General features: G+C 35.8%; 1 protein-coding gene and 1 pseudogene across 1 annotated transcript; both read right to left on the bottom strand.

Moving 5' to 3' along the window:
* Positions 1-29,846: 29,846 nt before the first annotated feature.
* Positions 29,847-31,744, bottom strand: LOC143543765 (phosphatidylinositol 4-kinase gamma 7 pseudogene; annotated as a pseudogene).
* Positions 31,745-32,046: 302 nt separating this feature from the next.
* LOC143543764 (large ribosomal subunit protein bL19cz-like) lies at positions 32,047-33,477 on the bottom strand. The gene is made up of 5 exons (XM_077036014.1): positions 33,452-33,477; positions 33,139-33,386; positions 32,666-32,752; positions 32,440-32,573; positions 32,047-32,168 (listed from the first exon to the last, which is right to left on the bottom strand). The coding sequence occupies exons 1-5, from the start codon at positions 33,474-33,476 to the stop codon at positions 32,060-32,062; spliced, it is 603 nt and encodes a 200-aa protein (XP_076892129.1). The 5' UTR covers position 33,477; the 3' UTR covers positions 32,047-32,059.
* Between the last annotated feature and the right edge of the window lie 38,612 nt (positions 33,478-72,089).

Here is a 72,089-nt window from a genome sequence, read left to right as displayed (position 1 = left end):
GGGAACTATTTAGTACAAGGATAGCAAGGCTAACAGGTAATAACAGTGGCTGGCTGTGACTAGCTGATCACGTTGCTTTCCGTGTCCTATACACTTCCCTTTATGAGTCTCTTTGCGCTGGTTCTACTTAAACAGGTAGGCAAATCAAACAATCAATTATTCATATCCCTAACCTGCACTCATTCTTCATTTAGCAAATAAGCCAACATTAACTTACACCATTTACCATACACTTTACCTTTACTGAGCTTGCTTGAGTGACACATGGCTATCTTGAACTGGCATCTTCTTTCCTTCTCATTTTAAATCTCATTCTCTGTTCGAGTCTAAGCATGTAGGATGCTTAAATCTCTCGAACTTATGCTCTGATACCAACTTGTAAGGCCCCGAACCCGGTAGCCCTACTTTAGCATCGGATTTACTCATAAACACAGTTCTTACAAATCAGAGTTCATTAAAACTTTCGCGGAATATAAAAACTTTCATGAAACGTTACAGCAATCCAAAACTTGCCTTAATTAAACATTCTTGTCTTTCAAAATAAACGTCAATTACATTAAAACATTTTGAGTCTTCAGATGCCAGTCTCCTATTCGTCCACCATGTGCCCGCTCAAGCTAGCTGTCTCATTCTACTCACCTGCGTGCATACTAAAAGTCAGCTACGCTGAGTGAGTTCTAGTTAATCAAGCAACTTATCATACAACCACTACATGCATCATATACGTGTCCGAAGACACTTAACCCACTGTCTAACCCGCTACTTCTCAACCACTTAATTACCCCCACAGCTTAGCCAATTAATTACCCCTACAGCTTAACCATTGATGCCACTTATGCCACTTTATGCCACTTTATGCCACTTGTGCCACTTTATGCCACTTATGCCACTTTATGCCACTTGTGCCACTTTATGCCACTTATGCCACTTGTGCCACTTTATGCCACTTATGCCACTTGTGCCACTTTAATAACGAAGACACGCATAGACTCACTCTACCACGTGCTCACGTTATGCTGTAGGTTCCCTGGACGGATCGCACGAGATATCGCGGTCTACTCAGGTGCGGAATCCCTGCGTAGATCGTTACGAGTATAGAACACAAACACACGAATACACGAAACACGTTATATATTATAACCGAACTCACGTGATGTAAATATCACTGTTACAAAACACAAGTTCAACTACACGAACAACCTAGACGAACAACTGATTAACTGATTTTCCAACTATTGATTAACCTAAACCAAGCCGTAGGCTTGAGTATAAATACACGACAACTTCGCCTGACATGTTCAGGCGAAGTTGTCCATAACTTCGCTTGTTCAACAAGTTCGCCTAGGCGAACTTGTTGACAACTTCGCTTTAAACAAAAACATAAATAACAATACAGACTCGATTACAGACACTAGACTATGAACTACTGACATTCATGCACCAACAGACTCCCCCTTGGCAGTAGCTTCATATCTTGATCTTTAAGCTCTTGTCTTGTAATCTTGTATCTTCACGCATGCACTCCTTCTCTAACACATACCGTGACTACTCGCTGATATTTCCTTGCTTCATCCTTCCAAGCAGGAATATAGAATATCTTCTTTTCATTCAACACTTGCAGATCAGCTTTCGATAAGTTAACAAGATGCATCGGATCATACACCCTCAGCACTTCTTGTTCGTCTTCGTCTTCCATCACGGCTTCAGCAGTCTGGCAATCAACGTACCACCATTTTAGATTCTTCAACACATCTTGAGGCATAGTCTTCATTGGAACCTCCTTGATGCATCGGATCGGTTTGTACTTCATCACCATCCATGGCTTGCCATCTGCTCTCATTCCCCTTTCTGTATCCTCCACGAGCTTTCCCTTCTGTGGCTTTAATAATTCAAACTTCTTCTCTTTTATGCTTTCTTTCCACACGATCTTCCCAATCACTCTTGCCATGTTGTCGTCACTTCTATTTATCAGGCCCAACCTGGCCAAATCCTTCACCTCACATTCCGGCAACGTATTGAGAGATCTCAGGGTTCTTTTGAAGTATTGAATACCATCATAACGCTTCACCACAAACCACTTTATCTGTTCGTCATATATCCAACAGATAATTCCCTTCTTCGACTCAGCATAGCCTTTGATGTTATAACTCTTCTTGAACATGGCTGGAACAGCATGCTTCTTGGTCTTAATAAACCAATGAGCACAGCCTTCCTTCCACCTAGGCTGCTCCTCCCACTCAGTCTCATCCATCTCAGTACCCATGTCGGCTTTCTCAACATCTGGGATCTCGTGTTCAACGTCTTCTTCTACTATCTCCCCCTCTTCTATCCCATCTTCAATCACAATCTGTGCGCCAATCTTCTCAATCTACTCACACGGCAGCACATCATCATCAAACACATCATCATCTAGCATATCATCATCTAACTCTCTCAACGCATCAATCGCATCATCTTCATCGTCAACCATCACCACCTCATCACCACCAACTGCACCTGCAGACTCCCCCTGAGCTGTGGAAGTCCCTAGAGCTTGAGTAGTTTTTGGCAACTCACCACCTGCACCTTTCGGTGCATTGGGATCATCGTCTCTGTCATGTAGGTCCCCCCGGGGGCGTCGCCGATCGATACGAGATCCGCACGAGGTCTAGGAGTGCGGAATCCTCCTAGACTCGTTAATGGTGTAAAGATGAAGAACACAAACACGTACACGAACAAATACACGAACAAATACAAGAACGGGATAATCAAATATGCAGATTCTTATATAATAATCAAAACACGTTACATACCGTAACCAAACAGAAAACACGACTGACCCGAGGTGAGCTCTACCTCGGGTCGTCTCACACGACTCTCCTTGTCTCTTACTCTCTCTAAACAAACAAACTGCTCAAAACACACACTAATTTCTGGATACTTAAAACTAAACAAGACACACGCATATATATATAAACTTCAGTAGGCGTCAGTAGGCGAAGTTGTTCATAACTTCGCCTATGGCGAAGTTGTTCTAACTTCACCTATGGCATCTCCGCTGGTCTGAATTGCATAGCGACGGTCACAAAATGCACCAACAGTCTCCCCTTTGACCGTTGCTCTCAATTCTAACAAACACGAAAGATCATCTGTTACAAAATATGCACCAACAGACCCCCTCTTAACTGATGATCTTCTGTTTGCAGTCAACCAGCCGTGTCTGAAACTGTCATGTAGCTTCACAAATCTACCAATCACCCAGCGTCTTCCATATCAGATCTCCCCTTCAGTGTAAGCTTCACCGACTATAACGATTGAGGTCTTTGAAATGCATGCATCCTCGTGCCAATAGATCATCTCAACCAATCACGTGAGTCCATCTGACTTCACCAACACGTGAAGTTGGGCTTCCTCCACAACTTCACTAACTCGTCGGCATACGATAAAGTTTAATCTTCAACTACTCAACATCAAGTGATCAATTTCATCACAAAACCACCTTGACAGAATCTAACACATGACCATTAATTAATCCGAAGCATCTTCAATCACCAGGGATAACGATCAAGAACATAAACACTTTAGTTCCCGATTAAATCCAACTTGTTCCAGAATTTTCACTCTAATAAATAAGCATCACGTTTCAGGATCCAATTCTCGAACGCCTTGAAAATAACATAAATAATATGCTCTGATCGCAATCCAGTAATGACAAAAACCTTCAGTTCAATTTGACTTTCTTTAGTTGGTCAACCTCGAACAACAACAATTTCATTGCCCACAAACACCCAAATATGTGTCACTATCCAGTTTCAATCAATATCCCATTCACAAACTCAACTCCATATCCAGAGTTGACACGTATTTGTTCACACGTAAGACCCAGAGATAACAAGTTTCACTCGTTGACGGAACATCTCCGGTCTCACAATAATCGTGTACACCTGGCCATACAGACGAAAACACCAAAATACTTTTTTTTTTTTAAACTCGTTAACTTCGCCTAAAGTTAACATCGCTCCTCCTTAACTTCGCCTGTCCATAACTTCGCCTGGATGATAAGCGAACTTGTGAGGTAGGCGAAGTTGTGGATAACTTCGCTTAACCTTATATCTTCGCCTAAACCCTACGAACAGTGACGGCAACTTCGCCTGATGAACAATAACTTCGCCTGCGGCGCTGTTCGGCCAGAAACGCACAGAAACGTGCCAGAAACACCAAAACGCAGATCTCGAACCATAGCATAAGAGCCTAAGGCTCTGATACCACATGTAGGTTCCCTGGATGGATCGCACGAGATATCGCGGTCTACTCAGGTGCGGAATCCCTGCGTAGATCGTTACGAGTATAGTACACAAACACGCGAATACACGAAACACGTTATATATTATAACCGAACTCACGTGATGTAAATATCACTGTTACAAAACACACGTTCAACTACACGAACAACCTAGACGAACAACTGATTAACTGATTTTCCAACTATTGATTAACCTAAACCAAGCCGTAGGCTTGAGTATAAATACACGACAACTTCGCCTGACATGTTCAGGCGAAGTTGTCCATAACTTCGATTGTGACAACTTCGCCTAGGCGAACTTGTTGACAACTTCGCTTTAAACAAAAACATAAATAACAATACAGACTCGATTACAGACACTAGACTATGAACTACTGACATTCATGCACCAACAAAAAAGTTTAGCCAAACGAAGTTTAATTCCGCACTTTTAGTTTACCGTTCGTGGCTAGGTGGTCGCTTTTCCCAACAGAGTGGTATTAGAGCTTCGGCTCTTGTTCTTGGGTTTAGATTTGTTTGAACGATGGAAGCTAATACGGGTAGGATGGTGAGTTTGAATGGTTCTAATTATCATGTTTGGAAAGGCAAGATGGAAGACCTTCTTTATGTGAAGGATTATTATTTGCCTGTTTTTAGTTCCGATAAACCTGAAAATAAAACCGATGAAGAATGGAATATTTTGCATCGGAAGGTTTGCGGGTATATTCGGCAATGGGTTGATGATAATGTTTTGAACCATATTATCGGGGAGAGTCATGCTCGTACTTTATGGACCAAGCTTGAAGAGTTGTATGCTCGGAAGACCGGGAACAATAAGTTGTTCTTGATTAAACAGTTGATAAACTTGAAATACCGTGATGGAACTCCTGTTACTGATCATCTGAATGTTTTTCAGGGTGTTATTAATCAGCTTGCAAGTATGGGTATTAAGTTTGAAGACGAGATACAAGGTTTATGGCTTCTTGGTACGTTATCGGATTCTTGGGAGACTTTTAGGACATCGTTGTCCAACTCCGCAGCTAACGGTATTATTACTATGGAATTGGCTAAAGGTAATATTATAAATGAAGATATGAGAAGAAAGTCACAAGGTTCCTCTTCGCATTCAGATGCCTTAGTTACCGAAAGTAGGGGGAGAAGCCATAGTAGAGGTCCGAGTAATAGAGCAAAACACCGCAGTAAGTCCAAAGGGAAGTTTGAATAATATGAGTGTCATCATTGTGGTAGAAAAGGGCACACAATAAAATATTGCAGGCAACTAAAAAAAGAGAACAAGAAGGCTAATTACAACAATAAAAAGAACAACTACAAGAAAGATGACGGTGATGAAGGTACTTCTGAAACTAACACTGCCACCGAAGATTTTTATATTTGTTGTGATTATGATAGGGTGAAAATTGCACGTGATGATTCAAGTTGGGTCGTTAACAGTGGTGCTACTTGTCATGTGACATCACAAAGGGATTTTTATTCGTCTTATACTCCTAGTGATTTTGGGAATGTCAAGATGGGTAATAATGGGCTATCAAAGATCGTTGGTGTTGGGGATGTTTGTTTGAAGTTTGATACTGGGATGGATTTGGTTTTACACAATGTGAAACATGTTCCGGATATTAGACTTAATTTGATCTCTGCAGGCACATTAGATGATGATGGTTTCCATAGTACCTTTGGTGGTGGAATTTGGAAACTCACTCGTGGTTCGTTGATTGTGGCAAGAGGTGAAAGAACTTCAAAGTTGTACATGGCACATCCAAAGATTTCCAGAGACTCGGTTAATTCATTGACGAATTCTGATGCGACTGATATGTGGCATAAGAGACTTGCTCACATGAGTGAAATGGGTATGTCTATTTTATTGAAGAAAGATGCCTTGTCCGGTATGAAAGATGTTCATTTGAAGAAGTGTTCTCGTTGTATGAATGGTAAGCAAAAGAGAGTTTATTTTCATAGTCATCCGCCTCATAGAAAAGAAAGTATACTTGACTTGGTGCATTCAGACGTATGTGGTCCTATGAAGACTAGAACACTTGGGGGCTGCTTATATTTTGTCACATTTATAGACGATCATTCGAGAAAGGTATGGGTTTATACGTTAAAGTCTAAAGATCAAGTATTTGATGTGTTTAAGCAGTTTCATGCCCTAGTTGAGAGACAGACTGGGAAGAAGCTCAAGTGTGTTCGTACAGATAATGGAGGTGAATACATTGGTCCTTTTAATGCTTATTGTAGAGAGAAAGGTATTCGACACCAAAGGCCACCTCCTAAGACACCACAGTTGAATGGTTTAGCAGAACGGATGAACCGAACCTTGGTTGAAAGGTTTAAGTGTTTGCTCTCACATGCAGGGCTGCCTAATTCCTTTTGGGGAGAAGCTTTACTTACAGCGGTACATGTTATTAATCTTACTCCTTGTATTCCTTTGCATAATGATGTTCCAGACAGGGTTTGGAGTGGCAAAGATGTTTCGTATAGTCATTTGCGGGTCTTTGGATGCAAAGCATTTGTGCATATTCCCAAAGATGAAAGATCAAAGCTTGATGTGAAGTCTAGACAGTGTGTATTCCTTGGTTATGGGCAAGATGAGTTTGGATACATGCTATATGATCCGGTTTCAAAGAAGCTTGTTAGAAGTCTTGATGTTGTGTTTGTGGAAGACGAGAGTTTGAAAGATATTGAGAAGACACAGGTAGTTCCTCAGTATATTGATGATCTCTTTGATTTGGATCCTATTCCTACTCAGCAATCTGAGCCACATCACGAAGATGGTATTCAAAATGACGAACAACATGGTACCGATAATGTTGATAATCAAGAGCAGGTGGATTTGGATGAGGATATTCATCCCGAGTTACCAGTTGATATGCATGCATTTGTCCCACTCAGGCGGTCTACCAGAGACCGTCAACCTTCTACTCGTTATTCGGCTGGTGAGTATGTCTTACTCACTGATGGGGGAGAGCCCGAGTATTATAAAGAGGCCATGGAACATATGCATAAAAGAGAGTGGTTTGAAGCCATGCAAGATGAGATGAATTCCTTGTATAAGAACAATACCTTTGAGTTGGTGAAGTTTCCTAAGGGCAAAAGAGCTTTGAAGAACAAGTGGGTCTACAAGTTGAAAACTGAAGAACATACCTCACGGCCTAGGTACAAAGCAAGATTGGTAGTCAAAGGGTTCAATCAAAGAGAAGGTATTGATTTTGATGAGATTTTTTCTCCAGTCGTGAAGATGAGTTCCACAGGGCGATCCTTGGTTTAGCTGCTAGTCTTGATCTTGAGGTTGAGCAAATGGATGTCAAGACAGCATTCCTTCACGGTGATCTCGATAAGGAGATCTATATGGAGCAACCTGAAGGTTTTTCAGGTTAAAGGTAAAGAAGATTATGTTTGTAAACTTCATAAAAGTCTTTATGGCTTGAAGCAAGCACCGAGACAGTGGTACAAGAAATTTGAGTCGGTTATGGGGAAGCAAGGCTACCGAAAGACTGCGTCTGACCATTGTGTTTTCTTTAAGAGGTTTGGTGATGATGATTTCATCATTTTATTGCTTTATGTTGATGATATGTTGATTGTTGGCAAGAATACAGAAAGAATTGTCCAGCTGAAGAAAGAGTTAAGCAAGTCGTTTTCTATGAAAGACTTGGGGCCAGCTAAGAATATTCTTGGCATTCGGATTACTAGAGATAGAGCTTCAAAGAAGTTGCACATGCCACAAGAGCAATACATTGAAAAGGTGCTTAGCAGATTCAAGATGTCTAAAGTTAATGTGGTTAGTACACCTCTTACTCCCAACTTTAAGTTAACTGAAAAAGATTGCCCTACTTCTGAGAAAGAGATTAAAGAGATGGATGGTGTTCCATATGAATCAGCGGTTGGAAGCTTGATGTATTGTAGGTTCCCTGGACGGATCACACGAGATATCCCGATATACACAGGTGCGGAATCCCTGTGTAGATCGTTACGGACGTAGAACACAAATACACGATCACACGAATACGATATGAACAAACACACGTTATATTAATAACTCAACACGTGATATAATCACAGTTACAGACTCTCGACCTCACGTCAATTGACTCACGAACAATAACTGACTTACACGAACAACTTGAACAACACCCATTTTGTGCCTATAGCATGCACATTCTTTGGTTTTTCAACCAAAGTCCAAACTTCCATCTTCTCGAATTGAGCCAACTCTTCTTGCATGGCTTCGACCCACGAGCTGTCCTTTAAAGCCATTTGATAATTCTTCGGTTCAATCTGGCTTATAAAGCAGGTGTACAGGCATTCATTGATTATTCCTGTCTCCTTAATGCTTGTATAAACACAGGTGTGCTCATTCAAGCTACTTCTAGTTTGTACACCGGAGGACACATCACCAATCACATTCTCCAAAGGGTGATCTTTATGAATTCTCGTGGTTGGTACAGAACCGACATGCAAATTGTCTTCCAAGTTAGAAGAGAGCTCGTCAATGGTTGTTTCATGCTGAGAGTGAAATGGATTGAAAAATTCTTCTTCAGTCGAGGCAGCAGGGGTACTGATAGTGTTTGATGAGGAAGGTTGACATTTATCAATCAGCTGTCTTTGTAATAGAATGTCTTCCTCATCAAGGATCATCTTCGTTGCAACTCTCTCTTCTTCTTCAGCAATATCCAAAAACGGTACGTTAAAAGACTTGAAGAGTTTAACATAGTCGAAAAACTCAGCAGGTCCGTTGCTTGGTTTTGGCGGTTGGTAACTTGTGATGTCGGTGTTACACACCACCTCAACCTTGCTGGTCGATGTATTGAAGACACGTCTGTTAGGAGTCCCAACAACATAACCGACTAAGATTCCTTCATCGGATACTTCACCAAATTTAGAATTTGTCTTCAAAATCGAACAAGGGGACCCGAATGGTTCAAGACCACTCAAATTGGGCTTTCTCCCATGCATAAGCTCGTAACACGTTTTATTAAGCCTCTTAACCGTTAAGACTCTGTTCAGGACATAACAGGCTGTAGCAACAGCTTCAGCCCAGAACACCACAGGAAGCCTCGAGTCAGCCAGCATTGTTCTGGCTCCTTCTATTAACGTTCTATTCTTCCTTTCAGCCACTCCATTCTGTTGCGGTGTATACGGAGCGCTGTATTGGTGTTCAATCCCTCTCTGAAGGCAGAAGATCTCCATCTCAAAATTCTTGAACTCCGTTCCATTGTCACTCCTGATGAACTTAACTGTTTTACCCATGACGTTCTCAACTTTGGTAATCAAATTCTTCACCATTTGAGCCGTCTCATCATTCGATTTCAGAAAATATACCCACGAATATCGCGAGTAGTCATCAGTGATCACCAAGCAGTAAGAAGTACCTCCTAGACTTTTTGCATATACGGGACCGAAGAGATCCATGTGAAGCAATTCTAGAGTACTGGCAATAGAGTTGACCTTCTTGGTGAGATGGGATTTCTTGTGTTGCTTTCCCTTCTTGCATGCTATACATTTGTCTTCAAAGTTAAAACTTTTCAAGGGAACGCCCATCACAAGTCCATTCCTGACAATGTGGTTCATCTTCCGAAGATGAATGTGCCCCATCCTCCTGTGCCACAGTTCGGATTCCGATTCGCTTGCTTTCGTCATTAAACATGATTCTTCCGTGGCCATTTCAGTAGACCTCATATCCATCACATAAGTATTTGTATCACGTGGAGCTTTCATCACTATCCACTCGTCTGGTATCTGAAAACCAGGCTTCAACACGATCGCCTCATTCTTCGTGAAATGAACAGTGTACTCCTTATCACAAATCTGCGACACACTCAGCAGATTGTGCTTCAACTCTTCTACAAAGTTCACATTCTCAAGAGTCATTTTTCCATTGGACACCGTTCCTCTTCCAGTAATTTTGCCTCCACTTTCACCGGCAAAGCTAACTCTCAAGTCGTGCAACAAGTATTTGTTACCCGTCATGTGCCGGGAACAGCCGCTATCTACAATCCAAAGACTGTGGGCAGCCCTGTTCAACTGTCCCTGCACAATAAAGCAAAGGATTAGAATTTTGGGACCCAAGACCAATTGGTCTTGGATCTATACATCCCGAACTTTGGCTTTTCACAGTTAGTATTCGCATAATTTCTGTAAGCCCTATTAGGAAACCACCTTGGAGATTGAGTGTGGGACCTTCCAAACCTAAGTGAATTGAAAGAATTATATCTTGTGGTTTGGTTATTTGCATTGTAAAACTGAGGTTTGTTTCTGTGAAAACCTGAATTAGTTACATTTCGAAATTTTGAATGGTTTTCATTTTTAATAGTATTAGTCTTATTCTCAGTTTTATTAGGCCTCACACCTCTGAATCGCGGCTTCAGAGGGCAATCTGCAACAAGATGTCCTAATTTATTACACCTAAGACAACACCTATGCTCCACTTTCTTTTCAAAGGTTGTTTTGAATCTCGAGGCTGTGTTACCGGCCGTTCGTTTCACATAAGGTGGGACGTACGGGTTTAGTGGAGTACTCTTTTTATAAGTTTTATCTTTTTCTCCACCAGTGGGTAACACTACCTTCTCTTTTGTCTTACCCGATTCGGACAACTTATCCGAATCTGATGAGACTGGACTCGTAACAGAAATTTTCACACTTGAAACAGGCGAACTCGTTTCGCCACTACTAACACTTGGTTCTTTACTCGTAACCTTGATTGGAACTGTCTGAGGAACTTCAAAATCAACAGATTTCTGAACACTAGGGTTATAAGTATAATTGTGGTTATAAGGTGGTGGAACCTCGTGATAACCAATTCCTCCCCTCTTCGCAGAGGTACCTTGATCACTAACAAGGTGATCAAGAATAGCTGAGGAATTTCTAAACTGCTCAAGTTTTCGGTTCAGTTCCACCACTTTCACCTGGTGGTCAGCAATCTGTTTTTCTCGTTCAGCAATAAGTTTGGTCTTTTCTTCCAAAACCTCATAACTTAGATCTATCACTTCAATTTTTTCAGCAAGTTTTGTTTTTAAGCTTTTAACATCTTTTTCACACGCTTTTATTTTAATTTTGTAACTGTTCTCTCTTGCTTTCATAAAGTGATGATCTTCTTTAAGAGTTTTAAATTCAGCATCTAAACGAACATACTGATCAGTTATGGTAGCAAGTTGCTCAGACAAGTTCTCACATTTAGTACATATAGGTTTAGAACATACCTCGGAGGACTGGTCCTTGAGATCTGTCATGAAAGCTTTTTCCTCTCCAATAGCTTTCACTTCTCCGGTGACCTTCTCACATTCTTCATTCTCAACCTTAGCCATATTTGCCTGCTCAAAAGTTTCATCCGAATGCAGGTTCCAGTTGTATTCACCTGCTTCTCTAGACATCATGGCACTGAAATCTTTACTACTCCCATTGTACTGAGCAGACCTGCCTTGACCACGTTCAACTCTCTCGTTTCTGCACTCTTTAGCAAAGTGGTCGTTTTGTTGACAGTTATAGCACCTCACCTTAGTCTTGTCGAATCCAGGCCTGCCACCAACAAACTTTCTCCCTGTCTTCCTCATAAACCTCTTCACCCTCCTCACAATCATGGCCATCTGCCATTGTAGATCCATCTCTTCCATATCATCAGCATCTATTTGGTCAAAGTCTTCATCCAGCATCGCTGGATCAACAACCTTCCCTTGGATATAGTTCTCATATGAAGCAATAAACGAAGCATAGAGGCCAAACTGCTCTTCAGCAGATTTGACGCTCATTGGCATCTTAGAGTAGTTATTGCTTGAAGAACTTGAAAAGCCACTACTCTGGCTTGCTGTCTGTTTAGTACCACTTGATCCACCGGCTACAAAGCAAACATCCCCATTTGAGTTTACTGACACATGCCCCTCCTGTGAAGACTTGGCACCCGACTCGCCCTTCGAGTAGTAGGCGGAAGAATCAGTCTTTGAACTTGAATTGGAGTTTACTTTAGCACCGTACATGCCTGGATCTTGAACCTGATCCATAGATGTTTCTTTTCTTACCATATTAAGCTCAAAAGTTCTGAGCTTGTTGACAGTGGTTTCAAGATCATAAGTAGGGAAGTCCTTGTCTTCCCTCATCAGTACAGTATACATCTCCCATTTTGGTGGGAGGGCATCGAGAAGCTTCTCAACTATTTCTTCTTCTCGGTAGGAAATAGAATAGTTGCTCAGCTCAGTCATTAGATGATAATATCGGGTGATAATATCATCTAGAGATTCGTTCTTCAAAAATTTGAAGACGGAAAACTGAGTTTTGAGCAATTTGATTTTTGAAGCTCGAATTCCTACATTCCCTTCAAATCTGTTCTCAAGAGCTTCCCAAAGCTCTCTAGCTGATGTGTATTTTCTGAATGTATGGAGGATCTCCTGTGGAAGAGCCATTGTGATTGCAGCATGGGCCTTGCTCTCGGCCTCATACATCTTCTTCTCTTCCTCTTCCATCTTATTGTACTTTTTGATCTGGTCCCTACCTTCGTACTCCATTACAGGTGGAATATAGCCATCTTGGATGCACACCCACATTTTCGCATCCTGGTACTTTACATATTGGATGAACCGATCCTTCCATGCGACAAAATCGGTTCCCTTCAGCAACCTTGGGGCCTTTGTAGCTGACCCCGCTTCAACTTCCATCTTTACAAGCTCCGAGATGTTGATCGACGACATCCTTCTTGAAGAGAAGAAACCTGAAAAATAAAATAATTTTTTTTTTTATTTAATAAAGTACTGTAGGCGAAGTTAAGAATAACTTCGCTTAAGTAATAACTTCGCTGGATCTTTCTTAAATTCGCGTGACTGGGCGAAGCTGAGAATAACTTCGCTTAGGGTGAGCGAACTTAGGAAGTAGGCGAACTTGAAGAGAACTTCGCTGAGTTAGGCGAACTTGAAAAAGTAGGCGAAGTTGTGAATAACTTCGCCTCTCCTTATATCTTCGCCGAAACCCTACGTATCCTGACGGCAACTTCGCCTGATGAACAACAACTTCGCCTGATGAACAACACAGTTTCTGCAGATCTGTAAAACGGATTTTAACGAGGTTTTTGACGGTTTAAAGGCTTGAACACACTGGTAGGAGGTTAGAATGAGCAAAAATACCGAAAACACGTCCCGCGAAAAGTCGAAACGGGACGAATTCTACACCCGCGTGAATATCCCGAACCACACAATCGAGCAAATGCTCTGATACCAATTGTAGGTTCCATGGACGGATCACACGAGATATCCCGATATACACAGGTGCGGAATCCCTGTGTAGATCGTTACGGACGTAGAACACAAACACCCGAACACACGAATACGATACGAACAAACACACGTTATATTAATAACTCAACACTTGATATAATCACAGTTACAGACTCTCGATCTCACGTCACTTGACTCACGAACAATAACTGACTTACACGAACAACTTGAACAACCTAACCGATTAACCTAAACCAAACCGTAACATCTAATATAAATACACGACAACTTCGCCTCAGGCGAAGTTGTCCATAACTTCGCTTGGTTAACAAGTTCGCCTAAGCGAACTTGTCAACAACTTCGCTTAGTTAACAAGTTCGCCTAAGCGAACTTGTCAACAACTTCGCTTTAAACAAACAAATACATAAACAATATTACAGACTCGATTACAGACATTAGACATATGAACTACTAACATTTATGCACCAACAGACTCCCCCTTGGCAGTAGCTTCATATCTTGATCTTTCAGCTCTTGTCTCGTAATCATGTAACTTCAAGCGTGCACTCCTTCTCTAACGCACACCGACACAACCCTTTGATATTTCCTTGCTTCATCCTTCCAAGCAGGAATATAAAAGATCTTTTTCTTGTTAAGCATCTTCAGATCAGCTTGCGATAAGTTAACAAGATGCATCGGATCGTAAACTCTAAGGATCTCTTGTTCATCCTCATCTTCCATCACTGCCTCCGCTGTCTCACAATCAACGAACCACCACTTTAGGTCTTTGAGCACATCCTTGGGCATAAGCTTCATCGGTACTTCTTTAAGGCACCGGATTGGTTTATACTTCATAACCATCCAAGGCTTTCCATCAGCTCTCAAACCTCTATCCTTGTCTTCAACAAGTTTCCCTTTCTGTGGTTTCAACAGCTCAAACTTCTTTTCCTTTATGCTCTCTTTCCATACGATTTTCCCTATGACTCTAGCCATATTATCATCACTTCGATTGATCAACCCCAATCTGGCTAAGTCTTTAACCTCACATTCAGGCAGTGTGTTTAACGATCTCAACATTCTTCTAAGGTACTGAACTCCATCATATCGTTTAATCACGAAGAGCCGCAACTGCTCATCATAAATCCAGCATATAATCCCTTTCTTTGCTTCAGCATAGCCCTTAATATTGTAACTCTTTTTGAACATGGTAGGGACTGCCGGTTTCTTCGTTTTGACGAACCATTGAGCGTATCCTTCCTTCCACCTCGGCTGCTCTTCCCATTCAGTATCTTCAACTGCCGTCTGATCACCCATATCGGCCTTCTCAACCTCTGGAATGTCATGTTCGACATTTTCCTCTACTATCTCTCCTTCCTCAATCTCATTCTCAATCTCAATCTGCTCACCGATCTTCTCAATCACATCACTCGGCAGCACATCCTCATCAAACAATATATCATCGCTGAACATATCATCATCTAGTTCTTTCAACGCATCAATCACGTCATCATCACCACCAGCCGCGTCGGTAGACTCCCCCTCAGCTGTGGAAGTACCAAGAGCTTGAGAAGTTCTTGGCAGCTCACCACCTGCATCTTTCGATGCATTGGGATCATCGTCTCTGTCGTTTCTCTTCTTCGTCCTGAGCTCGTCGCCTTTACAGCTCATCTCCCCCTGAGATGCCAAGAACTCCTTCAAGGCATCTATAATTTTCCCATGCTCAACCAGGAGGGATGAATGTAGTTGATTTGCTTCTACTAGGCGTTGAATAGTCTTAGATTGCTCTGCCACGATCCTCTCTAGTGAAGCTATTCTCTCTGAGTCTGAAGTAGGCGTAGGCGAGACATCAGAAGCAGGCGTAACCGCAGGTGGTACCATACCTGATAACCCTGCAGTAGTGACGACCGTTGACTCTACAAATCGTGCAGCAACCACCGACTGAGTAAGCGTTGGAGGTGGTAGAGACACAATCTCTGGAGTCGACATCTGGATAGTAGTGGTAGATGGAATGCCAGCAGATGATGTAGCCACCATGGGAACATCCGCAGTGCTTATACTTGTAACCTGTACAGAAGTAGGAACGATAGACATACCAGACAGTGCAGCCGGAGCGAAACGTACCATCCTTGAAGTCTCTCCAGCTCCCATACCTGCACCTGTCCTTTCCCGTCTTGAACGTCGTATCAGCTTATGTATATCTTCTTCCTCTTCTGACTCATCATCATCCTCCGTCCTCTTTCTTTTCCCAAACGTTCTCTCTCGAGACACCATCAACCGTCTCCCCTCATTCATGATCTCATCCAAATCTAAGTCAGCCAACGACGTAGCTGCTCTAGTAACACTCACACCCGAACCTTGTGCAGCAGAGACCTGCACCTCTTCCAGCGGATCAACTCGGTCCATATCAAAGTAATCTTGACCACCAAATACTTCATCAAGATCAATATTCTCCTCAGCCGTCACAACAGGCACAGCAAATGCAGCTTGAGTTGCTCTTGCCTGTCGCGGTTGAGGATCTCTGAACTCGTCCCCACCAGCAGGAACATACTCTGGGTTGATTAAAAACCCAAACAGTGGAGTATGCCTTGGACGCAGCTCAGGCTTGCTCCTCGCACTCGAAGTGCGGCTTTGAGCGAAGATACGTTTGCTCACAGATTCCACGTATCTGATCGGGCGTCGTTGAGGTAGATTCGGAGCCACATGATCCAGGATCATCTGGATGAATCTTGGATACATAATAAACCTCTCACGAGCCATCGCTCTCCTCTGTCTATCGATCTCGTAAAAGACCATCTGACTAAAACTATAGCGTTTATTGTAAGTCAGTGCAGTCATTGCGGACTGCATGGTCGCACCCATACCGTCAGTGCCCGCCTTCCTTCCTGACATGCAAACTATCATGACGTGCATAAGGAAGCGCCACTGATCAAGTAGAAAACCCTTCCGTCTCTGTGTATCGCCTAATGGACCAGAATAGCCCATTCGGAGAAACGCTCCATCACGAAACGGAGCCACAAACTCAGTTGGGTCGTCCCTCGTCTCTTCTCCAAACCGTAACGCCACCCGAATCTGTTCAGAATTGAACTGAACCTGTTGATTGTTCACAGTCGCTCGCATGACCGGGGGCTCAACACGACAATCGTATTCTACCGTCTGCCAAAAGTCTTCGATATTTGGTAAGGATATCGGCAGAGTCGTCGTGATAGCATGAAAAATCCTCGAGCGTATAAGGAAAGTAATAATCTCGCGGTAATCCTCAACGCCGCTCGCTTCCGGGTCAAGGGTGATGTACATATTGTGACCCGGGAAAAATTGCCGTTGGTTATCACCATCGTCTCCTCCTGCACCTCCAGCACCAGCTACTGCAGCCATATCTGCAACAAACGAACCAAGTTAGATAAACGTTAAGACTTAGCACAAGTTCGCTTTGTTACCATAAGCGAAGTTGTGATAAACTTTTTATAGGCGAAGTTAAAGGTGGGGCGAAGTTGGGAACAACTTCGCTTCAGCTTTAAGTTCGTCTATTTAACATTCAGTAAAATTGATCTAGGCGAAGTTAATGTTAACTTCGCCTCATCACAACATCGCCTCAGGCGAAGTTAATGACAACATCGCCTCAGGCGAAGATAAGCCTCAGGCGAAGTTACGGATAACTTCGCCTAAACCTTAAGTTCGCCTGAATCTGAATCGGCGACAGTAAGGATTATGGAACAACGTGCAGTTGATGATTTCGTGATTAAGGAATCCGAAAAACATGATGTTAAGGTTATCTAGACGATCAAAGTGGTTCTTAACACGTAAAAACAAGTTTTTGAAAATCGGGTATAGGTTTCGAACGTCCGAGGTCGTTAACCGGGTGTCGAAACAACCTAGGAATGACGACATCGAACATCGAGTATAACATATAGAACCCGAACACACCTTGAACAATGAATGAAATCGGAAACAAAAGGATAATCGGATGAAAATCGGATAAGTTCGCTGTGTGAATAAGTTCGCTGATATTCAAATAATGAACTGTTTTGACTCTTGAAAATCCTTATATAGGAGCGAAGTTATACAGGCGAAGTTACGGATAACTTCGCCTAGGCGAAGTTATTCACAACTTCGCCTAGGCGAAGTTATTCACAACTTCGCCTATTTAACAACATCGCCTATATTTACAAAATCAAACCTTATAATTTGAACATTTTTCAATTAACTCTTTAAAACTTCCCTTTAAGAAATAAATGACATGATCAATTCTAAGTAACCAGTTAAAAAATCATAAAACTATCTAAGTACAAAAACTTTAAAAATTTAAAGTATAAGGGATCAAATTTCAGTCTGGATAGGGACTGCTACGTTTTAGAAAAGATTCGAACAAGAATCATACTAAGTATGTGACTGTCCCATAGATCCGTGTTTAGCTGTATTATGACATAAAGAGACAGGGTGTAAGCAGGTAAATATACTTAAGATGGTTTTCATCGTTTCTCTGATACGAGTTAGGTTCAATTATGCCTCAAAATTTAAGTGGGCAACAACTCAGAGATTATGATGCCTCCTATCTATTCTCAAAGCGTATTTGACTTTCCCCAAGTCACCCCGAATTGACCTCGACCCATAGTGTCTGATTAAGTTTGTAATTACTCTTCATCTCCTTCCCGTTTTCTTTCTTACTCCATGATTAAGAAGTCTTGATATGTTGAACTCTAAAATGTTTCAATAACTCATATATATATATATATTTTTTTGATAAACATTTACATAGACTTCAGAGTAGTAAATAACTGCAAGTCCCGAATCTGGATCACTGCAGTTTCTTGAAGCGCTATCTCCACGGGAATCAGAACACTTACGGGCTCGTGTATGACTGGGTAATCGCTTTTCTGCCTATCATTCGGAAAGATATATATGAAGACATGCAGAACTCGTAAATAGTTTCCACGTAAAATCAAGTAAATTTAGTTTGTATCACGTCTACTTTTACGCATCATAAAAAGTTACCTTGACATACAATGACTGTCCTAAAGCCTTTTAAGCCTAATAACTTCACTAGTTAAGCACACAAAGTTAGTATATCTATCATTTTCCAAGGTTGGATCAATTTTCCGTTTAACATAGCAAACGTACTTCTTACGAAGTAGTAGACTTGAAAAATAATTTCATTTCCCCTTTTTTTTTAAAAAAAATTTTAACATTAATCGCTCCGACCAAAACAAAGTCTTCAGGTAAACAGCTATCCCGAAGATCCAATGGATCAGCTGGACCGACCACATACTAGTATGTGTCCTTATAACTAAGTATGATCGACTAATTTTAAGCGAAAGAATGAAAACGCATCATAAACCGCCCCGGTCACTTTCAGTCATCTGGTTAATGGCTATCCTCAAAATCTACAAGTAGAAAATGAGAACCAAAACATATCCGAAGACATGTCCTTCAAACTGTGGTAACCGACATACTTTAAGCGATAGTGACCCTTTTTTTTTTTTTTTAAATATTACAAGAAAAGCATGGTACTCGGGATTGATCATCCCATTTAGCTCGATAAGGTTTTGAAATCATGTTTTATCAAACGCTTTAGTATAAAGATCAGCGAAATTATCAAGCGTATCCACCTTTTCAAGCACTATCAGTTTCTTCTCAGCACAATCCCGTATGAAATGATGACGTATGTCAATATGTTTAGTTTTACTATGTTTTACGGGATTGTTAGTTACTGAGATAGCAGCTGTGTTATCAATGCAAATAGGAGTAAGTAAGAAATTCAGACCATAGTCGCGCAACTGTTGTTGAATCCAAAGAACCTGAGAGCAGCAGTTGGATGCTGCCATGTATTCTGCCTCACAGGTTGAAATTGCGACTGAAGTCTGCTTCTTGCATTGCCACGACACCAATCTGCCACCAAGAAACTGACATCCTCCAGTTGTAGACTTCCGACTCTGATTGCACCCTCCATAATCAGAATCCATGTAAGCGACCAGCTCCAAGTCTCCTCCTCTCGGGTACCACAACCCCAGCTTCGGCTTGCCCTTGAGATACCGCAGTATCCTCTTCGCACCCTTCAAATGAGATTCTTTTGGATTTGCCTGAAAACGTGCACAAAGACAAACAGCAAACATTATATCAGGCCTAGAAGCAGTTAAGTACATTAAAGAACCTATTATAGCCCGATATTGAGTTGGGTCCACATCTGCATCACCGACTGATTCAGCACCCAATTTGTGATTGACGCAGATTGGAGTTTCATATGGAGAACTGTCCTCCATCTTGAAGCGTTTGAGCACATCATGAACATACTTCGTCTGATGACTGAACATCCCGTCCTTCTTCTGATCAACCTGCAATCCTAGAAAGAAAGTTAGTTCACCCATAGCACTCATTTCAAACCTTTTCTTCATGACGGCCTCAAAATCTTGACACATGGAGACTTTTGATGCAGCAAATATAATGTCATCCACGTAGACTTGCACCAGCAGGAAGTCGCTTCCATCTCTTTTGAAGAACAACGTGCTATCAATTTTCCCTCTTTCAAAACCATTTTCGAGCAAGTAATCTGATAAAGTTGAATACCAGGCACGAGGTGCCTGATGTAATCCATATAACGCCTTGCTCAATTTGTACACGTGATCTGGAAAGTCTGGGTCAGGAAAACCCGGAGGTTGCTCAACATACACAACCTCATCAACTTTCCCATTCAAAAACGCACTCTTCACATCTAGCTGAAATACCTTCATCTTTTTATATGCAGCAAACGCCAAAAACAATCTAATGGCTTCCAACCTTGCGACAGGAGCGAACACTTCATTATAATCAATCCCCTCTTGTTGATTAAAACCTTTAACGACTAGCCTCGCCTTATTCCTTATAATGATCCCCTTATCATCTCTCTTGCACTTAAACACCCATTTTGTGCCTATAGCATGCACATTCTTTGGTTTTTCAACCAAAGTCCAAACTTCCATCTTCTCGAATTGAGCCAACTCTTCTTGCATGGCTTCGACCCACGAGCTGTCCTTTAAAGCCATTTGATAATTCTTCGGTTCAATCTGGCTTATAAAGCATGTGTACAGTCATTCATTGATTATTCCTGTCTCCTTAATGCTTGTATAAACACAGGTGTGCTCATTCAAGCTACTTCTAGTTTGTACACCGGAGGACACATCACCAATCACATTCTCCAAAGGGTGATCTTTATGAATTCTCGTGGTTGGTACAGAACCGACATGCAAATTGTCTTCCAAGTTAGAAGAGAGCTCGTCAATGGTTGTTTTATGCTGAGAGTGAAATGGATTGAAAAATTCTTCTTCAGTCGAGGCAGCAGGGGTACTGATAGTGTTTGATGAGGAAGGTTGACATTTATCAATCAGCTGTCTTTGTAATAGAATGTCTTCCTCATCAAGGATCATCTTCGTTGCAACTCTCTCTTCTTCTTCAGCAATATCCAAAAACGGTACGTTAAAAGACTTGAAGAGTTTAACATAGTCGAAAAACTCAGCAGGTCTGTTGCTTGGTTTTGGCGGTTGGTAACTTGTGATGTCGGTGTTACACACCACCTCAACCTTGCTGGTCGATGTATTGAAGACACGTCTGTTAGGAGTCCCAACAACATAACCGACTAAGATTCCTTCATCGGATACTTCACCAAATTTAGAATTTGTCTTCAAAATCGAACAAGGGGACCCGAATGGTTCAAGACCACTCAAATTGGGCTTTCTCCCATGCATAAGCTCGTAACACGTTTTATTAAGCCTCTTAACCGTTAAGACTCTGTTCAGGACATAACAGGCTGTAGCAACAGCTTCAGCCCAGAACACCACAGGAAGCCTCGAGTCAGCCAGCATTGTTCTGGCTCCTTCTATTAACGTTCTATTCTTCCTTTCAGCCACTCCATTCTGTTGCGGTGTATACGGAGCGCTGTATTGGTGTTCAATCCCTCTCTGAAGGCAGAAGATCTCCATCTCAAAATTCTTGAACTCCGTTCCATTGTCACTCCTGATGAACTTAACTGTTTTACCCATGACGTTCTCAACTTTGGTAATCAATGTCAGTAGTTGAGAAGAATTGCTTCCGGGTAACAAAGCCTTCCGGGTCAAGGGTGATGTACATATTGAGAAGAATTGTAGGTTCCCTGGACGGATCACACGAGATATCCCGATACACACAGGTGCGGAATCCCTGTGTAGATCGTTACGGACGTAGAACACAAACACACGATCACACGAATACGATACGAACAAACACACGTTATATTAATAACTCAACACGTGATATAATCACAGTTACAGACTCTCGACCTCACGTCACTTGACTCACGAACAATAAATGACTTACACGAACAACTTGAACAACTTAACCGATTAACCTAAACCAAACCGTAACATCTAATATAAATACACGACAACTTCGCCTCAGGCGAAGTTGTCCATAACTTCGCTTGGTTAACAAGTTCGCCTAAGCGAACTTGTCAACAACTTCGCTTGGTTAACAAGTTCGCCTAAGCGAACTTGTCAACAACTTCGCTTTAAACAAACAAATACATAAACAATATTACAGACTCGATTACAGACACTAGACATATGAACTACTGACATTTATGCACCAACATGTATGCAATGGTATGTACACGACCTAATATTGCCCATGCAGTTGGTGTTGTTAGTCGGTTCTTGTCAAATCCGGGTAGGAAGCATTGGGAAGCAGTTAAGTGGATACTTAGATATTTACGAGGTACTTTCAAATTGGGTATAACATTTGGAAATGGGGAGCCAATGCTTGTTGGTTACACGGATTCTGATATGGCAGGAAATAAGGACAACATGAAGTCCACTTCTGGATATTTGATGTTATTTGCAGGGGGGGCCGTGTCATGGCAGTCAAGACTGCAAAAGTGTGTTGCTTTGTCTACTACCGAGGCAGAGTATATGGCAGCAACAGAAGCATGCAAAGAATTATTGTGGTTGAAAAGATTTATGCAAGAGCTTGGCTTTATGCAACAGTGCTACGTGGTTCTTTGTGATAATCAAAGTGCTATTCACCTTGCTAAGAACTCTATGTATCATAAGAGGACAAAACATATTGATGTGAGGTATCATTGGATTAGAGACGGTATTGAAGACAAGTTGTTTGAACTTGATAAAGTTCACATCGATGATAATTGTTCCGATATGTTGACCAAAGCTTTGGCAAGGGAGAAGTTGAAGAATTGTTGCTCACTCGTCGGGATTGTGAGTTCTTTCTCATAGACAAAAAGGGGGAGATTTGTTGGGTATTTTTGCTCATGAGAAAACCCGACAAATATTATATATTACATGGGATTTATTACTATTATTATTATATAGTATTAAAGGAAAAAAAAAGAGTCATAATATATTTTTTTTCGTTATTGTACGATACACACCAAAATCAATTTGGTGAGTTTGGTTTTGGTCTTTGGGCCGCCATGGGCCTGGTGTGGACCACAAGAAACATAATTATATATGTTTACATAATTATATATGTTTGGTTTTACTTTCTTTTGTGATGTATTCCGCCGAAAAGATACACATACGAATATATATTAAAACCTATTTGGAGTGTTCCTCTTCTGCCTCTGCCGTATCAAGATTTTACGAAGAGAAGTTTCTTTGTGCTCCAAGATTTTGGTGTTTCGTGAAGATAAGAGACGTGCCAAAGATTGATTCATTTTCTTGTTGGTGATACCTCTTACTCGTTACTCTTTTGTAGTTTGGTTCCATATACTTGATGTTAGTTTGTACCAAGTATATGATGATTGTGTATGCCTCTAGTTTTATCTAGAGAAGAACTTTTGTATTGCTCATTATTGGTGATAGTGAATTTGAAGCGGCTCTAGTAGTCCCGTGGTTTTTACTCTCGCCTTGGGAAGTTTTTCACGCTAAAATTTTTGTGTCCTATTTACTTTTAGTATACCCTATTTTGTTTGCATCCTCATTGGTTCATTCGGGTCGGGAAAAAGTTTAGCCAAACGAAGTTTAATTCCGCAATTTTAGTTTACCGTTCGTGACTAGGTGGTCGCTTTTCCCAATAGCAGCTTTGTGCAGGACTTAAGCATATGCATAATCTTGAAACGTCATATGCACATAACGATGTAAAACCTGGAAACGTCCTTCTAACACGTCGTGAAGGCCAACCTCCATTGGCCATATTAATGGATTTTGGAAACGCCCGTTTGTTCAAGTTCGTTTATGCCCGTTCATTGATATTCATTCATTTCTTCAGTTTATGTTTGTTCAAGTTCGTTTGTTAATATTTCATTAAAATATTAATCCCATTAGTATTTAAACTAGTTTAGTATCTTTTTAGGCCCAACACCATGTTGCTCGCATTTACTTCTAATTGGTTATAGCTCAGTTATGTTCGTTCGTGGACCATTTGTTTATTATGTTAACGAACACGAACGTGCTCATTTTCTCAACGAACGAACACGGACATGCTCCATTCGTGTTCATTTGGTTTATTAATATGCCTACTTATGAAGCTCGAGTTGGGTTCGCAAGCCTAAAGGAGCTTATTACTTATATAGTTTTTATATAATGTATAAATTTATATTCATATAATACTTATTATTATGTATAATATAAAATTATGATAGAAATAACCAAATGATATCCATCATGTTATATCACAACTAAAATATATAAAAATAATAATCATAAATTTATATAAATAAATTAATAAATAATAAACGAGCCGAACCTGAGTTTAAAAAACTACTCACGAACCAAGAGCGAGCTTTAGAAATAGAGCTCAAAACGAGCCGAGCTTGAGCTCTAATAAGTTAAACAAGCCAAGCTCGAACGGTTCTCAATGTAAACTTGCTTTTATCTTTTTAATTAATGGTTCATGGTGACAATTGCAAATGAAAAGATGTGACAATTGTTGTTAGTTTATTGTATGTAATTAGAGGTGTTATACATGCTATACGCTATGTGATGTATCATTTTGACTAGTTACATTTATCTTTAGTTTTTGAAATATTTAACACCGAGGTTTGGACCTAACCGAACCTAATCAGATAAGATATAAGATTGAGGACCTTATCGAATAAAATCATAGTTGAGAACTGCGAGAATTGCATAATGGACATAGTGAATCGGAGATGATAACATCAATGGGTGAGCGATAAGTGTGGCGATTGCCAATTAGTAATCATCTTGTGTCATATGAAAACCCAAAGTACATGTGTATTATGCGGTTCTCATAGTTCTAAACTGTAGTTTTATATATAATTGCAAACTGCTTGTTCTATTCATTCTCGGCGTTGTTCTTCTTATCACCACACTAGCATTTCAGATTTGAACCACTAGACCTTGTCAGCCGTGGCTCAAGCTGGCTTGTTTAGTTTCGAGTCCAACCCCAAGTTGAGGCTGGCTCAGCTGACTCGTAAGTAGTCATTAATTCCTAGGTTAAGCTCATGAGTCTTGAGCATTTAGCTCGGTATGCAAAGCTTGAGATCATACGTATTTGTTCAACGAGCTCTGAAATAAGCTCGAGCTTGGGATCAAGCTCGTTTATGCTTGGCTCAGTTCAAGCCTATATTCATCAATGTGAGCTAACAATGTATCAAAAAGAATATTAAACAGTTTATATAATATAAAACTTTATTTCAATATCATATTTCTTATTTATAAAAGAAAATCTGAAATAAAAATTTCAAAAACCAAAAACAAAATATTGTTAAACGAGGTTGTAGAAATAGAAGTTGGGTGTACCTCGTTTTGATGAGTCACATGTGTGGCGTTGAATGGTTGACCCAATTAGAATTAAAAAAAGTTGGCCATCACACCTTCGTATTTTACGAGAACAATTACATTTTGTTATTTGATTCCAAATTAATAATGAAATACAAATAAATAAATTTAGAGATAAAATAGAATAAGTTAGATATTAAAGTTAAATCTTAATCATCATTGACAAACATATTAAAGTTATAATCTTTAATAAATTTAACAATTGTCTATGTCTTATATTTAGATATTTATAATCCTATAAACACCTTGGTCTTTTGTAATCTATGTATATTATATACTTAGCATTTAAAAACCTTAGCACAAAGCTTCTCTTTCTCAACTTATCCAACACATTCTGCAAATGCAAAGCATGCTCTTTCCCGATTTTTAGGATAGACAATCATCTTTGATGAATACAATAACATATTGATCATGAATATACGACATGCATGCTAATCCATAAAATGATGTGAAGAGTGAAGACGTCAAATAAACCAAACGGGATGTAACATTCCAAGCGAATCCCCCATAGGCCGAGAACATGAGAGATTCTTGGTTCATAAGTAAATACATTGTCTCTTAAATCACCAATGTGTTTGGGCTTAATGCATGCTAGACTGCAGATTCTTGATTCATAAGTACATACATTGTCTCTTAAATCACCAATGTGTTTGCGCTTAATGCATGCTAGACTGCTAGTGAACGAGTGAAGAGCTCCACAGTTAAACATGCTCATATGAAAGCAGTACTAGGTACGAATGGCCATATGTTACATGGGATAACATAAAATCATAATATTCATATCTAGGGTGATAGACAGTTAATTAATACAAATTAATCCTATAATATTATTATTTATTTGAATGGTAAATATCAACCAAAAACAAAAGGAACAAAAGGATAGTTCATACGAGAATATTGAGTATTTTATGGTAGTCAAAGTTGCAAGTTAATTAGTTATTATAAAAAGGTATAGGGAGACAAGGGTAGAGTTAATTAACATCTTCACACGTATATGTGGGTGTAAAATTAATAAAACATGGCAGCTTTTATTGAATATTAGAGAGTTAATTGGGATGCATGGGTGGATGTGTAAAGTTTGGTGCCTCGTAGCATGTATGACGGTAGACATCCGTACCTTCAAGTCCACGTTACAACGACTATTTTCTTCTATTTGTTCTCACTTTGAATGGCAAGTAACTGTTTTGTTTCTACTATTTTTATGCACTCCTTGTTAAAGTTATTAATTTGTAGAGGCAAAATATTATTATTTCGTACAAATCACCCAATAATCGGGGATGTGTTCTTGTATTTAAAATTTAATTTAATAAGAAAAAGTTTGTTTTTTTATCTATTTATTAAGCATACATTGTCTATAACACTGTCAAAATGTAGGTTCTTTTACGGATAAGATGCTCAAAGACTTTAATTTAAAAGAAAGGAATATTATGTTCAAGTCTTACCCGTGATTAAAAATAAATAAATATATATGGGGTTCGGAGGATTTTCACACATATGGTGGGGTTTCCTTCTTAAAGTGAAATGAAGATAATCGAGTGGGTAATTGATCTGTCAGTGATCCAAATGACTGTAATAAAAATAAATAAATCTACGGGTGTATTTCATTTATCTTTTTTTCCTCTCTTAATTAAACCATCCTTAGTGGGGCTTTATAGAGGCTTTATGGGGTCATAAAGCCTGGGAACACCCCCCACCCCCCCCCCCCCCCAGCCAGGCTTTATGGAGGTGTTTTGGTTATTTATTTTTGGGTGGCGTTTTGTAGATAACGCTGGTAATAGGCATGAGAATTAAAAAAAACAAATAAACCAAGTTATGGAGGTTTTATGAGTTTATGACTACATTTGTTTTTTTGTAAAAACTATAACTATGACTATGCGTCACATGACGCATAATGCCTTGGGGTGAGACTTTATAACTACTCATGGTATTTGTATAACATGATATAATAATTCCGGGGGTCAACTAATTGCGTAATTATTAAATATCAAAATATTTTATGTGCTTGTCTTAATTGTTTCAACATGATCACGTGAAAAACACTTTTTTTATTCTTTTGTTTTTCCAAAACATTAATTTGAATTTAAAGAAGTAAATCTTAGTCTCCAAAAAGTGCTTCATGTTCCCACTTTCATATATTTTAATTGGATGTAAACTGAAAAATTATGTCTTTGACTTTGACTCTGACTAATCTTGGGTCTATAAATGATTGATATTCTCCCTCCAATTCCATTTTCACAGTCCCATTCTGTTAAAAGGCATACATGCAAAGAAAAGCACAAAGAACAAAATGGTCTCCACAAGGTATAATATCTTTGGCTATGCAATCATCTTCATGTCACTTCACTTTGTGGCTTATTCTCTTCAAGGTATTCTCAAAACAATCTTTTTTTTTATTCCTACTACTACTTATCAACTAGTCTTTACATATTTTTACATAAATAATGTGATTGTGAAATTTAAATATATTTGTTGCTTATACATGTCTATAGATATAGAGATGACAGTGATGCCTAGAAACAAGATTGAAGAGGAACGGGTCATGTTATCTCAACTAGAAAAGGTGAATCTTGCGATTAGTGTTGACGTTTTGAAGTCACGAAAGAGCATTTTCTTTCATATTGTAAGTTTTTTTTCTAGATTTTTGTCATTAAATCTAAGGGGTTTTTTTTGTTTTCCTTTTTAAAATAATTTTTGTCATAAAATCTATGGTTTTTCTGCATTTTTGTCATATAATCTAAGACTTTCTAGATTTTTGTCATTTAAAATGCAAGGTTTTCAAAAAAGAAAATGAATTTGACCTTTAGTCATAGTCGGTAGAGAAGAGACCTTGTGATACCCATCAAAAAGTTTTATTCGCCGCTTTGACGATCAAAAACAAGTATTTTATTTCATATATGGAATAATCTTAATACATTTTTTCAAAACTTAGCTTATTTCACTATGAAGTATATTAAATATTCATTCTATAACAAACTAACATTAACAAATTTGTTTAGGAAACTCCGAATGTAGTTCCTGTCGGTTCTAAAGTGGCGGTAAAGGGTGGACTGGTTGGTGGAGAAAGATGGCTAGAATGGTGAACGAAGAAGAACGTATGAACATGAAAGATGAAGAAACTGCGAGTGTTCCGTCTTCAAGTGAAAACCCTAGACCACAAACCGCACAAGCGAAGCAAGAAGATGTATCATGATAATCATCAAGTTAAAGGCAAAATGAGTTCAACATTCATGGTTATGAATGCTGATTACCATGTCCCAAGATCTCACCCACCCAAAAATAACTGACACTACTAGAAAACTGGATATTTGCGACCGAAACTCTGGTTGTAAATATCTATTTGTGTAGTAGTGTGAGTTCACATACATAGGATTAACTGTTATTATAAGGGAAGCAATTTTGTAGCACTAGCCCTCCCTTTCATTTGATCTTGCTGACAACTACATAGGTAAAATATGTAGAATCTAATATAACTATATGTTACCATACATATATACAACTAGGATTAAAGAGATTAAGAGAATATTTTTGTTTATGTATCTATCTATTACTTGTTTAATCAATGTAATATTGAAATTTTGGGATGTTGTTCATGTTTTGTTTTAGTTGATTGTCATTCTATATTTGGATGTTAAGAGTTCATTTCCAGATAAATATGGTCGAAAGAGGACGGGTTCTAACTATACGTGGGCAAATAGAGCTCGGTTTTAAAATGATAGTTGAAATGAATCAATGATGTATACTTGTATAGTATAGTGAAATCCTTTTTGAAAGTAATACACAGAATTAGACGTGCACAAAAAACCGGTTCTAGACCCGAACCGGTGGACCGACCCGGAACCGGACCCAACCCTACCCTACCCGCAGCCCGCGGGTACGGACCAGGTTTTGGTTTCCCCCGAGAACTGCACCCGAACCGGAACCGACCCGGACCCGGTGGAACCGGTTCCACCAATACCAGGTCAAAACCCGACCCTACCCTACCCGAAACCCAAAAAAACCCGATGGAACCGGTCAAAACCTGGTCAAATACCCGAGTATACCCGGACCCGGTTTTGACTTTTGTTGACCATACCCGGTTCCGGTTCCAAACAGGTTCCGGGTTTTAAAAATACCCGATTTTGCACACCTCTACACACAATGACAAAAAGAACACAGATTGGTTACTTTCATAGTGAGGGAATTGACCCTTTATTTTAGTCACTTCCTCTTGCAACCTCAAAACATAATGAAATTTGATGCAGTGGTCTAAAGATGCGTCGATATAGACTACTTGTGCGTTACAATTACAGTTATATTTCCGGAATTTACTGAGTTTTGATATATGTTTACAATATGCGTTAAAATACACTACAGCGGGGCATGAAAAATTTTGCATTCGGATGTTTTGCTGGATTTTGATATACGATACGTCATAATACTACAACAGTGCATTAAAACTTTACAATTTTGATGCATAATTGTAATGCATTTTGATGCACGGCTTTACTACGATAAGTCAGAATGTATTACATATGCATAGTAACACATGCAGTTTGATCAAAGAAACTAAAAACTTAAATCCACAAACATCAGATAATAAACACTCACAGGGTACTTCATGTTAAATCCGCTATATATATTGCACTTTATGCAAAAATATACAAAACCAAACTCTTTCCAATTCATGAAAAATCATGTTTTTAGCATCTTATTATATGAACTACTTGCTTATATTCGTCTTAAACGAGCAGAAAAAAAAATCAAAAAATAATACTATGAACTAATACTATGTTCCTTAAAGCTACTTACAACCTTTTTAGGCTTGTCAAAACTGGCAAGAACTCCCGATCCTAGGATTGTTTCTCATGCTTACACTGCTCGAGATCTTCCTTGCCGCCATTGCGGGTCCCACAAGATCCTCAAACTTCTCCAAAAACAACCACCATTCGTCCTCGTTCATATCTGTCGTCTTCACAAAACTAGTCGGTCCACCAACTGACTCTTTCGCACTTGACCGGACCCCACTCGCCTTCACACGCCCTTTCTGGCCCAAAACCACTTTGTTACAAGTCAAAGCCCAGGTCTGGACCGCCTGGTCAGGACCCATTACTTGTTTCATAGCTTCTAAACATATTACTTCAAGCTCACTTGGTTCTTGATCAGTGAATCTGAATTGTCTACTCATCATCCCACCAATTTCAGCTAAACACAGCCCAAAACACGCAGCTTTTTTCAAAAAACTGGTACAGAGTGTTAACACACGTATACACGCTTCACGTATCATGGGTAACTCTCTTCTCAGCATTTTAGCATCAAGTTTCGCGTCTAGTGATTTGATGTATTCAAGCTCGGTTTCAGAAAACGGGATCGATGCTTGAGGCCAATGCATCCACTCAAAGTAAGGATCTTCCAAACATTCTGGCAAACAAAGACCATGATCGATAAGAATAAGTTTAACTTGACCAAATTGACCACCACAAACCTTTACCAGTATGTTTCCAGCATGCCGGTCCGTGTTAAAGACTCTCACATCTAATATCCCGATTCTGTGCACATCAGCAACAGAGAATCTTGAGCTTCCGTGATCACTCGCATCAAAATCGTGTACGATGAATTGTTGTAATGATGCTATCTTGCTAACCCCCTTTTCAGTTTGAACCGTGTTCTCGATTACATGATCGTTTGGATTAAAGATCGAGTGAGTGATCTTGACTAATGAAGTTAATGGCACACGAGCAAAATGGTCATGGTCTAGAAGGTAGGCTGCAACTTCTCTAAAACCGGTTTCGGCTACTCTAACAGATTGTTTAAGGCCCGGTTGACCGAGAACCTTTCCAATGAACCCTTTTGGGTTATTCGGTGCAAACGGTTCCTCATCTGTAGGCTTAACAATGGCTGCAAATTCACCTTTAATGTTTCTAAAATAATAAGCACCACCTAAACCGCCATTCACAGGAGTTGGTTCTATATTGGTTTTCAACGCGTTACTAATCTCGTCCACGAGCTCTTTTGTTTTGGTGAAACGACCAGAATGCCCTATGATCTCCACAATATTACTTTGAGTTTGATCCTTTTGATCAAAAGTGTTTGCGGTTGGTGACAAACAAGGGGTCGATGAGCTTTGGTGCATCGAGTTCCTGGTTAACAGAAGTGCAGAATCAGCTCGAATGGAACTAAGATCATTGGTCAAGACCGTATCGCCAAAAGTCAGTGAACTTTCGCCGGTTGGAACGTTTAACGTTAGCTGCATTCGTTTTTTGACCGTGTGTGCGTCGTATTTTCTCTCGAGTTCCATACCTAAAACACAACCGTTTTCGGTTTGGACAAACACGCGCCGTTTGTTGGGAAGTTTTGATTCATAATCAGAATGGCATGGGCTATTGAGAAGTGACACCGACATCTTGTTTGATATCGGGCTTTCCATTTTGAAGCGTTAAAAAGACCGAAGGAAAACAAGATTCTGCTTGTTAACCACTGTGATCACATTGGGTAACAATCAGCCCAATTTGAGTTGCAGCAGTTTTGGCTACATCAGATAAGCTTTCTGAGTCATATTGACCAAACAATAGTCAAACAACACATTCAAATCATAAATAGTTGATTAAAAAAGGTTCAGAATCTTCAACTGTATGACTATTTCAATGAAACTTTAACAAGATTATTATTGAAATATTTCAGATTCAGAATCAAGTGCAACAAGAATTCAACATTTTGACCAAATAAGAGTCACAAGTCACAAGTCACAAGTCAACACATACAACAATGATACTTCAATGACTGAATGGTTCAGAAGCTTCAATTATACTACTATTCAAAATAAAATCCAACACATTTTCCTCCAACTAACTCGGTTTTCATTTGAATGTTGACAGCCTGGGAAGCTTGTCACGCAAGTAATACAGCCGGGCTCTTCGGACTTTCCTGTGCTTAACCACCTTTATTTCCTTGATGTTTGGAGAATATCTGTACAAGACATACACACATTATGGGGATCTCACCGGAAGCAGCCTCTCTATCCCAATGGAGTAGAGGTAAGGCTGTCTACATCTTACCCTCCTCAGACCCTACCATAGCTTTTGCTATTGGTGGGATATACTGAGTACGATGATGATGATGACATACACACATTATGAAATTGCATATTGTCATTAACATCAATTTGTTTTCCTATTTCTTTTTGTGACAATATATTAATCAAGTGTCTCAATAATATCAGTAAATGAATGAAACTTACATAGGGAACACAATTTCAACTCCAACTCCCGCAATGATCCTTCGTATACGAATTGTGGTGTGAATACCCGCATTCTGCTTCGAGATTATAATACCCTTGTAAATGGATAACCGACGCCTGTTCTCGGGCACTTCCTACAAAATTAAATTAAATTAAATTCCGGTGTCACAAATTCACACTCTTTTTATATCATATAAATCCAAATTACATTCAACATCAAACTTACCAATTTGATTTCAACAATGTCTCCAGTTCTTAGGTCGGGCACTGGCCTTGAACTATCCGAAGCTTCAATCGCTTGCTTGTTAAGAATCTAATTACAAAGCAAAAATGGATATTTTGCATCAATTTCAGTTCCGAATTCGAATTCAATTAAAAAACTTTCAAATTTGAAAAGCTAAATCCAAATAATCCGATGAATAACCCTAAACAAGGTAAAAAAAATGATCATGCTTCAACAATATATCAAATAAAAATAAGCTAAAAGATGACCCATATGAACAAGTTATTATCAGTTTTCACAACAGATAATAGGGGTGAGCATAAACCGATTTAACCGAACCGACGTTTAAATTTTTTATTTTTCGAATAACTGATTTTTAGGTTATGGTTTTGGTTATTGCCATTAGCTGAAACGAGTACACCCCTAACAGAAAGTGAAATTAAAAACCCTAGATTTAAAATAATTGACGAAATTACCCCCATGATATCACCAAGCTTGACAATGGGTTTCTTAGGCGCTCTCTCTTCAACAGCCTCCTTCTCTTCTTCTTCTTCTTCGTTAGTAGTTTCATCCACAACATCAGCCGCAGCTCTAACCACAAACGAATCCCGACTACGAGTACCACAGCCTAAACGGCATCGTGTTGAAACCGAGGTGAATGGGGGAAGAAACGTAAGTCTCCTGGATTGGAAAGTAGTTTTAGGTGTCGTCGTATACACTGCCTGCGAATAATTTCAGTTTTAGACGGTCGGTATGTTATGATATTCAAGAGGATTTGGTTTACCTGAGGAGGAGGAAGAACAACGGAAGCCATGGTTCAAGACCTTATCTCAGTTGCCAGATAATATCCTTATATGGCTTGAATTTCGGGTCACGGGCTTTTCTTTTTTTTCGTAACGAACGTTTTGCGTCATGTGACGTTTGGTCAGTAAATATGGGTTTTAAGTCTCGTCTGTAAAACAAAAAGAAAAAAAGAAAAGAAAAGAAATAAGGGGTTCCAGGTTAGGACAGATATTTTCTCACCAATGCTGAGTTTTCTTTTAAGAATAGAATAAAGATAATCAAGTGATAAGTGACATGTAAATTATCCACATGACCATTAAATAGATAAATAAATAAATAAATAATCGGGTGTATTTCATTTCTCTTTTTTTTTCTTCATTAATATATATATTCTTTAAACATGATATAATAATTCCGGTGGTCAACTAATTGCGTAATTATTAAATATCAAAATATTTTATGTGCTTGTCTTAATTGTTTCAACATGGTCACGTGAAACACAAGTTTTTAATTCTTTTGTTTTTCCAAAACATTAATTTGAATTTAAAGAAGTAAATCTTAGTCTCCAAAAAGTGCTTCATGTTCCCACTTTCATATATTTTAATTGGATGTAAACTGAAAAATTATGTCTTTGACTTTGACTCTGACTAATCTTGGGTCTATAAATGATTGATATTCTCCCTCCAATTCCATTTTCACAGTCCCATTCTGTTAAAAAGCATACATGCAAAGAAAAGCACAAAGAACAAAATGGTCTCCACAAGGTATAATATCTTTGGCTATGCAATCATCTTCATGTCACTTCACTTTGTGGCATATTCTCTTCAAGGTATTCTCAAAACAATCTTTTTTTTTATTCCTACTACTACTTATCAACTAGTCTTTACATATTTTTACATAAATAATGTGATTGTGAAATTTAAATATATTTGTTGCTTATACATGTCTATAGATATAGAGATGACAGTGATGTCTAGAAACAAGATTGAAGAGAACGGGTCATGTTATCTCAACTAGAAAAGGTGATCTTGCGATTAGTGTTGACGTTTTGAAGTCACGAAAGAGCATTTTCTTTCATATTGTAAGTTTTTTTTTCTAGATTTTTGTCATTAAATCTAAGGGTTTTTTTTTTGTTTTCCTTTTTAAAATAATTTTTGTCATAAAATCTATGGTTTTTCTGCATTTTTGTCATATAATCTAAGGCTTTCTAGATTTTTGTCATTTAAAATGCAAGGTTTTCAAAAAAAAAATGAATTTGACCTTTAGTCATAGTCGGTAGAGAAGAGACCTTGTGATACCCATCAAAAAGTTTTATTCGCCGCTTTGACGATCAAAAACAAGTATTTTATTTCATATATGGAATAATCTTAATACATTTTTTCAAAACTTAGCTTATTTCACTATGAAGTATATTAAATATTCATTCTATAACAAACTGACATTAATAAATTTGTTTAGGAAACTCCAAATGTAGTTCCTGTCGGTTCTAAAGTGGCGGTAAAGGGTGAACCGGTTGGTGGGAGAAAGATGGCTAGAATGGTGAACGAAGAAGAACGTATGAACATGAAAGGTGAGGAAACCGCTTCAAAGAAAGTTCCGTCTTCAAGTGAAAACTCTAGTAATAATGACCACAAACCACACAAGCAAAGCAAGAAGACGTATCATGATAATCATCAAGTTAAAGGCAAAATGAGTTCAACATTCATGGTTATGAATGCTGTAGGGGTGTTCATCGGATCGGATAACGGGTTATTCAGTTCGGATTGTTCGGATTTGAAAATTTTAGAACCCTATCCGAAATCCGATCCGATCCGAATTGGGAACTTTTCTATCCGATCCGAATTAGTTTGGATCAATTCGGATCGGATTCGAATAATCCGAACTATCCGAAATGACCCGAATAATCTGTTTAACAAAAAGGAAAATGCATCAATAATTCAAACACAAGTGGAATATAGTTAACTTGAATGGTATATGTTAATCATCATATACAGAGAACAATACGTAAACCAATCAAATATGACAACATCAAGGGGGTTAGGATCATAACGACCAGCCATCATTACCAAATAATCAGACTGATTACAGTTCAGTTAACACTGCTACAAGATCAGTTAATATTGAAACATTTCAGATTCAGAATCAAGTGCAACAGGAATTCAACATTTTGACCAAACAAGAGTCAAAAGTCACAAATCAAAACATACAACAACGATACTTCAATGACTGAAACTCTGAAAGGTTCAGAATCTTCAATTATAATACTATTCAAAATAAAATCCAACAAGATGATTATTATTATTATTATTATTATTATTATTATTATTATTATTATTATTATTATTATTATTATTATTATTATCTGACAGACGAGGTCTTGTTCACGTTTGTTCGTTAACGTGAATACCTGACCGAGTGAAGTTTCTTGTTCGTTAAGGAAATGTGCTTGTTCGTGAATGGTTCACGGACACAAATGAACACCGGTAGTGTTATATATGATTTGTTTAACTGAGAATTAATAGTTTCAAAGCTAGCATGTTTGTGTTATCGATTTCGTTTTTTGTTTTTTATCATTCATAGTTGTCTTAAAAGATTAGAAAACTCATTAAAAAGTTTATAAAACCTATAATGAACAAACATGAACGAAATGGACACTTTATCGAACATTGGCTTTGTTCGTGTTTGTTCACTTAGTTAATTGAACGAAATTCCTTGTTCATGTTCATTCATTTATTAAACAAACTCTCGGATGAACGTTTTATTCATTTACAACCTAAAATAACATGTTTTAAATGAGAACTAATATTCTACATGGCGTGAATTAAGAATTAGAAAAATATATGTAATAGGTGTGTCAATACTTATTAAGAATTAGAAAAATATATGTAATAGGTGTGTCAATACTTAATATTTATACTTTTTTGCTATGTGGTGACTATACATGTCAAATGAACAAAGGGTTTAGAAGGTCGTACGGGGTTGGATCCTATCGTTATATTAGTTGTAATAGTAATAAGAACATGGTTAAAGTAGGTAGTGGCATGTTAGATGAAGAGATTTGAAAGGAAGATTAAAAGACGAAGGTTAAGAGAACTATATTAAAACATTATAACTATATTAAAACATTATTATTGTCTTCACTCTTCAAGCATCAAGATTCAAGATTGAAATGTTTAATGGGCAATAAATCATCTTACCTTTTTCTAATGTTTATTTATTTTACAATATTATGGGTTTGTTACATGGTGACCAATTTGATGTTTAAATTTCCTATTGTTTAAAACATCTCATTCTCCCATTTGTTTTGACACAGGGTAATGCGATATTGAATTTGAAAATCTTCTTCTTTAGAAATATTCGTTTTAGATTTTGTTTGACACAGTTTTTATAAAAACTTGACTTCTGTAAAATAACCTATTAAACTATTACGAACCTCTTCAACATTTTATTGGTGGTGCATAATTTAATTCTTTGGCTTTGGTATAGTAGTTGAATGCTGACATAAATTCTTGGAATTGATTTAATCTTGAGATTTGTTGAGAGTTGGACAGTCAATGTGGTTGTTAGTTACATGACATCGGCCACGAGGTTGTCATTTGTGGTTCTTCTCCTCGTGTGGTCGTGTTTGAGTTGTACACAACGGTGCTTCTTTTTATATTTTTATTTAATGAAATGACTTTGGTGGTCAATCATATTATATGCCCTCATTTTTAGTCTTGTGTGTGCATATCATTACTTTCCATTTTAAGCTTTAATTGTTTTTTTTAACATGTTGACTCGTGTTAACTTATTAGGCCTCTACCAATCATCAATACTTGATATCTTGCCTCGTGACATAATTTGTTTGTTAAGGGTTAATATTGAAAATTTTGATTACAAACGTAACTACATTTTTATTTTAGGCATTTAACTCGTGACCATCATCATCATCATCATCGTCGTCGTCGTCGTCGTAAGAGATGACATATTATACTTGAGCAAGGATGGTCCCAACAAAAACCAGTTTATGTAAATGTGATTATGTTGCGATGAGATTTTGATACACTTAAGTTTATCATGGAGCATCCAACTTGGTTTGGTGCTTCGTTGCAACTGTTAGGCCCACAAGTTTTATAAATATTAAGTCAAAAGTGTAACAAAGGGTGTACATGCAAGTTTGCAAATTTCATTCGTTGTTATAAAGGCTTTTTATTCACATTGAACAATTACGTCCAAAATCTTTGTCCATGCCAAATAACACAATTACGGTTCAAAATCTTTGTCAATATATCAGACCATATAGTGCATCAATTTTGTTTTACGGCACAACTTTTTTGGGTCGAAGACGAAAAAGAATTTGGGCCTTAAATAAGTTGAGTAATTGATTTTAAATAATATGAATACATATTTTTTAAATATATTTCTATAATTAAAAAAAATCAGGCCGTCGCGGTGTCGGGCCTGGGTCGGTAGACCACCCAGCCCTGCCTCATAGCCAGAAGTGTCGAGTATCGATACTGTACCAAATTGATACCGACTGAACTTCATCGATGTCTTTATTTTCATCATGTTTTCGGTATTCTCAATTATACTAGTACCATAACAAATGATTCCAATGGTATTCGGTTTATACTTTCACTATTTTTTTGTTGTTATTTTTAGGTTACGTACTAGTTTGGTTCCAGCAGTGGCGGAGCCACATATAGTCAACAGGGTTCGATCGAACCCGGTCTTTTTTTGGTTTTATATATGACTTATAGTATCGAATTAACAAGTGAACCCATTCTTTTTCGACGAGCGAACCCAATATCTTTTCAATAATATATATTCGAACCCATTGATTGTTATAAATATGGTTAAAAAGATTATAGTAATGAATATTTCTTTTATAACATATAAATAAGCTTTTAAAAAAACTATAGTAATTACTATCACTATAAACGGGACAATAACACATATATAGGTTATAAAAAAAGAAAAAAAAAAGCCCAAACTTTTTCATAGAATGAGTCAATAAGCCCAACCCAATTAAGATTCTTAAAAATAATGCATGACTAAAAGTTAAACAAAAAGTCCAAAAACGATTGATCAATTTATGTTTCTATCGAGCAGATGAGTACGACCCTCGCCTCATCGCCTTTGCCAGTTCGCCTAAAGGCTTCAAAACGCCTCACGGCCTCAACCCTCACATGTCGGACTTCAACCAAACAAAGATCGGCTGACTCTTTTTTTTATTTAATATAACTATGCATTTTATTCGTTTTACTGAATAAGCGACCCGACCCGGCCTATTTGGGCCAGAAAACTTTTGATGCCGGAAAAATAGCAAGCACCAAAAAGTCCCGAACTCATAGCAAAAGGTTCCTGGCTCCGTCACCGTCACCGTCACTGGGTTCCAGTACAGCACCAATCTCAACTCTACTTAGCATCATCACGATGTGATGGTTGTGGGACAAAAATGAAAGGGGGGTTGAACCTCAAGAGTCAAGACAATAGCTCTTTGTGTCAAAGCAATGCCAAAAGAAAGGGAAAGAGAATTAGATTGAGCGATACATAAATGTTAACTTTTCATGAATGTTTAAAAGTAAAAGTATGTACCCAGCTTAAAATTTTATTAAATCTCAACTCAATATAAATATATAAAGAAATATGTAGGCCCAAATCAATATTAATGTGGTGGACTGACGAATCCAAGATTCTTAGCCCACGGGCCACAAGACTGGACACAATAAAAAATAGTGACGACAATAAATAGCAACGGTCAAACGGTCTAACAGACAACTAAATAATTTTATTACTTTTTTAAAAAACTATTATATAAAAGATAATAACTAAAACCGACCCAGCAACCAATAATTGAAAAGAGATTATGATCTGCAAATAAAGGTTAATATTATGGATTTGGTTGTGATATGAAGTTACTATGAACAGAGTATCAATATATTATGTATAATATAGAGATAATAGGATGTAGAAACAGGATCATATACATTTTATTCTTAACATGAAAACAGTGAGAACCAATTTGTTGTTATGATTAGGTTTATTTTTATAGGTGTTTGCTGCTATTTTTTGTTTGTATTTGCTAATTTTCGATTATGAGACGTTATAAGTATTTGCTTATTTGTATTTTTGTTGTTATTATTGGATATTTTCTTTTGCTGTTATAAGTATTTGCTGGTATATGTTGTTATTATTTTGTTCTTGATTTTGATTCTTTTGTTGTAGTTTTTAGGTTCTTTTCTTTGTTATTATAAGTCATTGTTTATGTAGATTGGTATTGTAGTTGGTATTGTTTCTTACGTTCGCATTTTTAAATAAATTGGCATTATTTCCTACGTACTCATGTTAAGATCAAAATGTACATGAACCTTCCCCATAGGATATATAGGTATTAAAATACTAACTTGAAATCGGTGTGCTACGTAGTAGGAAAATATAAATATATAAAATTCTTAAATTTGTATGTACATCTTGACTCTTTTTGGTTTAATGTCTAATGAAAGTTTTCAACATTGATTAAATATAGTGTTTACATTGAAATAGAAGAAAAACAAGTAACAAACCGTGTTACTAGCTCTTTTTAAATAGCAAAACTAATATTTAAGATTAAAAAGCTATGAACCCTTAAGAGATAGTCTCTTAATAAATATAAATTGATAATTTATAAGGAGATGAAATATAAAATAGATTTTTTGGTTTGGAAAATATATAATTAATAGCTTTTGAGAGGGAAATATGTAATTGATTTACTCCACTAACAACCACTTATAATTTACAAATCTCTCTCAAAAATTTAAAAGATGGATTAGGAATGCTTTTAAAGCTTAAGGGTTAAAATTCTTACTTACGTAACGTTTAGCTATTTAAATACTCTTTTTTATATATAAAAGAAAGAAAATGAAAGGACAAATGCTATGAGGTGTGTGGGGCCACGTATATTCGACGAGAACCATGAAAAGAAAGCACGTGACCATGCCACGTAGGCAGTAAAGAAGGTTACCCGTTCCTTGCCTTTGCTTTTTAGTTTTTTCATGTTTTTAGTTTTTAATGATTTGTAATTAATTTTAAACAAATTCTTGTTCATAGGACATTGTCGTATCGGAATGAAAACAACTGTTCTTTTAATATCTAATAAAGAAGGTATTTTATAACTTTTAACTATACAATTTAACTATACAATTTTATATACAACTTTACCTAAACCTGTAAAAAGTATGAAATAAATGTATATTTAGATATTTCTAAATATTAGAGATTACATGTGATTAAAATGTAACCTAAATTTTAAATTAAAATTGAAAATTATCAGAATATAAAATGTAATTGTAAGTTGCTAATAAATTGGATATGACTCAACGGTAGAGTACTCACTTTAATAGTGAGAGGTAGAGGGTTCAAACCTTACTATCACCAATTTATATGGGAGATATGAGGGATGACCCTGACTTACCAGAGTTTGAGTCATGATCTCACCTGTTTTACCGGCTCCTCGCTGTCGTGTCATTAGGCGGGTGTGGGGGTCGGGTTTTATCCGATGAATCCCTCAATAGGGTGGACCGCTAGGGGCTTCGTCCGTCCGGAATAGTGGCCGGCTCGGGCTACCTTTGGCCAATGGGGGCTGCGTACGGAGTACCCGGCGTTACTTAGTTGGTCGTTCAAAAAAAAATTGTAAGTTGCTACCAGAGATAGCAAATGGGTCAAAACAAGTCAATTAAAACTAGACTTGTTTTGGATTGGGTCAAAACGGGTTTCATTTTTTTAACGAGGATAACGGCAAAAACAGTTCAGTTTTTTTATATTTTTTGTTTTTTATTTATATTTTGATTTCTTTATTATTATTTTTGAATTTTTTAGGGGTTATCTATTAAGATAAAAAACCCTCAAAAACATATTCAAAAAAAATAAAAAAATCATAACTCAAAATATAAATCATAAACAAAAAAAGTAAAAACACTAAAATGTTTCCTCTGTTGTCCTCGTTCCATAAAAAAACAATAAAAAAACCACCTAGAAATCGAAACGAAACCGAAACAATTGACAAAAATGAATCAAAAGCCAAAACCGAACCAAATAAACCAAAATAAAAAATCAATTAAAACGAAACTAAAGAATTCAAATCGAACAAAAATGAAACTGAAAAAATGGACGAAAAGAGTCCGAAATAGACAAAAAAGAAACAATAGAAAATAAAACTCAACTCATCCTGTGTGAAAACTTGTGTTAGCTTGAAACCTGAACCGAACTCTTTCCAATCTGTAACCCGTTTTGTGACGAAACCTGTCTTATACGAAAACATGTTCTGATCTGAAACCTGCTAATGTGCCTCATTTCATTATGACACTAACCCACATCGACCCATGAACTTGTTGGCCCATTTTAACCCGAAAATAAAAAGATGGAATTTTAAATGACACATTATAACTCATTTAGTTAAAATGTCTGACCCAAACCAACTCATTTAATTTTTAAAACAACCCAAGTGACCATTAGTAAGGGTTTAGGTCAAGATTGTCGCCCCTAGTTACTACCCATGTCAAACAAATATTGACATTACTGATGCTATCATCATATTTCAAACATACTGCTTGTGTTGGATGAGCTTATCTTGCCGATCAAGATGGGTGTGTCCAGAAAACCAAGCTTAGTAAAAAAAGGGGTGAGCTTGCTTTGTTCTACCCGTTGTTCACGAGTCACGAGCCTATGCGGGTTCGAGCTCGAGCTTGAAATTAAACAAGGTAGCTTAGCTAGGCTCTAGCTTGAAGTAAAAGGAGCCTAAGATCGAGCCATACCCCGAGCTGAGCTTAGGTCGAGCTCGGATCAGTTATAAAAACGAGCCGAGCTCATGTGTTTTTAGCTAGTTATATTCAGGTGTGAACCAAAGCCGACGAGGAATTACTTGTAAGCATTAGGTGCACGCATTTGTTAATCCGGTACCAGAAGCATCCAAAAGCAATGTGTATTTTATAAGTGTCTCCAACTCTCCCATCATTATTTCATGTGTTACGAACATGTTGGTGCTCAAATGCTCAACGACCCGTCAACAACATATGATCACATTTCGCATGATTAAGACGCCATTAATTAGATTATGTAGTGTGTACAACCACATTAAATCGCAAAAGAGAAGTCTTCGTTCTAGTAACCAAAGTATGGCAATGGCTCGGAGGGAGTACTCTTTGAACAGTGAGCTAAACGCAACATGAAGTTATTTATGTACGAAATTTTTATTTTTTAAATTATAATGTAACTTGTAATTGTTGTATTTTAAGCTTGTCATTTTGATTTTTAAGTATATTCTATTAATTTTAACATGACAAAAAAATAGATTATTATAAAAAAAAATAATTTTGTGATAAAATAAGTGTTTGGTTATAACATTTATGAGACGTGTGTGTGAATAGTTCGTTTTTATTTTATCGTCCTTATCTGTACTGCTAGATGTCTTTTATTCCATTGAATGTAATTGTAATAGAGAATTCTTTTATTCTTTTACAAATTATTGCGGCTAGTATATATAAGAAGAAGATGGTGAAGAGTCAAATCAGGCAACCATGGTGATGAAGATCCAAGAAATCAAGAAGAAGATCCAAGATGTTAACTTTTATGTCCCCCGGGTCACCAAACACGTAAAGATAAAGTATTTTTTGGTGACTAGCAACGGTTCACCGTTAAACCAAATAAACGTACCCTCCCCCACCCCCCCTCTCTCAAGACACACAGAAAAAAAAAAGCAATTTATAATGATTTGACCGCGATCACTGTCGAGAAAAATAGGTCACCGCACAATAAAATATATATATATATTTTTTAAGTGTATACACTTTGTCGGGGAAAAATAGATAATATGTCACATATTTGTTGAAAAATTTTGCTCAAAATTAATATTCTTTAGACTTATGGAAACCACTAGTTACAAGTATACCCGAGTTTGTATCTATAACATCTGCAAATCTTTAATTGTTGATGTGTTTCTGGATAAAATAAAGAAAATATTAATTTGTGTATTTTTACTCTCATAAAGGTTACAAAGGTTTGAGTATAACCACTTTTCTTTACTCATCAAGTATACTGTAAAAATATTTGTATATTAATTTATATTTATTGTATTAGATAAAATGTTAAGCAATATATACTTTGTATATATTTATGTATGAGTTGTATATATCTTTGTTTGTACGATTAAAGTGAAACATAGTAGAACTCGTTAGCATATGTTAAGGCTCATAACGGTTAATTATTGGATCTATTTTTTTTACCACATGAGGTCGTTAGCACGTGGTGTGACTTAATGTAACCTCAAATAACTTCAAGTAGTGTAATAAAACTCATTATTAATTGACACTACACGTAATACAACTCATGAAGACCTTTGATGTTGAACTATTGGATGTATCATCAACTGTAAATCATTAACATGTAGCATGACATTGTATTACCTTACATAGTAATTAAGGTACTAAGGTAGAAAAGTCTTTGTTCCATACCTAATTATCGCCATCCAAAGAGAAGCTAAGGTAATCCAGTTAGGTAAAAAGGTCGAGAAGATCAATCCTTTTTTTCCAGTTATTGTTGAGTAATGTTTTTCGGTACTCATAACTCATAAGTTAAAAGATTCAGAGATAGAACTTATCCTCAACAGATTTCGCTACATATATAATAGATCATTGAATGAGGAGATGCATGTATATTGGTATTCACAGGGTTCATACAAATCAAAATCTCACATGTCAATTCATAAAGTCGACCCACTCTAATCCAACACATGTAAACATTCTAAATTATAAGAAATTTTATGTTAGGAAATCAAATATAATATTACACTAATCAGATATTTTGGGCTATGGTGACTTGAATATTAAACAAATGAAGTAACCCTCAAATAACGGTTTAGTGGTATGGTATTTGTCTTTTCAAAAGTAAGATGGCTTCTTGCAAGTGCAATGTTATAGGTCTGCAAATGAACGTAACATACAGTGAACTATTTGTGAACAGTTCAACTGGAAATTCGTTCATGTTCATTCATTTGATAAGCGAATAAACAAGAACAAAAAGTTTATGTTCGTTTATTTGATAAGCGAATGAACATGAACAAAAAGTTTATGTTCGTTTATTTGATAAGTGAATGAACATGAACAAAAAGTTTGTGTTAGTTTAATTAAACAATTGAACATGAACAAACGTTTCATACTTTCGTTCGTTCATTTATGTTTGTTTGTTTATTTATGATCATCTTCGTTTAAAAGTTTGGATGAATTATCTACTTAATATTTTATATTTGTTTGTTTATGTTTATTTAATATTCATTTATATATTTGTTTATGTTTATTTACATTTGTTTATATACGTTCATCTATGATCGTTTATCTTTGTTCAGTTATGTTCAAATTCATTTTCGTGAACTATTCATTTAAATTTTAAATAAAAGAGCACGAACATGTTTACTTTTTTAACGAACATACATGAACATAAACATATGTTCGATTAAGTGCATGTGTTCGCTTAAAGGTAAATGAAGGAACACGGACATATTACATACCTTTGTTCATTTTCATTTGCAGGCAGGAATATTAAGTCAGTGATAGAAAGAAATAGTTATTTAGATTATGGCAAAATAAGTAAATTAATAACCCACATGTGACATGAACAATGATGAGTATTATAAATTGAAGGCACAGGCCATCGAATGAGAGATATTGGTAAAGATTATGAAATAATAAAAGGGTAAAATAAAAGGACACAGAGAGAGTTGCAATGGGCCCATGATGTCCAACAGTTTTGATAGTGGGCCCGAAACTCACGTCAGCCACGTGACAACCTCACGAGAAAGAGTGAGCGACGCACCGCCTAGGACTCTTAACGCACGTGCTCTCTTACTGGCCCATTCCGTTACATGGGCCCATGAAAACGACGTCTCCCATGCTTTGCTTTCTTTCACTTTGAAGTGTGGTCCATTCAGATCAAACATCCCTCACCCTTCATCTTTCCTACAAATTAATTATTATTATTATTATTATTATTATTATTATTATTATTTTTTCATACGGCAAGCACACAACATAAGTACATGACCAGTTATGACAGTTTCGGTTAATCAGTTTTGAAGATTATAGCTAGTCGAGTATGGGTCAATTAACCATGATCAAAAGAGTCTAACTAGGCCTAAAAGTTTGGTCTCAAATTTTGCCATTACAAAAAAGAATGACTTGACATAGTCCAACGAAATATATAACCCATAATCTTAATACCAAATAGTCAAATAAAATGGTATTCATATAACTGAACAATGAAATTCAAGTTAATTCAACAACAAACGTTGAACCAAAACAAAAAAAAGTGCATTAAAATCATATTATTAGTTTATTACATTCATTTTTCTCCAAATTATCAACGTCTTCTAATTGTACTACACAAAGTTGAAAATCTTATGAAGTAGGCGATCGGTTTGAAATATTCATTAACCAAATCGACTCACATTTAATAGTTTTAAAAAACTCATCAAGCTGACCCACCGGTTATGTCAGTTATCAGTTAAATCGGTTGGTTATGTCAGATATGGTTCAATTATCGGTTATGACGGTTAACTTGTTCACCCATAAATGTTATCAGTTTCAATATTGTTTTAAATTAAGTTACTCATTTTTTAAAATTTTATTTTTATTTTTAAAATAAGGGGTAATATAATCTCTTCACTCAACCAAAAAAAAAATCTTATCTATAACCATGGACTAAATACTAACGGAGTTAATATCTTAGCATTGTAACAAAACTGAAAGTTGATATTGTCACTAAGGCCATGCATTATGGATGACAAATGATGAGGGGTGGAACCCCCCCCCCCCCCCGACGATAAATGGGGCAGCAGGGGGGGGGGTCTTGTTCTCGCCAGCTTGGTTTGTTGTTTTATTATTTTAATAATAGTTTGTGTGTGTGATATATATATATATATATATATATATATATATATATATATATATATAAAGCATGAGTGAATGACCTCTTAAATTTTAAGAGGTACAATCACTTTTGCATAAAATACAATCACTAATGCATTAAATTTTAAAAATTTGAGGGCAATATGGTATTTTTGACATCATGTACGGTTAAGAATATTTAATTTAAAAATAGTTACAAAAATGATCCTTCAACTTTAATACAACTTTGTTAATTTTTGAAGTAGTTATACATAAAACCTCTATCTTTACACATTTAATTGACAAATTCATTTACATTTTTTATTTCTTCAATATCTTTTAATAAATTGTGTTTAAAACAAAAACAAACTTACTATTGCAATATGCTTATTTTTGTTGACGTTTCAATGTAAATTTTGTTTTATTTTGAGTTGTTAATTATAATGTACAAGTCAATTAAGCATAAGAGTACAACTCAAATATGCAATTATAAACCTAAAATATAATTACAAATTTAACCCATCAACTATAATTAACTTTTGTAAATTTAATTAATAATTACTTATCCATCCCCTTAAGTTTACCCATATAATCATCTATATACTTTTTCTTTGTTTTTCATATATATCTTTGAATATAATACATTTTAATAAATTTCTAGCATACGATCACGACGTGTTTATTTTTGTCGACCTTCCAGTGTAAGAATATTGGTGCCCATGTTATAAACTTATAACCAAAATGATTTCGTGTTATTAATAAAAAAATATCAATTTTGGTTCAATTCAAAATGCTATCAAAATGAGTTTTGAACATTTTCTTTAAAATTAGTTTATTGTTTCGGGTTAACGATTGAGGACTTTGATGTCACACCTCGACTTAGGGCCTAGATGTGTGACCACAAGTTGGTACCTGTTTTGTAAATATATCAGAGTTTATGGATTAATTTTAGCGAAAAACTTTAGGTTGAATATAATATTAATTTACATTGAAAATTTACTCGAGAATTAAATACCCGAGTATTAGTTTACAAAATATATGTTTTCATATTACAAGGACTTAATATCAAAAGTGGAGCCATCTTGTACGCGCTTCTATCTTCAATAAGACTTCAATCCTTGCTAACGCTACTTACGCTTAATTACCTGCAATGGGTTGGAAAAATACGTCAGCTATATGCTGGTGAACACGTATGACTCAATAAAACATTTTGAATGACAATATAATACAAATGTAGTTTTCTTGACAATCTCAGCGGAAGCATTCTACTTCCGGTATATGTACCACTGCCCTAGACACACAACGGTATTCCCCGAGCCAAACGGCCCTAAACTGAGAACTGGTCATGACCGTTTAAGCTCGTGGCTTCATTGCCTTTGATTGATTGATTAAGCTTTAACAGTTATGTTTGGATCCAGACACATGCGTATTCGGTCTGAGTTGATATTATTCTCTACTTTGTATTATAGCGTTTTAGAGATTGCTCGATCTCATGTAGACATTGATTGACTTGGTAAGACAAAACACCCGTTCGTCTCATTGAGTATAAATATGTTTTGACTGATTGAAAAGGTTTGAACGTATTCACCTGTACCCGTCGGTGTTGTAAACCTTGACTGATTGATTGATCGACTGTGAATGATATTAACCTATACATAAATAGGTTCGTATGAATGTTTTGAATGATGTTAAGCTATGATTGTACGCTTAACCTTGAAATCGTTTATCTTTGATCGTGAATGAAAACACTTAGTTTTATGTGACGTTTGATATAGCATGCTTTGGCCTAATAGGTTCTATCACGTTGGTAAGTTTCTCCAGGTAAGTAAACGGGTCCCTCGGTTGATTGGGATTTATGCGAATTACTTTTCCTTAGGCAAGAAACTTACTACTAATGATATCCCCCTTCCAGTTACTACATGCCCGTCAAAATATCTCTTTTGTTTAACATTACTTCATCATGAAGTAACGTTTTATGAAAACATGATTGTAAATGAATGTTTGTAAAATACGATCAATGTTAAAGGGCCTAGCCTCGATTGATAGTCTAAGCTATAATTCAAATAACTTAAACATAACTCCTACCTTAATTCGGATGCTTAGATTGATAACACGATAAGGCAGGACTTGATCTACTTGTTTATGTGATTGCTAGCTTAATTCCAACTTCGTTTCTTGCGCGTATTACGAGAAAACAGCACGTCGGCTTACTACGACAACCGGGCATGCCTTTCGATGTTAACTATGTGAAAGTGGAGGTGAAATGGGATGAGGAGAACTCAATACCCGTCACCCCCTTTTATAGGCTGATTCAGTACCCTATCGCGATACGCGATGGGTTCCTTGTGACCTATCGCGTATCGCGACGCCGCAAAAAGACGCCGCCTTATCTGCCGGTGACACGTGGCCTGTCATATTGTGCCACGTGTCGACACGGTTTCAACACGTGTCCGGTGATTCACCAAGCCCATCGCGCTACGCGATGGGTTGATTGTTACCCCGTCGCGTATCGCGATGGGAACAAAGTTTCAGAATTTGTACTTTTGGTCCATGTACTTCCTAAGTTAGTACTTTTAAGCTTAAATTAAAGAGGGTTAGGGACGTGGTGTTACATCCTCCCCACCTTTTGAATAATCTCGTCCTCGAGATTTATTGGAATAGATTGGGATACTTTTTCTTCATTTCTGACTCGAGTTCCCACGTATACTCGGGTCCTCGTCTTGAATCCCATTTGACTTTCACGAGCTTGAGTCGTTTGTGTTTGAGAAACTTGATCATGCTATCTTCTATTTGAATAGGTTGTTCCACAAACTTAAGCTTTTCATTGATCTTAACATCTTTCAATGGCATTGCAAGGGTTTCGTCGGCTAAACACTTGCGTAGATTGGATAAGTGAAACACATCATGAATGCCTTTCATTTCATCGGGTAACTCTAGCCGATAAGCAACTGGTCCAATTTTTTCAAGTATCTTAAATGGTCCAACGAATCTTGGACTCAGTTTTCCTTTCTTCCCGAATCTTACTACACCTTTCCAAGGCGACACTTTTAATAAAACTCTATCGCCTTCTTTAAACTCTAATGGCTTGCGACGAACGTTCGCATAGCTCTTTTGTCTATCTCTTGCTGCCTTTAATCGTTCTCGAATTTGTATAACTTGATCAGTGGTTCTTTGAACAATTTCAGGTCCTGACAACTGACTATCACCTGTTTCTGACCAACATACAGGTGTTCTACACTTTATTCCATATAATGCTTCAAATGGTGCTGCTTGGATACTCGTATCATAACTATTATTGTACGAGAATTCCATCAGTGTAAGATGAGTGTCCCAACTTTCTTCTAAGTCGATAACACATGCACGAAGCATATCTTCCAAGGTTTGAATTGTTCGTTCACTTTGGCCATCAGTTTGGGGATGATAAGCTGTACTTAGGTTTAATCGAGTCCCCATAGCCTTTTGAAAACTTGACCAAAAATTTGAAGTGAAACGACTATCTCTATCGGATATGATGGATAACGGCACACCATGTAAGAATACTATGTTTTCGACGTATAAGTGTGCTAACTTATCCATACTATACGTTTCTTGAATTGGAATAAAACGGGTAGACTTGGTAAGTCTATCTACAATAACCCAGATTGCATCATTTTGGCGTGAAGTTTTCGGTAACTTCATGATGAAATCCATAGTTATCATATCCCATTTCCATATCGGGATTTCCGGTTGTTGTAGTAATCCTAACGGCTTTTGATGTTCAGATTTCACTTTTGAACACGTCAGGCATTTAGCTACATACAAAGCAATGTCTTTCTTCATCCCGATCCACCAATAATCATCTTTTAGATTATGATACATCTTGTCGCTTCCCGGATGCATCATGTACTTTGACTTGTGTGCTTCTTCTAAAATCTTATCTCTTAGACTTCTGACCATTGGTACCCAAATCCTAGTACCAAGTCTAAGGATTTCGTCATTTCCTTTAATCAACTGATCGATTGTACCATTTTCTTTTTCAGCTTTAATATTTCCTTCTTCTAGTGCCAACTTCTGAGCTTCTTTGATCTGACTAGCTAAATCAACTTTAAGTTCTAGTCTGAGAGCTCGAACTCCCTTTGGCTTCTCATGTTCTTTTCTACTTAAGGCGTCAGCCACTACGTTGGCTTTCCCTTCATGATATACGATCTCACATAGTAGCGTCAAACTACCATTACATCTTAAAAAAACGGACATTGATTGAACTCAAACTAGTAGCGTCACACTCTACGATATTAGATTTTCTCTGGTGATTTTTAGCTTGTAGACTTTTGAATTTTTTTTTGTTAATATCGTTGTGTCTTTCTATTATCATTATGTTTTTTATTTATTTTCATCATTGTCTTTTTTACTTGAAATTATGTCATATTACTCAACATTATGTTATATTTTATAATTTATTGCTTACGTATACATTTCCTAAATTTTAAATACTGTGTAGGATATCTTAGCCCGCTTACATGGAATTACTTGATAAATATGATGTAGGTTAAAAGGGGAAATTAGTAAAATCAGTCAATAAGAATAATAATAATTTAAAAAAGGGATTCAAGTTATTTTATATAACTTTAAAGAAATAAAAGATGAACTAATAAACTTGAATAAAAACCTTTTAATTAATGTTGATACAAAAACGAATTTCATGTCTATTGGTTTGAGTATAGGGGTACGTAAATTTTGGTTAGGGCCGGTTTTGAAACCGAACCAATAAACAAAACTTCGGGTTTTGAATTTTTTAAACTGTTTGGATTTAGTGTACTAGTTTCATTCTAGCACTCTTGGCTCACACATGGGGGGGGGGGTGCATGTCTTCTAGCACGGGCGTCTACTCTATGGGCATGATCAAATTTTCATCACAAATGCCATTTTTTCGTCATTTCTTGTCGCGCTTGACGTCTAGGCCTTTAAAATTACAAACAACTAAAATAAGTACCAAATACAACAAATTTACATGAATTTTTGTGTAAATATAGAGGAAAATTGAAAAATAAATATGTGTTATGAATTACCGACACCGACACTATTATTTGTATGACACCATGACTTCACCAACTATATTTTTATATGCACCAATTATATTTCGTTTGTCTCCTTAAATAGTACTTTTGCACAGTAGTTTTTGCATTATAAATAGAATGATTTGAACGAAGGTTGATATCCAGAAGTAAAAAAGATATCATATTGTTTACTCAGCATATTTCTTAGTTCAGTTATTACTTCGAAAATATTGTTATAATTAGGGCTAATATCATAACACGTTATCAGCACGAGCCGCTTATATCCTAACCAAGAAAGGTAATAGACACAAAGGTATCTACATAAGCATCATAAACACTTCTTTAATTATGTATATTAGATATATATCTATGCATATACATATACTAACTAATATACTGAGTAATAGCAATAATGTGTATAAACATTGTTATTAAAATTTGATAACTATTCTAACTTTTATTTATATATGCACACTAATATCTCATTTAGAAGTTAGATTTATTTACACTAACAATTCTATTCTTATTATTGTGCATACTAATTATATATATTTTATAAAATAATCTGTATTTAATATCTTATTTATTATCTTACTTTAAAATAATTAATATTATATATTATATATATACACACAAACGGTAATGTTACCGTTATAAACGGTAATATAACCGTTGTAAAAGGTTATAAATTTTCACTATAAATAACCAATCATTAACCCCATTTCATTTACAACAAACATTCTTCTTATTAAATTTATCCAAGATAAAGTTCTCAAAATGATTCACCCGGTTTTACTGTTGGTCACTATAATGCTTATACTACTTCTCATTCTAATTTTTAATCTCCCATCTGAAGATTTCGGCATTTTCTTTTTCTTTTATATGTTTATAGCTCTACCAATGTATTGTATCTCATTGTTGATTGATATATATGGATTCTAATATTTATCTTATTATGTTTAGCAACAAAATGTCAAATATAGCAAAACTCGAATTCCCTGCACTCAACATTTCTGGAGAAAATTATATGTCTTGGACAGCAAATGTCAAAAGACATTTAAAATCTATGGATGTGTTAGACGCAATCCAAGAATACAATGATTGCTCTGACCAGGATAAAGCAAGAGCTGATGTTTTCATCCATAAACATATTGATGAATTACTACAGCATGAGTATTTTAATTATGATAACCCATATATGATATGGGAAGATTTGAAAAGCAGATTCGGTCATCTAAAGGAAGTTTTACTTCCTACTTCTAGAGATGAATGGAACAGTCTTAGGTTCCAAGATTTTAAGAGGGTAAATGATTACACCTCTGCTTTATACCGAATTTGTTCAAAGCTAGAATTTTGTGGGTATCCCGTAACAGAGGAAGGAAAGTTAGAGAAAACTTTCTCCACGTTTCATGCATCAAATATAAACTTGCAAACACATTATCGTTTGCAGAATTTTAAGAGATACTCTGATCTAAATGCATTACTCCTTGTAGCAGAGAAAAATAATGAATTATTGATGAAAAATCATCAATGTCGTCCCACGGGTTCATTAGCAATACCAGAAGCACATGTTGCTCACAAAAGTTCTCATAAAAATTCTGATCATAAATGGGAACAAAGTCGAGGACGAGGCCGTGGACGTGGACGTGGTCATTTTGACAAAAGGCATTTTAATGATCGTAAGCATCCATTCAAATGGAACAATAACTCTTACGGTCATGGTCGTGGCCTTGGTCGTGGTCGTAACCAGAGAGCCAATAATTATCATGTCCCACACAATACCAATTCCAACCACCAAAATAAATGGAATGAAGCTGGTAGGTCCGAAAACAATGGCACTTCATGTTTTAGATGTGGAAGTACAAACCACTGGGCAAAGGCTTGTCGCACAGCTCCACATCTGTGTGAACTGTACCAAGCCTCTCTAAAAGGACAAGAGAAAGAAGTGAACCATGTTGATAACTTTAATAATATCAATGCTGAGCTGAGCGTTGAAGACTTTGGGGTAGAACTTTGAAACAAAGTTGCTTGACTACTATAATTAGATGCAGTTATTAAGTGTGTTCTCATTATCTTTAATTATGTAGTTCCTCTTTCATGTACTACTTGTGTTTCAATTAAATAAAGTTCTTATTAAAATATCATATGTCTTCGTTATACACTTATTTTTTTTCTTAATATTTTTCAAGATTTAAAATGAAAATCACCGGAGCACAAGATCAAACAAATGAAGAAGATATATGTATAGCGGATAGTGGAGCCACGCATACTATACTTAGATCTAAAAAATATTTTTATAAACTGAAACCAACAAAAGGGATCATCAATACAATATCAGGTCCTACAAACTTGATAGAAGAAGTGGGAAAAGCTAATTTAGCATTACCAAATGGTACAAAACTCAAAATAGAAAATGTTTTATTTTCCCCAAAATCAACAAGAAATTTGTTGAGTTTCAGAAACATATATCATAATGGATATAATACTCAGTCAAGGACTGTTAGTAATGAAAAATATTTGCATATCATAAGCAAAGATCAAATATTGGAAAAATTGCCAATGCTCCATTCTGGTTTGCATTATATATATATAAATGTGCCTCAAGCACATATGGCAGTCAAAGAAAATTGTTGCGATTATGGTATCATAAACTTATGGCATGACAGATTAGGCCATCCAGGATTCACAATGATGAAAAGGATCATTGAAAATACACATGTGCATCCACTGAAAGGTCAAAAGATCTACAAAATAGATAAAATGCCTCAATGTACATCTTGTTCTCTTGGAAAATTAATTACAAGGCCTTCGCCATTAAAAGTCGATAAAGAAACACCAATGTTTCTTGAAAGAATTCAAGGTGACATATGTGGACCAATTCATCCACCATGTGGACCATTTAGATACTTCATGGTCTTAATAGACGCATCCAGCAGATGGTCTAATATCTCTTTATTATCGACTCGTAATGTTGCTTTTGCAAAATTTCTTGCTCAAATTATCAAATTACGTGCACATTTTCCGGATTATACCATTAAAAGAGTAAGGCTTGATAATGCGGGAGAATTTACATCACATGCTTTTGATAATTATTGCATGTCTGTGGGGATTGTTGTAGAACACCCTGTTGCTCATGTACACACACAAAATGGCTTAGCCGAGTCGTTGATCAAACGCCTACGGCTAATAGCTAGACCATTAATAATGAGGACAAAACTCCCTGTTTCTATTTGGGGTCATGCAATTATGCATGCTGGATCATTAATCCGCGTAAGACCAAGTGCAAATCATAAATACTCTCCCACACAACTTGTTTCTGGAAATGAGCCAAATATCTCTCATCTTAGAATTTTTGGTTGTGCTGTGTATGTTCCTATTGCACCACCACAACGCACAAAAATGGGTCCCCAAAGAAGGTTGGGAATATATGTTGGATATGAAACATCTTCCATCATAAGATACCTTGAACCTTTAACAGGTGATGTATTTACAGCACGTTTTGTTGATTGTCATTTTAACGAGACAATGTTCCCGACATTAGGGGGAGAAATGAAAAAGCAAGAAAGAGATATATCATGGTGTGTGCCATCATTGTTACACCTAGACCCAAGATCAAAACAAAGTGAGACAGAGGTTCAAAAAATAATACATCTACAAGAAATTGCAAATCAGTTACCTGATGCATTTACTGATATAAACAGGGTCACTAAATCTCATATACCAGCTGCTAATGCTCCAGCTCGAGTTGAGATTCCAAGCAAGCAAAACCATAATAATGCACCTCATGAATCTCAAAAACGTTTAAAACGTGGAAGGCCAATCGGTTCAAAGGATAAAAATCCTCGAAAAAGAAAGGGTTCTGAGAAGGATTCTGACCCTAAGGAAGAAATGATTGACAAAACCTTCCCTCAGGAAAGAATAAATGATATAACATTTCCTCAGGAAGAAATAAATGATTCCAATAAAGAATTGTCAATAAACTATGGTAAATCACATATAATGTGGGATCGAGATGAAATGGAAAATATTGATGATATATTTTCTTATTCTGTGGCAAGCGATATCATGGAAGAAAATGATGACCCTGAACCAAAATCTGTAGATGATTGTAAAAATCGACAAGATTGGAACAAATGGAAAGATGCTATGCAAGCTGAATTAAACTCACTAAACAATCGAAAGGTTTTTGGACCTATTGTCATTACACCAAAGTCAATGAAACCTGTAGGATATAAATGGGTTTTTGTGAGAAAACGAAATGAGAAAAATGAAGTTACAAGATATAAAGCAAGACTTGTAGCTCAAGGTTTTTCTCAGAGGCCAGGAATTGACTATGAAGAAACGTATTCTCCTGTCATGGATGCTATTACGTTTAGATATTTAATCAGCTTAGCAGTCTCTAAAAATTTAGAGATGCGCCTTATGGATGTTGTCACAGCTTACTTGTATGGATCACTAGATAGTGACATCTATATGAAAATTCCCGAAGGATTTAAACTCCCCGATGCAATAAGCTCAAAGCCTAAGGAAATGTATTCCATCAAATTACAAAGATCCTTGTATGGACTGAAACAATCTGGAAGGATGTGGTACAATCGTTTGAGTGATTATTTGATAAGCAAAGGATACACAAATAATCTTATTTGTCCATGTGTCTTCATCAAGAAGACAACATCAGGATATGTGATCATAGCTGTGTATGTTGACGATCTAAATTTAATTGGGACACAAAAAGAAATTAATGAAGCAATTGCTCTTTTAAAGAAAGAATTCGAAATGAAAGATCTTGGAAAAACTAAATATTGTCTTGGTTTACAAATTGAGCATATGCATAATGGGATACTTGTGCATCAGTCAACTTATACTGAGAAACTCTTAAAACGTTTCAATATGGACAAAGCAAATCCTTTAAGCACACCGATGGTTGTTAGATCACTCAATGTTGACAATGATCCATTTCGTCCTTGCGAAGATTATGAAGAGATTCTTGGTCCCGAAGTACCATACCTCAGTGCAATTGGAGCACTTATGTATCTTACTAACTGTACAAGACCTGACATTTCTTTTGCAGTTAATTTATTGGCAAGATTCAGTTCATCCCCTACTAAAAGACATTGGAATGGCATTAAACATATTTTTCGGTATTTAAAAGGAACTGTTGATTTAGGTTTATTTTATCCTAACGATTCAAAAGAAGGGTTAGTTGGTTATGCAGATGCAGGTTATTTATCTGATCCCCATAAAGCAAAATCTCAAACTGGATATGTATTTAAGAATGGAGGAACTGCGATTTCATGGCGTTCTCAGAAACAAACACTCATTGCAACATCTTCAAATCATGCTGAAGTTATTGCATTGCATGAAGCTTCAAGAGAATGTGTATGGTTAAGATCTATGTCACGACACATATTGATTTCTTGTGGACTAGAGAAAGATCGAATTCCAACTCCTATCTATGAAGATAATGCAGCTTGTGTCTCGCAAATGAAGGAAGGATATATCAAAAGTGACAGAACAAAGCATATACCACCAAGATACTTTGAGTATACTCGAGACCTTATTAAAGACAATCAGGTTGAAATGAGATATGTCCAGTCCAGCAACAACTCAGCTGATCTTTTCACAAAAGCACTTCCCACAGCAACATTCAGGAAACATGTTCATGATATTGGCATGCGCCATGTACGAACAATGTAACGACCTGCAATTTGAGGGGGGCTATATACTGCACTATTTTTCCCTTAGCTAAAGTTTTTTCCCACTGGGTTTTCCTTTAGCAAGGTTTTTAATGAGGCAGTACTTCAAGACCCCGACGTTTTGAAATGGTGTCATCCAAGGGGGAGTGTTATGAATTACCGACACCGACACTATTATTTGTATGACACCATGACTTCACCAACTATATTTTTATATGCACCAATTATATTTCGTTTGTCTCCTTAAATAGTACTTTTGCACAGTAGTTTTTGCATTATAAATAGAATGATTTGAACGAAGGTTGATATCCAAAAGTAAAAAAGATATCATATTGTTTACTCAACATATTTCTTAGTTCAGTTATTACTTCGAAAATATTGTTATAATTAGGGCTAATATCATAACAATATGTATATTTTGTGAGACTTTTTAGTACATTGTACAACAAACACACTCATGATGCATCATTTCTTTTTATATGGCACTAGTTTAGTACCTTATAGCATTTACAATGGGTTCTCTGTATTATGGGAATGTTCTCTATTTTTTAAGGTGTAGTTGTGAGTTGCGACTTGTGAGTAGATAAGAGAAAAAAAGTTATTGCTTATAGGTAAAATTGAAAAAAAAAACGGTAGAGAAAAGTTGTCATGAACATTAGTTTTTTCATTATAGTATTTACCAAAATATATAGGTAATAACTCATGGATATTTTAAATTTTAGTTTTTCAATCCTAATCTTATTGGTATTCATTTTAAGATCAGGAATACAAATAAAAATAAAAAAGTATTTTTCTAGTAAAACTTTTTCTTGAAAACTATTTAAACTAAAGTAAAACCTAAATAATTTTGTTTTTGTAATAAAAAGAAATAAGAATAATGTTAAATTTATAAATAAGGTGTATTTACCAAAAAAAATTAATAATAAAAAAAAAACAGGAATCTATAATTTAGTTGTTATGGTTTCTAAATTGGTTCACATGTAGGTGATTCCACCCTGAAAGTTTTACACAAAGCCAAACATCACATGAACCAATCACATAAATAAACCTACACATTATGTGTACTCATGTATTGACACAAACATGACCTATTTGACCGTAAAAAATTAATTATATTACGTTTTCTTTTCGCATATTAATATACCAAAAGTACAAACTTACAACAAAAAATACAAACATGTACATAACAATTGTGTGTATACTACAAAAGCTCATGTTTGTTTCTTGTTAGTCTTTCAATTTTTGACATAATATACAAATGGCAAATTATAATATAAAACACATTTTTCTTAAAAAAATACCAATACAAGTAAACAAATTAAATGAGATCTACCCACGAACCCGTCAGGCTAACCCAAACATGGTATAGGTCAATGTTTAGTCTAGTTTTAATTGTTAGAAAAATGTAATTATATAAATGTAGAGAAATTTTGGTTGATAGAAATTAATATGTTTTCTGTTACTATATATTTCCAATAATAATATTTATATTTAGTGATTATTTATCCACCATGTAGCAATCATGACTAGACCATTTCAACGTCAGACATATAATATGTGCGTTGTCAAACAAACGTTGGATAACACACTTCCGTAACCACATGGATGTTGGACGGTACAAATGCCTTAACGCCGTTTTCCACTATCAAACGGCCGTTAGGTAACGGTGTTGCGCCGTACTGAAACAAAACAAACGGAGCCGGTTAGTTTGTGGGGCCGACCGCACGCGACACGGCAAGCGGAAGTTGGCAGATGGAAACTGCAGTGGATGGTCGCACGTGACCCTCTGTTTTAATGCCTTCTCTCACGTGACTAACTACACTTCATTTACTTTACGGTCCATGCAATGCAATTTTGCAAACAAACAAAACAACATGTACATCATGCACCAAAGTCTGTTACCCTGTGATTATTACACTATTTGTTGTGCATATATGACATGTATATAGCAAGTTCTTTTAAACATTATTAAACAAGAAGTCGTTAAATGTAAACTTTGTGTCTTGGTGTATCTTAGGGCTGACATATCGTGTATACTCATACACGATAAGACACGAACATAAAATGTGTATACCTGTACACGATACGAAAACTTATCGTGTACCTGTATCTCAAACACGAACATGCTACTACCTGGTATACACGATAAGAGCTGGTTATAAACACATATTTGACAACCTATTTACTGAAACAAAAGTTAGAGAGAGAATGTTCGTGAGTGGTGAGTGATGACGGTTGAGAAACAGAGAGTGACAATGTTTTAGGGTTTCGGATAACTTATATATATAGGGGTGGGATCAAGAAAGAACTCATATTAATGAGAGAACTAGAGAACTCCTAATAATACCATTAGATTTAGTAAATTAAAGGTTAAAAATAGTAAAATAGATAAAAAGAAAAAGGAGGCGGGGTTTTATATGAGAAAGGGCAAATTTGGAATTAAAAAAGAAATAGAAATCAAATAGTCTTCTCTCCATCTTGAACGAACATTTAGGGTTTTCTAATAACAAACAATCGGTGGTAAAATCAAGCACGAAACTGAATATCATTAGTAGGTAAACGATCGTGATACTTGATTTTCAACTCGGGTGTCCCCGTTAGTGGGGCTGAGAGACAGTGACTTCGTACCGGGACAGGTGGTTTTGAGAGCAGAATCTAGGAAGGTTGCTAAGCATGAGGCAGCGTCTTTGGAGAATCAGCACGTGTTCATTCCCTTTGCCTTCGACACATTTGGATCCCTAGCTCTCGAGGCGGTTCGCTTCTTGGAGCGAGTGCAAAAGGTGGTCCACAGTGACTCGCAGAGCCCGAGGAACCAAGGATTTATATTTAGTAGGATAGGCTTTGCGATTCAAAAGGGGATAGCGGCGCAGCTTGTTGCTCGCTTACCCATTATCTAGATGTAGCTCGCTTTGTGTTATATAAAATAGATATTATCGGAAAATGACAAGTCAAAAAAAAAATAAAAAAAAAATTAGGTGAATATGGCGTGTATTCCGAGCGATTTGCATATGCGGTGTCGATTAGTCATATTATAAGTTCCGATTGGGCATATATTGCGTTGATTCATAACAATTTGTTGATGTAGTGTCTTGATTAGGTATGTTATAAGTGCTGATTAGGCGTTTATCACATCGAATCTGAACTATTTGTATGTGTAGTGTCGATCAGGTATTATAAGTTCGATTATGAGCGCTTTGTATATTTAGCGTCATACATCGATAGTAGTCCTTTATTGTACATGATTAGTGAAATATTATATAGATATAACACATGAATGTGTATCTCACTGATTATTAGTTAAACTGCTTTTATGCACAATTGAACATAGTAATTGTAATGTTTTTTTAGCATGTTTGTTAATATTGCATATACGTAATGCATTTGAAAATTTTATTGTGGGTTGTTCCAAGAGCTGATGGTTGTAATTTTTTTAAACTTCCCCTGTTTTGAGATGATGGTTGTAATTTTTGTAAATTTCCCCTGTTTTGGGAATGTATAATACGTATATGCATTACATATTAAGACACTAATGTCCAGATGTGATAACTACGTTAGAAAATTTTCATAGGTATAATACATATATGTAATATATCTAAGGATAATAGTGTCCAGACTAACAACAAAACAGGGGAAATTTACAAAAAAATGAAACTGAAGTTGTTTCGTAAAACAATGATGAATGTAGGAGTGTTGATGGTAGGTTTTACATAAGTTGATACATTTTATATGTATAGTAATGTGACTGCATATGTTTAAGTCGATTATACTGCATCTATGTTACAAATATGAAGACCATGAGAAGGTCAAAATGGCCACAGAAGGTGAAACATATGACACTCGAAGACGATGAATACGAGCATGCGAATGTAAACATATACGGTATGGTATATATATATAATTTACAATTGCTTTTTAATATATATGCAACGTGTTGTATTACATACATGTATTGCTTTACGATTACGTGCATATGAACTATGTTGTATTACATGTGTGCATCACTTAGTTATTACATGCATATGAGATTATGAGTTGTGTTTTATTACATATATGAAGTGTTATCTCTATGGTGTTACATATATGCAAGTATGCAACTATACGATATTACATGCATACTAACCACGTTGTATTACATATATGCACTGCTTTAATACTACATGCATATGAAATATGTTATATTACATTTGTACATTGCTATTATCTGTTGTATTACATATATGTAGTTATCAACTATTAAATACATATGAGCTATGTTGTATTACATATATGCAATGTTATTGTGTGAGGTATTACATATATGCATTATTTTTGTTTTAATATGCAAATAACAACTTCACGGATTGCGATGCGTTTGCTACGAGGCATATGGATTGTTTCAAGGTGTTGTATTACATATATTCAATTATGAGGGTTAAATGCATAATAACTACGTTGTAATCATGGTTGGAAAGTTAGCCTAGGCGGCCGAGTATAGTCGAAATTAGTCCAACTCGGGCCTAGGCGGACCGTCTAGGCGATCCGGATCGGCCTAGGTGGTAAATGATAAAATTTGACTTTTCAATTAGAAAAACCTAATTTCACCCTTCATCACACCATTTTCACTTCATATTTCAACACGTTTTAGTCCATTCTCCGACGAGTATGAAGGTCGTTTGATCGTTTCACATATCCAACGGGTTTGAGGTACAACTTATTATATTTTCCTTTTATTTGTGCGTGCTCATGATGTTATGTATAGGATTATGCAGTAGCAAGTTAGCAACAACATCTAGACATTTTGTATTTGTTTGCTCATGATGTTTATGGTTTCATGTGTTCATCCGTTCATTTTGTGTTTCCTAAGCTAGATTACGCCATTATGTCATTTTGTGTTTCTTAGTTAGATTATGTTATTATGGCATTTTAAATATTCTGTTATATAAATTAATATATTTATATATTAGGTTTGGACTAAGAAAATTATTTGATTATTGACGGTGACATGGTGTGTAAATTAACAAATCTAACTTGCACCTTAATAACAGTTAGTTTAAGGCTATAACAATAGTTTGATAACAATGAGTTTAATACTAAACAGTTGAATACTAATTCAGTTTTGTTAATATTAATAAACTATTGACATGAATATAATCTCCTAAAAATATTTTCCTCTATAACTCACCATGTCCGAGTACTCCCCGTCTAGGCCGAGTACTCCTAACTTTCTAGTCGGTCGCCTTGTGAGCATTTAGCGAGTTCTGCAACCTTTGATGTAATACATTTATGCAATGCTAGTTTATGATGTTTTACATATATGCATGACATGTTGTTTAACAAGAAAATGACAATTTCACGAAGTTTGGTGTGCTTGCTACGAGACACATGGAATGTTTCAAGGGTAAGAATGAATTTTTTTTTAACCTAGTTTCAGCGATGAAGATATTAGAAAGATTGAACAGTCAAAGCTTCTTAGAACGTTATATGCGATGATTATCTTGCTTTCGGATGTCAATGTATGCAAGAAATGAGTGATTGAAGATGTAAGAAAAAACATAAATGGAACATGCATCAAGACTAGTTAAATGGATGATTTTTTAATAGTTTTATCATGTTGTTGTATTTGATAGAATCTGCGTATGAGTTTTTAGAACTTGTGATAATATTTGAACATGAACGTTATGGTATATTTACGTGGCTTTGTAAATTAAAGTGTGAAACTTGTAGCCAGCTGTTACAGTTCAAACCCGTATTTATATGTGCATAAATGCATGTAATACATATATGCAGTACACACATACATTGCATTTATGCAATACAAACATATAATGTTGATCGGATGTAGTATATTATTGAGTGCATGTATACAATATTTAAATGCAAGTAAAACAACAAATGCACGTATGTAATACAACCATTCAATACATATATGCAATACAAATATACTTTGAATGTATGTAATACAAACATATAGTATCGCACGAATGACGTATATTAATAAATGCACATATACAATGTTTAAAATGTGTTAATTTGAGGAGTGTGCAACGGGTACGACCTAGACGGGAATGTGTAGAAGGAATTTTCCAACCCATATGCAGATCATTGACCCATGGGCCTGTTCGGGTTTTAAACCGGTTGTGGAACAAGTTTTAAACTGGTTTTATGGAGCCGTTTGCAACAAAAGGAAATAGCAGGCTATAACCTGTAGTGCAGGTACTGCACACTCGGCCCAGAGTTTATGAATCCTATTTCAACCACTGCATAACGTTGTCATGTTATAAATATAATTTACAATGTGTAGAAATAGAACTAATCAGGCACATCAAGGCACTACTACTTGCTAATTTGTATAAGTGAATATTGGTTTGAAAATGTGAAGTTGTTACATCTTAATCTTCTTAACAACGACAAATTGAATAGGCAAAACATCACTCAACACTTGGTTCACAATATCTCCATTGATCTTGTAAGTGCTAAAGAAACTCTATCTTGATTAAGTAATACTTGAACATATTTTACTCCAGTAGAAATCCCACGTGAATCCACCTAATGCCAAAACAAAAAAACAACGTAACAACATTAAATTATAGCTCATAAAGAGCATTATTCAAGTAAAAGTGAAAGAGACATGACAATAGTTAATTAGATTAGTTACATATACATTCTCTTCACCATAGCTGATAAAAGAGCATTATTCAAGTGATTTTCATGTTTTCACGGATTTGTACCTGTTCCGTCGAGTACATATCCGGACCATACAAATATTGTTGCTGAAAACCAGTACCGGAACCGAACTAGTTTCTAAATACCAATTCTTTTAAACGCTTTATGTGAACCGGGTTCACGGGCTTCATGAGTCTAACCCGTAACTTACATGCCCCTAGTTAACACATACGCAAATACTCAAAACTCGGTATTAGGGATGAGCTCGGTACCGTACCAGTACCAAAAATACCGATCCCGAAATTTGCAAATTCGTGGTACCGGTACGGTATCGGGATTATAAGGTACCGAAGGTAAAAAAATCATGATACGGTACCAGTACCATTACGGTACCGATCCCGAAACTCAAAACTTTGGTACCGATTCGGTACTGACGGTATCAAATCGGTACCAGCACCGAATTTTCTCATCCCTACTCGGTATTATGCATACGTAAGACCTTGCATTACACATATATAACACTATAATACTACATCATAATAGGGTATTTCTGTTTTTATTATTTAATTAAGACATATATGTTAAAACTAACAGTATTGCACATATGTAATACTAATTATATTACACGTATGCAATACTTTGTATGTATGACAGAGTATTACCTAGTTCTAATACTCATATATCTCCTAAAAACTTATTAACTCAGTGATTAATCAATTAAACTATCAAATCAATATATGAATCAAACAAATTACGTTTTTTTACCATGCGTAATAGTTGTTTTTGACCTAGAATCAACAAATCATGACAATTTTTAATCTAGAATCTGCAAATTATGGCCGTTTTATACTTAGAATCACAAAATTATAGCCGGTTTTGACTTAAAAACACCAAATTATGGACTTACAGTTTAATTATTAATTGTAGAACTTGCAGATAAAACAATATTAAATCAATTTAACAGGAAAACGATGAACATCGGTAAAAACACACATGAATAAAGAAGATAGAAGTCTTAACTCAATCATACCTTCAATTCTCATGTTCAGTGGCTGAAATCAAAGTTGGGTATCTAACTAACGGTTGCAGACGCGTAATTAAGCGCAAATAGAAGATCGATATTCAATGATTTAGGGCTCTTAATCATCAAGATGTGTTGATTCATGATCTGTAGGATTTTGGGGAAAGTCCATCCATCGCACATAGGAAGGTCGTACAGGGAAAGCCGACCTATTTTGGGGAAACTTATTGGAAAATCAAATTTACAATTATAACCCTATAGTTAGGAGTTCTTTAGTTCTTTCCTTAAAAGGGAGTTCTCTCTTGATCCTTTCCACACACACACACACACACACACACACACACATATATATATAGGATGAGTATCATTGCAGAACCCTTAAATAGGCCTGTAAACGAACCGAACGTTCGGTGAACTGTTCATGAATTGTTCGGCAGGAAGTTCGTTTATGTTCGTTTATTTAATAAATGAACGAACATGAACAAAAAGTTTGTGTTCGTTTAATTAAATGAACGAACACGAACACGTGTTTCGTTCGTTCATTTATGTTCGTTTATTTATGTTCGTTCCTATCTGTTTATTTATGTTTGTTTATGTATTAATAAAAAATAATTAAATATTGTTTGGATGAGTCATACTAAAAGTTTTATATTTGTTAATTTTTCTTCATTTAAGTGTTTTATTTATGTTTGTTTGTGTTAATATAGATTTTAAACAAACAAACACAAATGTCCATTTTTAAATAAACGAACATAAACATAAATATTTGTTCGATTAAGTGTTCGTGTTCGTTTAAAGTTAAATGAACAAACACGTACATGCCCTTGTTTGTGTCCGTTCAATTCGTTTACATGTTTTCATTATTTACATTGATGAATACATCGGTTTTAATCTCTAGGAAATGCCGATATTTGTGTTCGTTTATGTTCGTGAACCGTTCGTGAAAACATTAATTTCCTTAATGAACGAACACGAACATAAAATCCCGTTCGGTAAGTGTTCGTGAACCATTCGTGAACACATTATTTCCTTAACGAACGAACACGAACAAGGCCTTGTTCGTGTTCGTTCGGTTCGTTTACAGCCCTACCCTTAAATTATTTAAGAACTTGAAAGAACCCTTGAAAACTAACGTTTTTATAAAACTTTTTGTATGTTAATGTTAGTTGAGTGTAGCTTTATCATTTTTTTATATCTATATTTATGATTACAATTTTGTAAATTAGTTTTTATACATATCTATGTTTTGTTTTACACCTATGTAAATTTGTTAGTACATAAATTTTACACATATGTAAACTTGTTATTTATATATGTAATCAAAATTTTTTATAAAAAATATGATAAAACTACTCTTAAATAATGTTAGTATATAAAAAAATTTTAAAAAATGTTTGGTCGCTTAGAGTTCATAACAGTTCTTAACTTTTTTGGAGTTCTTAAATGATACCAACCCTATATATATATATATATATAATTATAAAAATCTTACCAAGTACTTAACATGTATTTTACATATTTAGACAGGAAAATTAACAGGTAAATTCGTGTCTACATGTTTAGTACACGAAACATGTTAAGGCCTTACCTGTTACCTGTTAAAGTCGTGTATGTACGTGTCATGTATTCGTGTCTCGTGTATAAATTGTTAGCCTTATAACCTGTTGTATCTTTTAAGATAGCACATATGTAAGACAATGATGCTTTTTTTTTTCACTAAACGAATCATCAAATTCGTCACCTAACTAGAATCGTATCTGGATCGTGGACTTGTGAGATAAAAAGAGTCTGTGCTATGTCATTTTCGTAATTAAGTGAAGCGTCATTTGTAATTCATTTGCTGAAAAAACGTAGAGATAGCATGGTCGGTTACTCGTTTTTAAAATAAGTGAATTAATTACTAGTATTACATGGTAACAAATTATTTCTACAATAAGTGAATTAATTACTAGTATTACATGGTAACAAATTATTTCTACGTGTTATAGAAATGTCACACAGCATAGTGAAACATTATTGTTATAGTACTGTATGCATGAATTGTTATGTTACATGTGTTATTTAGGTTACTTTAATAAGTTAACGTGCGTATTGATCGATAACTATATTTATGTGCTACTAATGATAATTTAATGTACGTATTGTTGCATACCTTGTACTTTGACTTTAGTGGTGACTCGTGGGACAACGAAAACAAATTATAGCTTTAGATCCACACTTAATTAAGACATCCAAGTCCAAAAAAATATATATATATATATATATATATATATATATATATATATATATATTATAATGGGTAAAATAAACTCAAAGTAATGTATTGGCGTGATAGTAGGCTTGGTTGTTACTAAAATGTAGCTTATAAGTTCAAAACTTCCAATTAGCAAATGTTTTTTTTGTTAACAATTGTAATGAAAATGCTACAAAATCTTGTTTCGATTTAGGCCTTCACATTCGTGCCGGCCCTGTTTAACGCATACACTCCATGTACAAGCGTGGTCATGTGTACGCATTGGTTAATACAATACTCTCATTTAAATAACTTTATGTATGTATTGATGCATAGATTACTGTCCGATTCATTGTTTTAGTGCACTATCCGTACGTTATGCTTGTGTTCTAGCCTTCTAGGCATATTTTATTGTGCTTACCAATGCATATTGTTTTCTTTTCTTTTTTTAATTGCCAATATCATTTAACAAAAAAAGAGGACCACTTACGAGAAGCAAAAGATCAAAAAAATACAAGGAAAGAACATGCAAAAACAACTAACAAGACAAAGACTTAAAGCAGAAATTCACAACATTAAATTTACACCATTTCTCCTAATCCAAGCTAGAGCGATTGCTTCTATGCTTAACCCACATGAAGGATTCTGATTTGATAATATATACTACCTTAGACACCGAAAAGGGGGCACCCTAAAAAATAACCTAATTTCGTGAATTCCAAATCATCTAACATGTGACCGCCGAGATGGATTAAATAGCAAGACATTCCTCCTTGTTCAAAGTGTACCGGGTGGGATATATATATATACGAGTAGCCCCTTCACCGAATCAAATCTAGCCACTTTGCATTTTACAAATAGGTGTTGTGATGTTTCAACACTCACCCCACAAAGAGCACACATGCAATCACCCATCGAAATACCTCTCTATGACAACGTAATTTTCGTCGCAGTTCTATCCATTAACAATCTCTAAATAAAGCGATCCTATCCTCTGTACCAATTAGGGATGAGCTCGTACCGTACCGGTACCGGTACCGGTACCGAAAATACCGATCCCAAAAATCGCCAATTCCTGGTACCGGTATCGGTGCTGAGATATTCGGTTCGGTATCAGTACATTAACATATGCAAAAATATGTATAACCGGTTTAACTTAATAGTAAAATAATTTGGCCAAAGCGGTAGTCTAAGCACTCAGTAGACCTAAGAGTACAACTATCGAGCACACTAGTATCACACCCAGATCACTCGTAAGTTTAACGTATGACTACAGTAGCTTTTCTTACTAGCTCAGTTATAGCATCTAAACTGTAACACGTGTATAGATTGGACCTAACTTTACATGCATTTATAGCGTGAATGTTGTTTTGTTAAATTAGCTTATGCACTAAAAGGTTTCTAAATTATATGTTAAAACATTTTAAAGATATAAATTAATCGTTGTAGGTTTTGAAAAAGTTAAACGTATTCACCTGGTAGTAAATCTTAACTGACGGCTCCTTGTGAAAATCGTTTATGTTTCTTGACTTATAGTTAAATCACAGGTTTGGTATTAATCATCTAGATCTTTACATGATCTAGTTTTATAATTCTAGAACTTTAGAGGGTCTAGCTTTATATATAGGTTCATTTGTTGTATAAAACATCGGATTCATTTATAGGTTCAAAACCATATTTGAAAAAGTAAAATTTTCCATTTTTGACCATTATATAAACTACCGTATAAGGGTTTGCTTAGCCCTAGACAGTTCGTCTAATACTTACGCAAACTTGCATCTGATCAAGCTTTAGACGGGTCGTCAAAATGATTAGATGGCCCATCTAATCATCCAAACGGTCACAAATACTTAAAGCTTTGAATCCTTTCTCCTCTTTTGGTTCTTATCTTTAAAAAAAAAAAAAGATTTATAAATACATGGTTTAACAAGGTTTTGGTAACTAACCATAATCAAAGCTTAGTTTTCAAGAAACTAATATAAACACCAAATCTTACCTCATCAAAGATACTAACAACTAGCTTAGAGATTTGATTTTATTACTTTAACAGGCTTGGATCCTTTGGGCAAAACCTCTACTTAGAACAATGTAGTGGATTCTTAATGTGACGTTATGTGCATATTTGATGTTCATTTATGTATTCATTCAATCTGCTATCCATCGTATGCCATTTTTATTGTTATCATTTGATATGTTCTGATTTGATTTATTTTCTTTCAATCCATTTTCATTGGATTTATTCTTGTTCAGTTTTGTTTTAATTTCACATTAGCTAGCTTGTTTAAACGTCTAAGGAAGAAAAATCGATTCACATATTCAATTTGGATTTAGTTGTTTTAGTTCCATTATGTTCTTATTTTTTTTTACTTGTTACCTTCCGGATCGCTTGGTGTGAACGAGTTTATTAGAAACATGCCTTTTTGACATACGGTAGGTGTTTTTGCAAGATGAGGTTTTTACTCTTAGTATGACAAATATGATGGATTTTTATGTCCAAATCCAAACATATGACGATGTTCTATTGACATGCAATCCTAAATGGTCACAAAACAAGCAATTCTACCATGTGCGTTCTTAAATGCAATTTATATGTGGACAACCAAGTCAATATTATTATGACATATTTTGTCAAGTCAATATTATTATGACATATTTTGTCACACCTGGAAAAAAAATATATGTTTTCCGTTTAGTACTAATAGCAACCGTAATCAAATAACCAAATCACGTCTGATTGAAGACGATTATGGTATGAGTTAGTTTTACTCTTCTTTTTGAATTGTTTTATGAAGTTATGTTGGTTTATATTTGATTATTTGTGTTACGAGCAAAGAAGAATATGTTTTTATCTTAGTATTTTAGTTTTTAAATTTTTTGTTTGTTTGTTTTTTTGGTTTGCATGATACTCAAAACCTGATTAACTCAACCCGAACCCGAATTACCCGAACCCCAAAAGCCCGTGAGAGATTTGAGTTGAGTTTCGGGTCAAGGTTCAAAACTTTAAAACCCGAAAAACCCGACCCGAAAAGCCTGAAACCTGAAAAACACTCCTAGGTTCAATCTTTGTAGATGGTAGAGTTAATAGTGTAACACTTAATTGTTAAAAAAAAAGAAAAAAAAAAAGAAGGAATTGACTTCCTAATTAAAATCTCTCCAAATCTGTATAATGTTCATATATATATTTTAGAATTCTCACCATACCGCTAATATTTGGGAGAAGATTTGTATTTTTGTATTGTAGATCGAGATTCAGACAATGAAAAGTTTATCTCTAATATATTTTTGATACTTCGTTTCCTTATATTCAAGAAACGAGATTTGTGATAAACACCATAAATTTATCTTTAAAGTTCTTGATTTTACAAAACTCGTTTTCCTTCTATGTTGGAAATAATACTCCTTTTTCTTCGGTAAATATATTTTAGACATAATTACATATTTTTTCTATTAAACATGTCAATTTATGGATCGCGTCATTTAAAAAGTTTGTTTCACTCGTATTCATTTATATACAAAAATTAGTTTTTATCTCTCGTATTACGGGGTTTGTTTTATCTTATTTGTTTATAATATTTATTTATTTTATGAATTTTTATTTTTTTATTGTATGAAAGTTAATAATATACTTATGATTTGATGCTAAATTGTTTCATAAATAAATGAGATGCTAAATTGATGAGACCAAAGACCCGTTTATTTTTTTTACTATAAAATTGGATTTTTAATTATAAATAATATATAACTTTTTTTCAATAAATCATATATTAATTTTGGGCATATCCATACTTTATAGGATTTTTAAATCAAATATTTGGTGAGATTAGTTTTTAATTTAATGAGATGTTATAACCCGTTTAAGAATTTTTGGGTTTGATAAGACCCATACCCATGAATTTGAGTCCAATGCATGAGAAGTCTCCATTTAAAAATCAAGCAAATCTGGTGACTCCAAAAAGGGGGAGCGACCACATCGCGACACCTAAGATTTTTGGGTTTTCGTTTATATATATTACTAGTTTTTATCCCCCCATATTACGGGGTTGTTTTATATTGTTTGTTCTAGTATTTATTTAATTTTTTAATTTATATTTTTTTATTGTATAAAAGTTAATAATATACTTATGGTTTGATGATAAATTGTTTCACAAATAAATGAAATGTTATAACCCGGTTTAAAAACTATATGGTTTTGATGAGACTCAAAGCCCGTTTATTTTTTACTATGAAATTGGTTTTTAATTATAAAAATATTTATGAAAGTTAATAACATACTTATGGTTTGATGAGACCCAAAACCCGTTTATTTTTTTAATATCAAATTGGTTTTTTATTTTAAATAATATATATATCTTTTTTAAAATAAATAAGATATTATTTTTTATTATATCCTACTGTATAGGATTTTTACATAAATAATTTGGTAAGAATAATTTTTAATTTAATGAGATGTTATAACCCGTTTAAGGAAATCTGGGTTTGGTAAGACCCATACCCATGAATTCGGGTCAAATGCATGAGAAGCCTTCATTTAAAAATCAAGCAAATCTGGTGACTCCAAAAAAAGGGGGAGCGACCACTTCGCGACACGTAGGATTTTTATGTCTTCATTTATATATATTATAGATGTTTCGATTTTAACATTTTGACTAACAGTCATCTAAAAACTCAGTTAAGTCTTGGCATGTGCCAAGCATGTGAGGGCATAAAGGTAATTTTCAATATACTCTTATATTTAATAAAGAAGAGTAAAGTGTCATTTTCGTTCTTGTGGTTTAGCAAATAATGTGAATTTAATCCAAAACGTTTATTTTTTTCATATGGACCATCCACATTTCTCAATTCTTGTCAATTACATCTAAATCACTAACCCTGTTAAGTTTAATCATTAAGTCAGGGGTAGACATGTCTTTTCATTATTTATTTATTCTAATACTTATTTCAGTGAATTACAGTTTTCGTCCTTATGGATTGTCCAACTATGTGGTTTTAGGCCAATAATTTAAAGTTTGCAGTTTTCGTCCCTATCAAATTTGTGATTTTCTTCCTTAACGTGAGGACCAGTTAAGTTTGATCGTTAACCTATCTGCGTGCCCCTTACGTGACGACAAGTTTTGTCATTTTTCTCC

The sequence above is a fragment of the Bidens hawaiensis genome, unplaced genomic scaffold (assembly GCF_021521415.1).
Source record: "Bidens hawaiensis isolate Kalapana, Puna unplaced genomic scaffold, B.hawaiensis_p1.1 tig00013298_1, whole genome shotgun sequence".
In the NCBI taxonomy this organism is placed as follows: Eukaryota; Viridiplantae; Streptophyta; class Magnoliopsida; order Asterales; family Asteraceae; genus Bidens; species Bidens hawaiensis.
The sequence above is the reverse complement of the archived record's forward strand: the minus strand, read 5'-3'. Positions and strand labels throughout refer to the sequence as shown.

What these genes read in the sequence shown, in the direction of transcription:
- LOC143543764 (XM_077036014.1), bottom strand. Translation starts at nt 33,476, where the DNA reads ATGGCTTCCGTTGTTCTTCCTCCTC. An exon ending in TTCCGTTGTTCTTCCTCCTC is followed by an intron (nt 33,387 to 33,451) that starts CTCAGGTAAACC and finishes GAAATTATTCGC; the next exon opens with AGGCAGTGTATACGACGACA. An exon ending in AGCTTGGTGATATCATGGGG is followed by an intron (nt 32,753 to 33,138) that starts GTAATTTCGTCA and finishes CTTTGTAATTAG; the next exon opens with ATTCTTAACAAGCAAGCGAT.